Consider the following 60,948-nt stretch of genomic DNA (forward strand, 5'->3'; position numbering starts at 1 on the left):
ACTCTTATAGTTTGATAGTTAAACTCTTCCTAGTCATGGTCAGTGGAACTGATCAAAGGTGTAACTTATCTCAGAGGATGACCCAGGGAAGGTGAGATATGGAGATGGAAGACAAATCGATTGCTTCATGGATCGCTGAAACAGCGTAACTTTTCCTGCTTAATGAAAATAGATTTGTCAAGAAATACATTCACACAGAAATTCTATTCATTTTTAGTCTAGGGAATAACTTTTGAATCTAAATGAAATGTTGCTTGTGATTAAAAGTTATTTTGCTTGTAAGCAAGTCCTTTTTCAATAAATTGAATAAAACAGTTTATTTACTTATTTTTGTTGTGATGGTAGGGTAATATTTGTATTTTAATTTATATAAATTTCCCCCATAGCTGTTATCCACATCAGACACTCCAGAAGATGAAAATGCAGAGCCACCAAGTATGTATATTGACTGCTGCATTGAAATACAATTCTTTGGTGCTATTAAGATTGAAGTTTGATCATAAGAATAATATACACTTGTATTAGTTTATGATACATTTTCAAATATACTCTGTTGGTTTTGCTCAAATTTGAGTGCATATCAGATTTGCCTAGAGAACTTTAAAAATATTGTCGATTTCTAGTTTCTGCTTCAGACCTAATGAAATGAATCAGAATATCTAAGTGTGGGACTTGAGCATCTTTGGTTTCATTTTATTTTTTAAATGTATTTGGTTTTTTGACAGGCAGATTTAGACAGTGAGAGAGAAAGGTATTCCTTCTGTTGGTTCACCCCCCAAATAGCCGTTGCGGCCGGCGCTGCACCAATCTGAAGCCAGGAGCCAGGTGCTTCCTCCTGGTCTCTCATGCGAGTGTAGGGCCCAAGCACTTGGGCCATCCTCCACTGTCTTCCCGGGCCACAGCAGAGAGCTGGACTGGAAGAGGAGCAACTGGGACAGAATCCTGCACCTCAACCGGGACTAGAACCTGGGGTGCCAGCGCTGCAGGCGGAGGATTAGCCTAGTGAGCCACGGCTCCAGTCCTTATTTTATTTTATTTTTTTGAAGATTTGTTTTATTTATTTGAAATACAGAGTTACAGAGAGAGAGAGAGAGAGAGCTCTTCCATTCACTGGTTCTCTCCCTAAATGACCGCAATGGCCAGAGCTGAGCTTATCTGAAGCCAGGAGCCAAGAGCTTCTTCCAGGTTTCCCATGTGGGTGCAGGGGCCCAAGGACTTGGGCCATCCTCTACTGCTTTCCCAGGCAAAGCGCATAGCAAAGAGAAGAGAGCTGGATTGGTACTGGAGCAGCTGGGACTCGAACCAGCACCCATATGGGATGCTGGCACTGTAGGCTGTGGCTTTAACCCACTGCACCACACTGCTGGCCACATGCATCTTTGGTTTTAGTAAACTACATGCAACTAGCTGTGGTAAGAAAAGTGAAGTGTAGTATGTGAGTACATGGGGGACATTTTTTAAAAAAGATTTATTTTCTTTATTTGATAGGCAGAGTTACAGAGAGAGAGAGAGAGAGAGAGAGAGAATCTTCCATCCGTTGATTCACTTCCCAGTGGCTGCAGTGGCCAGGGGTAGGCCAGGCCAAAGCCAGGAACCAGGAGCTTCCTCTGGTCTTCCATATGGATGCAGGAGCCCAAGCACTTGGGCCATCTTCTGCTGCTTTCCCAGGTGCATTAGCAGAAAGCTGGTCAGCCAGGACTTGAACTGACACTAATTTGGGATGTTGGCATTGCAAGCAGTGTCTAACCTCCTGTGCCTCAACACTGATCCCCATGAGGAACAAGTAACCCAGACTCAGAAATCCGAAGAGGCTTTGTATTAGCAGGGAACCCAAAGGAAGAGTAGGAATTAATATGACAAAGGGAGGAAAAGAGAATTGCAAGTAGAGAGCACAGCATCTGATAGGCCTAAGTGAAATCTAGAAAAGGCACATTTGAAGAGCTGAACAAAAGGAAAGAGTTTCAAACAGATAAAGGAGAGAAGCAGGCCAGCAGTAAAGTGGTCAGCACTGCAGGCAGAAGTTGATCCAAGAGCCGACAGTTTTGGCAAGGGAGGAGGCTGAAGAGGTCAACAGGATCCAGACTGCATGAGAATTTGTAAGCCATGGTTAAAGATTGGATTTCATCCTAGGAGCAGCAGCATTGCTGGTGGAATTTAATGAGTATAATGCAAGCAGATCTGTGTTTTTATTTTTTAGATTTATCTACGTATTTTAAAGAGTTAGAGAGGTAGAGTGAGAGTGAGAGAAAGAGAGAAAGAGATCTTCTATCAGCTGGTTCACTCCCCAAATGGCTACAACAGCCAGGCTGGGCCAGGCTGAAGCCAGGAGCCTGGAGCTTCATCCGGGTCTCCCACGTGGGTGCAGGGTCCAAGCACTTGGGCCATCTTCTACTGCTTTCCCAGGTGCATTAGCAGGGAGCTGGATTGAAGGTGGAACAGCAGAGACTGGAACCAGCACCCATATGGGATGCCAGCATTGAAGGCAGTGGCTTTACCCACTACGCCACAAAGCCAGCCCCAACTCTTCATTCTTATGAGGGTTGATTCTTGGCATGAATATTTCAGATCTAAATACATATTTCATATTCCTACTTTGGTGACTGAAAAATGTGTATAACTTTAAATTTAACAAATATAAAATAGTACCTACGCATCCTCTGGGTTTTATGTTTCTGATAATGCAGTAACTTTCAACTTTAAAAATATGCAGATGATCCTATTGGGTGTGAAATTCTTTGTTCTGTAGTTGTTCATTTTGGACCTGGTGAAAACCCTTCAGAAGATGCAGTCATGATGAATACGCCAGTGGTTAAAGCTGCCTTGGACATGGGCTTCAGCAGAAGGCTAGTGAAGCAGACAGTCCAGAGTAAAATCCTAGCCACTGGAGAGAACTACAAAACCATCAGCGATCTTGTACTGGATTTGCTAAATGCAGAAGATGAAATAAGGGAAGAGGAGAAGGAAAGAGCAAGCGAGGAAAAAGAGTCAGGTACTCGTATTGACTGACATACTCTCTATTTCCATAGAGGCTTGAGCATCACCCCATGGAAGTTACTGGAAATACACACTAATCAATTCAGCCAACCTAGTCAGATTTTCTTATTTTTAATATTCTGAATTCAAATTCTGGAAACTTACTTCACATTGAATTATATTTGAATTGGTCATTAAACTGAAAATGTATGCAGTAAATGAAAAGCATATTTTCCTTAATTCATATTTTTACTCTGAGTGGTTGACTCTGTATGCAATTATTCAGGGTACACTTTTGATCCCGGCTAGTTGCTTGTTTCCCTCTGCTATTAATTAGGATACGATCAGGGAACATTATTATCATCGTTGATTATCAGCATAAAGGTATATCTCAGCTAGTGATTATACATAAATTCACAAGTTAGCATTAAGTCCCTACCTGTCCACACAAGTACTGTGTTCTCTTTCAGGGTGCTCTTTAGTATTTAGGGAGTCCAGGGATGCTGTGTCACTTTCTTTAAAGACAAGTTGCCCAAGTCCTGCCATGCTGCCTTGCGGGCTGCTCTGTTCTCTCCTCTTTTTTCTTTCCAACGTCTCTTCCTCTGAGCAGTTCCGTCCTCTTCTCTGACTGCTATCATTGCTGTGGCCTAGGCAAAGAGAAATGCTGTTGTCTTCTGTGCCATGCTTTCCCAACACAGCTGAAAACAGACTTCACCTTCCACAAGCGCTCACTGGTGATTTAGGGATCATGGAAGGAAATTACATTACAGATGAAAATTTACAGCTGTAACTAGATGCGAATGCTCTTGGTACCCCAACCCTATCCTCATAAATTCCTCTGCTGGCTTCTGGTTCCTCTCTGTGTAGCTCTGGTCAGTTAGCAGCAAATGACTAAGAAAATCCCAAGCATTTCCCTTATCAAAGCTCAAGCCCACAGATAGTTATCAAGCCCAGAAAGAGAAAAGGAGTACCCATTATCTGTGCCCAAGACCATCTGAAATCTATTTCTTTCTAGGATGATTGACAGTCCAACTGTCCACTCCATTCAGGGATAAATCTGTCCCTGCCCATGAAGATAGATTTGTCTTCTGTCCCGTCCAGACATACATAATAAAACTATAGAAATGTAGCTTTATCCATTTACCAAAGTGTGGATTACTCAGTCCTAAACACCCCAATGCAGCAGCAGCACAGTTGAAGTTCCTGTTTGCCCAGCCTCCATTACCTCCTTCCTTAGGAGGTGAGGATTAAACAAGAATGCCTTTCTTGAAGTGGCCTTCTCACTCTCAGTCATAGCCATGGTGTCAGCAGTTGTTCGGAGAACTCTCATCTCTGCAATCGTTGCAACACCACAAAATCCAAAGCTATCTACCCGTAGAATATTTATTTCTTCCACAGAAAATCAACTTTCTTTCTTCCTAAACAAGACTCTAGAGGTGACCTCAAGTCAACAACACACAGTGATTTACACTGTCAAAACAAGAGTCCTAGCCCCTCAGCCTCATCATGCTGTCTCCACTACCTTCGTGTGGTGTGTTACCCTGGGTACTTGCTAAGTCTTTTCCGAATGACTTAATGAATCATGAAGTTCATGATTACTTTGCAGTTTCCGAAGATGAGTGGGTGGTATGTGACTAACCAGGTGATTTAGGATTTTTTTTCCAGAATAAGAGAACAATATTCTTTAAGGGAATATTCAAATCTTCACAATTGATATGCCATGAAACAGTCCATGACTTTGAAATGAGACTTTTTCCCAGCTACTGGCAATCAAATTTTAGAATTCTTAAAAACTTTGAAGAATTCATTATAGTCGGTTATGTAAATGGTAATTAGAAAAATAAATCTTAGATGGAAAAGCTAATGTACTTTAACACTAATAAATTATACTTTTATTTTCTAATATATCACTACCACCCTAATGAAGACAATTTAACAGATTATATTAAGCTCCACATCTCTACTCTTTTGCTACCATTTTTGAGTTCCTATTCTAAATCACTAAGGATTTGTTGTTCATTTATTCACCAGATATTTATGGAATATTGATTCTGTGCCAGGACTAGGGCTAGTCTTTTCTCACTTGATTCTCAGAGAGAGCTTCAAATATCTTCAAGCACATATCGGTAGCTATGACCTTTTGACTAAGAAATACTTTTAAAGATGGTTATACTTATTGGTCCTGTTACTTGATAGAGGCAGTGTGTCTAAAATAAAATCTAATAATCAACTCTTCTAAAATAATTCTTCAGATGATCAAATTTGTGCCATTAACTAGGTTATGAAAATGGCTTTATGGATCACAATAAACTATATGATAATTAATAAATATAGATTCATGAGTCATATTATAAAGAGATCATAACATTATTATCTAAAAATACAGGTTTTTTTAACCATTAGAAAATCTAGATCTCAAAGGGAATGAGATGATCCTGTAAGACAAGAAGGTAGTCATTGACAAAGGGGGTTATTTCTCAAAATATTAGTGCCATTTCCTCCTTATCATAAAATAGGTAGTGACAATATGCCGAATTTGGGGAAATGATTAAACTTTCAACTTAATGTGAAATATTGAAGACATTTTATGGAAGAATGATATTTTAAGAAAAAATTATCTTGATTTTACCTTTCCCCTTTTGACTAGATTGAATTGAAATTTCAGTTTTATTAGACTCTAACTTTTATTGGGTTAGGGTTTAGCATAATTGCAGAATGGTCAAAAGCAGGTGTTGTGACACTGGACTGCCTCAGTGTGACCTCTACTACTTGTGTGTCCTTTGACAACTTATATTTTTTGTATTGTTGTTGAAGATTTATTGGGGCCAGCACTGTGGCGGAGCGTGTAAAGCTACCGCTTGCTACATCAGCATCCTTATGGGTGCCAGTTCAAGTCCCGGCTGCTCCACTCCAATCCTGCTCCCTGCTAATGTGCCTAGGAAAACAGCAGAAGGTGGCCCAAGTCCTTGGGCCCCTGCACCTGGAAGATCTGGAAGAGGCTCCTGGCTCCTGGCTTTGGTCTGGCCCAGCCCTGGCCACTGTGGCTGTTTGGGGAGTGAAGCAGCAAATGGAAAATCTCTCTCTCTCCCTCTGTCTCTGTAACTTAAAGAGATTTATTTATTTATTTGAAAAGCAGAGGTACACAGAGAGGGAGAGAGATCTTCCAACTGCTGGTTCACTCCCCAAGTGGCTACAACAGCCAGTACTAAGCCAGGAGCCAGGTTCTTCATCTAGTGTATGGCTGGAGTCCAAGGACTTGGGCCATCCATCTGTCCTTGCTTTTCCCAGGCCATTAGCATGAAACTGGATCAGAAGTGGAGCAGCTGGGACATGCCCTGGCACCCATATGGGGTACTGGTATTATAGGTGGCAGCTTTACCCGCTGCACTACAATGCCAGCCCCAGTAACTTATTTGCCTCACTGTGACTGCGTTTTCCCAATGTGTTAAAATGAGGCATATACCTCAAAAGGCTGTTGTAAAGATGAAATGTGTTAACACATGTAAAGTGCTTAGTCAGTGTTCAGGTTAGAACTTATAATCAGCATTATTATTAGACACAGGGGATCAGCTACCCCCAAGCCTAGCAAGGAACATCAGTGCCTATCTGACTGTGAATTAAAGGTGGATTTCATTCAGTTACATTCAAGCATGGGAGGAAGTCTGTGAGCAAAGTTTAAGCATGTTTGTTGTTTTCTTCTTTTATTAAGATGATCTGTCGTTAATTCGGAGGAATAGAATGGCACTTTTTCAACATTTGACTTGTGTGATTCCAATCCTGGACAGTCTTCTAACTTCTGGAGTGATTAATGAGCAAGAACATGCTGTTATTAAACAGAAAACACAAACATCTTTACAAGCCAGAGAACTCATTGATATTATTTTAGTAAAAGGAAATATTGCAGCCACCGTATTCAAAGATTGTTTACAAGAAACTGACCCTGTGTTATACAAGCATTTATTTGGTGAGTGCTAAAAAATTATTTCTGGGAATTTTCTATATCAACTGAAAGTAGTCTTTCACTAATAATTTATGATTATTAAAATTATTTGACAATTCAATTTAATTTATAAACATTAATTGCAGCCGGTGCCGCGGCTCACTAGGCTAATCCTCCACCTTGTGGCGCCGGCACACTGGGTTCTAGTCCCGGTCGGGGCGCCGGATTCTGTCCCGGTTGCCCCTCTTCCAGGCCAGCTCTCTGCTGTGGCCCAGGAGTGCAGTGGAGGATGGCCCAGGTGCTTGGGCCCTGCACCCCATGGGAGACCAGGAGAAGTACCTGGCTCCTGCCTTCGGATCAGTGCGGTGCGCCGGCCGCAGCGCGCCAGCTGCAGCGGCCATTGGAGGGTGAACCAACGGCAAAAGGAAGACCTTTCTCTCTGTCTCTCTCTCTCACTGTCCACTCTGCCTGTCAAAAAAAAAAAAAAAAAAAAAAAAAACTACACACACACACACATTAATTGCGTAACAGATTGATAACTGTGTTACCTTGATATTATTCATATTTTTGCTCCAAAACTAAACTGTTCATTTAAAAATATATTCTAGAGATAATATTGGCTTCATCATTGTAATGATTTTTCTTTTTCCCTCCTTAGTGCAACAGGACATAAAGTACATTCCCACGGAAGATGTTTCAGGTAATAGCATTAACACTTTAAAGTCAGTAGAAAACATTGCTTTTATTTTCTTGTTTTTTTTGTTGTTGTTGTTGTTGTTGGAAGAGAAGCAAATAACTGTTAAAAATTCTTTTCTTCTCTTAGATTTACCAATGGAAGAACAATTGCGGAGATTACAAGAAGAAAGAACATGTAAAGTGTGTATGGACAAAGAAGTGTCCATTGTGTTTATTCCTTGTGGTCACCTAGTTGTATGCAAAGATTGTGCCCCTTCTCTAAGAAAATGTCCTATTTGTAGGGGTACAATCAAGGGTACAGTTCGCACATTTCTTTCATAAAGAAGATTGAAACTTTGTTATACTTTAGAATTAATGGATTAAATGTATCATAGTGTTTACTTTTACACTGATTTGATAGTGATTTTGATGTAAATGTTTTATTACAATTCAGAAAACTTTTTGTAGAAATATGCCTACATAAATATGTATCTAGAACATGTGGCCATGCATATTTTAGATAACAAGACAATAATAGGCTTTTGTTCTTATGAACAAAAAATAGGGACAACATTATAAATAAAATACTCAGTGAAAACTGCAGCATTACTGAAATTATAAGTGAAGCAACATTTAAGATATTGGAGTTTTATCTTTCAAAATTTTAAATATCTTGGGCTTTTGTTGAATATTAACAGGAATTCCTTGCATTTTTTATGTATAAGTCAGCATCCTATACATAGAAAGTCTTGATATTTGTTGAATGATTCTTTTTAGGAACATGGTGGTTTTTTTTTTTTTTTTTTTTTTTGAGGAATTCCATGAGGAACAGTTTATTAAAGCAATAGAAATTACTCTTTACCTTTATTTCACCCGCAGACCTCTTCCATACTTCCATACTTCCCTAAGACCTCCTCAGGGCTGAGCCCCAGCTTAGGTCCCTTCCTATAAGATGTTTCTTCATTTATAATGGTACAGCATAAAGATCAACACACCTGGCTTTCATCTGTAGCATTTTATGGGATGCCTGAGACAAAAATCAAACCATCTCCTCAGTAAATTTGTTCATTTTTCCATTGATTCATTCCGGATGTCTCTCGCCATCCCTACCCATGGGGAAAAGCCCCTCATCTTACTCTCACCACTTGAGTATTTATTCTGGAACTTAGTAGCCCTTGGCACCAATAGCTTGTCCTGGTGAGGAAGTGTGTTCTGTTTTGTTAGGACGGCAACATTGCCTCCATTACATAGCTTCATGGATACTCAACACGTCCAACACATATTTCTCTATTCTTTGTTCCCTCTAGAGGTATTAGGACTTTAAAGGCCAGAAGTAAAATGGTAATGGAGAGTAGGGTGGGGAAGACAGGCAAAGACCAATCATCTAAACCGGCCCTAGATATCTGCTAGTTCTAAAGAGAAAGATTAGAGACCACACAGGGGCCGGGGCCGTGGCGCACTAGGTTAATCCTCCACCTACAGCGCCAGCATCCCATATGGCCACCGGTTCTAGTCCTGGATTCTCCTCTTCCAGTCCAGTTCTCTGCTGTGGCCAGGGAGGGCAGTAGAGGATGGCCCAGGTCCTTGGGCCCTGCACCCGCATGAGATTGGCGCAGCGCTAGCCATAGCAGCCATTTGGGGAGTGAACCAACGGAAGGAAGACCTCTCTCATTGTCTGTAACTCTACCTGTCAAATAAATAATTAATAAAATCTTTTTAAAAAATATGTAGAGACCACACAAGGGAGAAGAGCCCATCTTCCATTCTGATGTTGAGAGGCATGTATGCAATTTTACCGCTGCTGAAAGACTCAGCTGGATAGCCACATGCTCACCAGTGTGCTCCTGGAGAGAAATGAGCTGAATCAACTGTAGTCTTGCTTGGGTGATTCATCAATCAGCTATAGGATAAATAGTTGGATGGTAGATGTTCTATTTGCCGCACCTATTTTTCTGTGGTTCTTTTTTGCGCACTATAGTTAATGTTTCTCACCTCCATTCTTGTTCATTAATCATTTTGGTAACAAAAAGCTACCATTACCATCTTATTGATTTAAATATGTTATTGCCCTAGGACTAGTTAAGCTGCAATTTTGTTTTGGAAAACAATAAATCACTCTAGGTAATAAAGGGAGCTCTGTTTGCTGAGTGCGTCTGGTACTGTTATGGGGATTCTGACATACATTCACCCATTTGACTGCCTCCTTCCCCACCTCCATCTAACTGCTTTGACCATCATAATTAGATGGCTGATTTAAGCCTCAGTCTATAATATATAATAAGTTTTGTAATTTTCAGGGGATTTAATTTCATACTTAGGCCACACTTGTTACAGCTTCCATCCAGCCTTTTCATTAGTTTCCTTGTGTTACTTGATGTCATTAAGTGCCATTAAGGCACTGTTATTTAACTTATCTTCACCTCTTTTTTGCGAAGGTGTCACTACCTCCTTTTGATATCTTCCACATCCTAGAATACAGTGTGGACATTTACCAAATAGATTCCTGGCAAAGCTATCAGGTATGATGTTTAAGGGAGTCACTATTTCAGAAGCAAAACTAAAAACCTTTGAAAAGTTATCTGAGGGTTAGTATTGCTTTTTTTTTTTTTTTTTTAACTATTTATTTATTTATTTGAAAGGGATAGTTACAGAGAGAGGGAGAGACACAGAGAGAGGCCTTCTATCCACTGGTTCACTCCCCAAATCCTGCAACAGCCAGAGCTGGGCCGATCTGAAGCCAGGAGCTTCTTCTGGTCTCCTATGAGGGTGCAGGGGCCCAAGCACTTGGGCCATCTTCCACTGCTTTCCCAGGCCACAGTATTGCTGCTTTTTAAAAAAATTTTTTAAAGATTTTTTATGTATTTATTTGAAAGAGTTACATAGAGAGTTTTTTTTTTTAATTTTTAAAATGTTGATTTAATTGAAAGTCAGAGTAACAGAGCAACCAAAATCTTCCCATCCAGTGGTTCTCTCCCCCAAATACTGCCACAGCCAGGACCGGGATTGGCTGAAGCCAGGGGCCAGAACTCATTCCAGATCTCCATGTGGGTGGGAGGGACCCAGCTGTTTGAGCCCTCACCTCTGCCTCCTTGTATGTGCATTACCAGGAAGCTGGCAAGGGCCTCTGCCATCCCTGTGAGTCTTGTCAAGAGGATTTAGGCAGGGCCTGATTTCCAGTGTTTGTACTGTGCAAATGACAGGTTTTGTGGTTTTTTTTTTTTTTTTTTTTTTTGCACAATATAGCTGCGTCCCATCAGATTGACATGGCCTTGCATAGCCTTTGGCCTCACTTTCTGCCTCTCTGCCCCTTCCTCACTATCACCCAGACTCTTCCATTTTCTTCAGTTTCCAAATATTTCATACTTTGTGTATGAGGTGGAAAAGGGCTGGTCTCTTTGGCTCATCACAAGGGGCCATATCATGACTGACACCCTGTAACAAAAGATAGGTTAACAAGAAAAAGAGCATACACATTGATTTTGTCATAGTTTCATGGGGCACAGGAGCCTCTTCAGATTGAAGACCCAAAAGAATTATCCCTTTATGCTCAGGTTCAGTGACGGCCGCGTAGAAATATAATTGGATAAAAAGGGGGTGCGTGAATGAAAATAGACTGGGGTGGGGGTGGAGGTGACCAGCAAGGCTTGTTTATTCAGATTCTTCTTGGCCCCTCCCTTGTGGTATTTTTTCCTCCTAAGTTTGGGGGTTTGGGAAAGGGCTGGCCTGGAATGAGGGTCTTAATTTCTTTGTGGCCAGCTCTGCCAGAGATAGATGGGGGTGGGAGATTAGGGTAACGGTTCCGAGTTTTAGGGCTCGCTTTGGGAGTTCTGTGTTTCCATTCCCCAGCTTGGGAAAGAGGATTCCTATTTCCTCTGGCTTCTTCAGGGCAGAATGAGTGGTGAGAGCCAGGTGGGCAGGACAAGGAGAGAGAAACTGCTGGGAGGCCTTTGCTCTGGCATGTAGTTTTCTGAACCCTAACAGCTGGAATGTTTTTAGTTTTCCCTGGAAAATTCTTACTGATTCATTAACCCTTGAAAAAAAGTTAACCCTAAGAGGAAATTTCTGAGATAGCCTAGATGTAGTCATAAAGGTCAGAGGATGTAGAGGAAAAGAGTTAGTTAAGTTAATGGGGGTGTGACCACCATGGAAACACGGTATTTTGCTTACAACCCCTGCTATTCCAGAAGCCACAGTCACGTCTCACAGACAGCCCTCCTATCCTGGGAGTTGCCTGCATTGTCTTATCCCATTCTTATTTATAGCCAATGTCTGGTCAGTGTAAGCAATTTAAGCTTCCTTTCCCTGAAATTGTCATTGTAAGCTACTCTGGCTCCTTGGGTTGAGAGACATTTTTCCAGTGGTTCCTAGCCTTGCTGCTGGTGGCTACAGGAACTTAGCCCAGGACCAGCCCTTTCTTTCTAGCTAGCATTCAGAACAGCGCAGAAATCCCTCCAGTGTCAGATCCTTCAGATTTCTCAGTCTGAAGAGTTTTTGTCTGTGGCACACAGAGCAGTTAAAATGCTGGTGAAGACACCCAGTGTCGCTCCCCCTCTTCGTGGAGGAACGACACTAAGCCCTGCCTAGGCTTCATATCCGAGTCACGGCACCAGTATGTCGCTCCCCGTCTTCGCGGAGGAACGACACAGGACCCTGCGCTGTTCTTTCGTCTGCTCGGCCCTCCCCGGGTTTGCTGCTTGTTCTTCCCGGGTTGGCTACTATCCCTTCCACCTCCGTGGAAGGGCAGTTCCCCCTGGCCACATTCCCCACTTCCGCAGGGGAGCGGCACACCGCCGGCCGGCTCTCTCGGGGGCTGCACAGGTGTTCCCTTAGATGTTCCCCTTAGATGTTCCTGGTGCATGCCATCTCTTTCCTCCTTTATAGTCCTCCTCCGCCAATCCTAACTCGGCTGCCCACACGCCGAGTACGCTGCTCTCCTCCAATCAGGAGCAAGTCCTTCAGTTTATTGGCTGAACTGGAGGCAGCTGTGCGGAAGCTGTTTTCTTCTCTCCCAGCGCCATATTGTGGGAGAGCAGATGCATAGAATAAGTCTTAATTCCAGTAACAGTATAGTCCGAGTTGCTCCCCACAACCCAGGTCCCATGTTGGAGGACCTGGGTTTGATGCTCATCTTTAGCTCCTGACGCCAACTTCCTGCCGGGGCAGACCCTGCGAGACAGCAATGATGGCTCTAGTCACTGGGACGCTGCTACCGCCTTGGGAGACCTGGACTGAGTTCCCGCTTCTTGGCTTCAGCATGAGCTGTTGCTGGCATCTAGGGAGTGAAACAGTGGATGGCAGCGCTCTCTCCCCACCCTGCCCCAACGTGTATGTGTATGTGTCTGTGTGTGTCCTCTCTGCCTTTCAGAAATATAAATACATTTTTTAGAAGTTTTGGTTTGGAGCTGGCACCGTGGCGCAGTAGGTTAATCCTCCGCCTGCAGCGCTGGCATCCCATATGGGCGCCGGTTCTAGTCCTGGCTGGTCCACTTCCAATCCAGCTCTCTGCTGCGGACTGGGAAAGCAGTAGAATATGGCCCAAATGCATGGGCCCCTGCACCCACAGGAAGAATCTCCTGGCTTCTGGCTTCGGATTGGTGTAGCTCCAGCCGTTGCGGCCATTTGGGGAATGAACCAACAGAAGGAAGATCTTTCTGTCTCTCCCTCTCACTGTCTGTAACTCTATCTCTAAAATAAATAAATAAAATCTTTAAAAAAAAGTTTTGGTTTACCCTCTCAGAAGGGCTTTCTCTCATCTCTCTCTTCTAAATTATATCTGTTTGATTGTCTCTCTAATAGTCCCTTTGTTCTTCATAACAACACACTTTATCTAAACAATTGTTTGCTTAGTGCCTTATCCTCTTTTTAAAAGCAACAGACTTCTTGAATAAGTGAACAAATGATTGACTTCTTGTGAGTGGCATTGGATGTGAGGGGAACTTCTTCTTAAATACTGTTGTGGGGCCAGATGAATGGTGTGGTAGGTTGAGTCACAGCTTAACACACCAGCATCCCATATGAATGATGGTTCCAGTCCTGGCTGCTCCACTTTCAGTCCAGCCCCTGCCATCCACATGGGAGACCCAGATGGAGTCCTTGGCTGCTGGCTTCAGCCTGACCCAGTCCTGGCTGTTGTGGCTATTTGGGGAGTAAACCACCTGATGAAAGATCTCTCTCTCTCTCTTTCCCTCTCCCTCTCTCTCTTTCCCCTCTGTTTCTCTCTCTCTGTGTCACTGTATCTTTCAAATAAATACATTTTTAAAATCTGTTGCAGACCCCACAGAAAAACCTGTGTCCATGACCCTGACCCTCTATAAGCGGATCACTGACACTGAGGTGGCGGAAGAAAGTAGATGTTTATTTTGCAACATTCAAAGCAAGAAGTTGGGCAGCTATTGCTCAAGTCTCAAATGTCCCAAGGGATTAGGGTGGTGACTTTTACGGATTAAATCTGGGGTCGAGCAGTGCATGATTGGCTTGCCTGTGGGTTCTTGGTTGATCCTTGGTGCTCATGGCCTTCCCCCAGTGGGCCAGTGACAGGAAGCCAGCGGGGTCTGAGAACCCTGGGATGGTAAAGTAGGCTCCTGCCACTTTGTGGTCTCAGGTAGATTGGTTATTACTTCGTTTGATCAGGGTCTATGAGTTACTATGAAGCTCTTAAGTAAAGTCTAGCATTAGGGTATTAACTATTGAGGTGACAATTAAATTCTAAATCGTTGTCATCTGGGGTCTTGTGTGGCCAGCCTGATCTTGTGTCAGTCCCTTTGTCAGTTAGTGAGTTAAATAGGGGCTCTGTTCATACTACTGCTGATAAAGCACCAAGGCGTGATCATTGACAAAGTAGAGAGTCTTGGGCCAAATTCTGCCCTCATTTACATATAAAAAGAACTCTTTTGAAGGGAAAGATCAACCTAGTTAGAAAGGAGTCAGGAGCAGGTGTTGGCTTAATGGTTGAAACGCCCACATCCCACATCAGAGTGCCTGAGTCCCAGGCCCGGCTCAAGCTCCCAATGCCAGCTTCCTGCTAATGCAGACCTTGGGAGGCAGCAGCTTCCTGCCACCCATATGGGAGACCTGAGGTTCCCAGCTCCCAGCTTTTGGGCAGCCCAGCCCTGGCTATTGCAGGCATTTGGGGAGCGAAGGAGCAGATGGGAGCATATGCCGCTCCTCTCTCCACCCCCGCCCTCTTAACTTGAAAAAAAAAAAAGAATTCATGTGGGAAGTGGTAGTTGAAAATGTTTTCCAAATGACAAGGCACAGCATTTCACCTCAGGAAAGAGCCCAAGACAAGACACATATATGGGCATTAGAATCTTAATAACAAACAGATGTGGGAGAAAAAAATATCCCATCCCAAATGTATTCCTTTGGCATATTTTGATTTGGTTCTTCAGAGAAACTGCAGACCTCTGCAGGCACGGGAAGGGCTCTGAAAAGCTGTCCTATAAAAAGCAGTTCAGTCTGTCTACATTAGTGACGTCAGCAGAGAGGCAGGCAGAGGCTTTTCCATCTCCTAGCCCCCCTTTCCGCTTAGGGAAGAACTTGTCATGGGAAGGAGCGGTGGGAGGTCTGAGACCTGTCCCCGAGGTGACTAAGGAGGCTGTTACCTGGGAGACTCACCTGCACAGCAGGACAACCCTTGCTCCCTGCGCACCCAGAAACTCAAACCCTAGCCTGTTTTTTCCCTCTGCATGGCTCAGCCATCTTGCCCCTCTTTGGGTTTCCTTCGTGTGCATGACTCCCTCGTAGAGGCATGTCCATAAAATTCAGTTATTCTCTCCTGGTTATCTGCCTATTGTCAGCTTCTTTGACAGACTGAAGTTATCCAATCTTCAGAGGGATGAGGTCAATCTCAAACTTTCCTCCACTAACATTGAATGAACCTGCATCTACCAAGCATCTATAGACACTATTTTTGAGTCTTACTGCAATTTAAGACCGGCGATTTAAGCACAGGGGGGAAAAGTTTAGGCTTTGGGTCCAAATCAAAGCTGAGTATTTCGAAATCTTTACTTAGTATATACTAAGTTGATCTTCTGTATATAAAGATAGTTAAAAATGAATCTTAATGAGGGGTGGGATGGGAGAGGAAGTGGGAGATGGGATGGTTGGGGGTGGGAGGGAGGTTATGGGGGGGGGGAACCGTTATAATCCAAAAGTTGTACTTTCGAAATTTATACTTACTAAATAAAAGTTTAAAAAATAATAAAATAAAATAATAAAAAAGCTGAGTAACATTAGGAAAATTATTTAACACTTCCGTGCCTCTGTGTGCTCCGTCTCTCACGTGCTTGCCTTCTGGAAACTCGTGGGAAGGGCTTTCCCTGAGGTTTCCATCAGTTTCTTGGATACTAGAATTCCTCTTTCCTTTCTTGACAGGAAATATGGGGCGGGCTGTCATGGCTTCCTGTTACTGGTTTTCCCTGAAGATAAAGTTTTTTTGTTGACTTCAAGGATTTGGGAGCTAATCAAGGGAAAGACACTGCCACGTGGTGGCAGTAACACACACACAGCTTTTTTGCGGGTGATCCTTGACTGGCAGTGTGCAAAAGGGAAAGTGCCCCAAGCTGGAGCCCTCAGGAGACAGATGTGGAACCATCACCCAGAGGAGGAAAGGCAAAGGAACTGGGGGGGGGGGGGCGGGGAGAGAAGTGACCCGGAGAGGGTGTTTTGTTTTTGTCTAGACAATGTTGCACAGCACTAAGATGGGGAGTCTCTGGGTCAGAGAGCCTAGAAAGGAAGCAGAGGCTTGGGGTTTTGATGGCCCAGGTGTTGGGCGAGCAGATGCTAGGAGCCGCTTCCTGGGGCGGGCGTGCAGCACAGGCAGCTCTAGCTAAATATCTAAAAATGTGGTTATCTGGGTAAAGCAGCTGGATGTGTAAAAATGTGGGTTTGGCCAAGTGAGCTTTTGAGTTACTGATCCCAGTCTGCTATGAAGAAGTAAACAGTGCAGGTCCAATATACAGGGGTCCTTCTTAACACTTTTATCATCCCGTTTTTTAAAAAAAATTTACCTGTTAATTTTTTATTTATTTGAAAGGCAGAGCAAGACAGAAAGAGAAAGATACTGAGAGAGAGGGAAAGGGAGAGAGAGATCCCATCTACTAGTTCACCCCCCAAATGCAGGCAACAGTCAGCACTGGGCTAGGCTGAAGCCAGAAGCCAGGAACTCTATCTGGGTCTCCCACACGAGTGGAAGGGAGCCAAGTTCTTAACTATCACCTTCTGCCTCCCGGTGTGTGCACTACCAGGACGCTAAATCAAACATGGAGGCAGGACTTGATCCCAGTGTGGAATGTGCACAGCCCATGTGCTGGCTTCACTCACTCACCCCAGTTTTTGCCCCCATCCTAACTTTTAGCTCATGGATTTTTGAAACTGTAGTTTCTGCCATTCTAATTTAAATGACTAAGGTTTACTAGCTAAATCTTTAAATAATTTGTTGTGGTTTGCATACGGTTTGTGCAGCATGTTAACTACTAAGCCAAATGCCCACCACCAATAAACGTCTTTTTTTATAAACAGCATGTATCAGGGATTTTGTTATAGTAACAAAATGCTATGTAATTAAAATCTTCCTGGAAATTTTAAAAATATGACTTTTGATAATAGATATTAAAATTTTAAAGCCGTTATATGTGTTCTGATCCTTAATATATCTATAAAAATCTCTTTGGCAGTTACCTTGGCTGAATCCTCAAATATAAAACCAATTGAATAAAACAAGTGAACTACTGGATTTTCAAAGTTCAAAACCCAATGAAATTCTTATGAAAAAACTCCAAAGCTTACTACAAGAAATAGAGAGTGATTTTTTTCCAAAAGATGTTAAGATGATGCTTGAGATGCTTGTAACTAACTATAAGTTGGGGAGGAAAGTTCTGATGTGACCCCAGTTTGTCAGTTTTTGTTTTAAGATTTATTTATCTATTTGAAAGTCAGAGTTACACAGAGAGAAGGAGAGGCAGAGAGAGAGAGAGAGAGGTCTTCCATCCAATGGTTCACGCCCTATTTGGCCACAACGTCTGGAGCTGCACTGATTCAAAGCCAGGAGCCAGGAGCTTCTTCTGGGTCTCCCACGAAGGTGCAGGGGCCCAAGCACTTGGGCCATTCCACTGCTTTCCCACACCATAGCAGAGAGCTGGATCGGAAGTAGAGCAACTGGGCCTTGAACCGGTGCCCATATAGGATGCCGGCGCTTCAGGCCAGGGCTTTAACCCACTGCGCCACAGCGCCGGCCCTGTTGTTTTCCAATAGGCTGGCAACAATCCAAATGTTTGACAATATAGTCCACCAGTGAAGCTGTGGGGGAAAACAGGCACTCATACATTGCTGGTTGGATTACAAGAATCCAGGATCCACACAGAGTGGTATTTGGCCACATCCAGCAAAATCACATGTGACTTTACCTTTTGAAAGAGCAATCCAACTTCTGGGAATTTATCCTAAAATAAGAAGCATGCCTGTGACTATTCATTACGGCACTATTTGTAACAGCAAAAGACACAAGGAAACCACCTAGATGTCCATCAACAGGGAAGTAGTTGAATATATTATGATTTTAGTTTTATCTTAGACCAGGGAAGTTTATTTAGGTTGGCTCCAGAGTCTTTTGCACAGACCTAGTGGTATTTGATTGCTTTTTTGAATAAAACTATTCAAGTTGGATATTTTCTGGTACAACTACACAATGGAGTACTATTGTACAGAAAGGAGCAATATCTATCTGCATATACTACTACTGAGTGCCTAAGCTCATAATTATTCTTATTTGGGAAGCATTGAGACACACACACACACACACACACACACACACAGTTCCCATCTGCTGGTTCACTTCCTAAATGTCTACAACAGCTGGGGCTGAGCTGCACCCCAAACAGGAGCAGGTAACTCAATCCAGTGTCCCACGTGGGTAGCAGGAACTCAGGGACTTGAGCAATCACCACTGCCTCCCAGGGTCAGCATCAGAGAAGCACTCAAATATGGGATACAGGTACCCTAATCAGGAGTTTAACTCCTGGACTAAATGCCTGTCCCTTGAATTTATTATTAAGTGTAAAACAAGTAGAAAAATATGCTACTCTTTACTGAAGAAAAGTAGAAACAAAAAAAGACTTACAGATCTACAATAAAAAAAAGGCTAAATAAAACCTTGAATTCTTTTTGTTTTCAAGATTTATTTATTTGAAAGGCAGAGTAGTGACAGAGAGGCAGGGGAGTGAGACCCTGCATCCTCTGGTTTGCTCTGCAAATACCTACAATAGCTGGGGCTGGGCCAGCCCAAAGCCAGGAGTCAGGAAATCCATCTGGGTCTCCCTTGTGGATGGCAGGAACGCAAGCTTTGAGCATCACCTGTTGCTCCCGATGTATATCAGCGGGACACACAAAGTATCTTACACATGAATCACACACTCCAACATGGAATGCAGGCATCCCAAACGGACTTATCCCAACCTGCTGTGCCACAGTGTCTGTCTTAAATCTTAATTTGAATAGGAACTTGTAATCATGATGCATTTTATTAAAAAACAACAACAAACTAAACCATATTATCCAGCTCTGTCCATAGGACAGGTATAGACACCATAGAACTCATTAGCAATTAGCATGATATACATTCAGATTATGGTCTTTGAACACTATTTCCCACTACAGAATTGGGGCACTCCAGATAAATGGCTTATCAGAGGAATGGGTAAGAAATGTGCAAATTAAGCCTCAAAAAGAAGCAAAAACTACCACAGCTGTGTCAAAAAGAGCCAGGAGCCAACCAGGACAGCTCCTATGGGCCCAAGATGAAATAACCTGAGCACCAACAGTGACAGTAAATTCAATGGATACAGCTCAGCAAGTTTATTTACATCACTGGATTCGTAATTATGGCTGTTCACTTCTAAGGGCTTTTATCCACCAGAATGTTTTTTAAGATTTATTATATTTATTTGAAAGGCAGAGTTACAGAGAGGGAGAGGGGGAGAGAGGGAGAGAGGGAGAGAAAGAGAATCTTCCATTCTTCCATCTTCAGGTTCACTCCCTCGATGGCCACAACAGCCAGGGCTGGGCCAGGCAGGAGCCAGGAGCTTCTTCCAGATCTCCCTTGTGGGCAGCAGGGGCCCAAGCACTTGGGCCAACTTCAGCTGCTTTCACCAGGCCATTAACAAGGAGCTCATCCACCAGAAATTGTTTTAAATAGTGATATAATTTTATTTTCCTCCAGAATAACCATTCACTCAGCACTATTGACTAGCTATCCTTTTCTCACTAATATGTAATAACAAGGTCACCGACCAAGTTTCCATATATGCATACATAGGTCTCTTTTTTCAGCTCTTTCCTTTTTTTGTCCATCCTTCTACATTTAATAATAATAATGTCGCAACTTCTATGGCTTTATTATATGACACGCTATCTAGTAAGATAAGTCCTTTCAACTTTGCTTTTCTTCTTCAAAATTGGCTCAGATCCTGTATTTTTTTTCTATATAAATATTAAAGATGTTAGCATGGCAACCTCAGCAGAACAAATAACCTATTTTCAAAAACTTCCAACGATTTTACACTGTCAGTTAAAAAAAATCACTGGATAAGTTTAACATGAGGTTACAAAGTTAAATAGGGTTAAAAGTTATTTATTATACCTAAATTATATGAAATATTTTGGGGAAAAATATCTAAGGCTTTTGAAATGCAAAATTTCCCCCTCTACAGAAGTACATTCATTACCTTTTTTGGTCAGGACAAGAACTGAAAAGGAGAAATAATCTTGAATTCAGAATGAACAATTCTTGCTATATACTTTTCCCACATATTTTGGGAATGTTTTGTAACTTTCCGAGAAACATAACTTGAACTAAATACTAAACTACTACCAAGACCCATGTGCATTTTTGGAAGTTTTTAGTCATTGGGAGCCGTGGCATTTCTCCTCTATCACACTTTCTTTTTACTACCAACCATGGAACAGAGGACCTCCTGCTCTGTGACTGACTGGCAGGCAGAAATGACAGGACAGGAAATGGGAAATGGTTCAGTGTGTTGGAATTCCCCTGGCTGCCTAATTAAGTGGCTTATTTGGAAGTTTTTGAAATGTTTGCCCCTGGAGTTCCCCGGAAAGAAGCAAGCATCTGAGTTCATTGACAAAGCCTATTTTCACAGACACCGCGATACAACATGTACCCCACGGCCCAGGAGCGCAGCCGCATTCCACGCCGCAGAGGACGAGAGCCAAATGGCCCAGGCTAATGCAACCAAGGTTTATTTACGCGTGTTCCATCACGTCCCCATACGGAAAAAAATCCTTTGTCTTCGTAAGTGAACTCCTTGGCGCTTCCTGTATATGTGTGCACGTACATAACGTATACGTTCCATTTTATTCAAACCCAGCAAATCCTCGGACTGAAGCCTGACTCTCGTGGCTAACAATGCACATTTGAAATAAAACACAGCTCTTCCCCTGGAGCCTGTCTCCAGAGCAGGAAACCGAAAGTTTAAAAAAAGAAACGCTGGTTGATAAAAAAAAAAAAAAAAAAAAAAAAAAAAGCTTCAAGTTTTCAAAAGCAATCTCCTGACGCCGTCCTCGCTGCATGTCTCGGCTGTGCACCCTGGCTTGCTCCCGGGCTGCGCTGCGGGACACGCACGAGGGGCAGCACGGCGAGAGTCCCGCGGGGGCCCGGACCCAACGAGGGGGCGGCCCGCGACGTGCAGTCCCTGCGCCAGGGCGTTTCCGCAGGGTTTCCCGAGCCTCCAACGCAACCGCTCACGCTCTGCCACGTCCCCCTCAGGAGAACGTCCGCGGCAGAAAAGGGGCAGATGTCACAGGGGCGCCAACCACGCGGCTAAAACGTGCAAACGCCAAGTTCAGGCGAACGAGCCGCAGCACCCCGCGGAACGACCGCGCCGCTCCAGGTGGGCGGACCCGCCGGGCCGCGCCGGGCCTCCCCGGGCCTCCGGGCCTCCTTCCCGGAGGTGACCCAGCGCTCCGTTCCGCTCTCCGACCGCAGACTCCCGGGCGCCCTCGCGCGGCGGGGGACGTGGGCGACCCGCAGGACGCGCTGACGTCACCGTGCGTCCGCGTCGGCCCCGCCGGGGTAGGGGGCTTGGGGAGCGCCGCAGGCCGGCAGAGCCGGGTTTGGCCGCCTGAGGTCTCGGCCCCACTGCCTTCCTGTTGTGCGGAGGCCTCCAGGCCCCCGAGCTGGGTCCCTGTTTGCTGTGCTGGCGATGCGGTGAGTGCGGCTCCTTCCGGGGCCGGCCGCGCGGGGCGGGTCGGGGCGCGGGCCTGCGGGGGCCCACTTCCCTGGTGTTGCGGCCGGGCGAGGGAGGACGGGGCCTGGGGCGCCGTGGGCTGTGTGGTTTCTACCCGCGCCGAGGCTTGTATTTAATTCGGAAGCCCCAACTTCAAAAGACTTTCAGTCGAGACTGGCTGCTTTTTTTTTAAATGATTCGTTTTCAAGTCTGGCCGCCGCCTGCTTTACTGCCCTTTGGACTTTGATCAAGATAGTTGCTCTAGGGAGTTTTTGCGCACTTGTAAACTTAGGCTTCCGTGGTCCGTGGGAACGCGAGAGCTCACATTTTGCAAGGCTCTGCGGTCCGCTGCTGCGGTGGTTGTCTGTTGTGTGTTGTTTGAAATAACTCCTAGAAATTAATGGCTAAAGCCGCACGGTTTCTCCTCTTTTCCTTTCCAGTTTATCCCCTGCCCACCTACAGCTTGCTTAAAGAGATCAAAAGTAGCAATATGCTGCTTGTAGATAAAGAGCTAAAATTTAAAGATACGAGACATGGTGTAATTAAAGTGTGCATTCATGCAAGCGGTCACAGTGCCAGGCCCAGGGTTGCAGGGACTATTATGTTACTGTTTGTTTTCGAGTTGGCTGTCTGTAGTGGTGGCGGCTTTGGAATTGCGAGGCAGCTGGTATGGTTTAAGGATTTGTATTAATGAGCTCCTCCTGATGTCTTTAACGCCCCACCAGACCAGCTGGTTTTTCTAGCCCTGGAAAGACCTAACATTTAAAAATCGCTTTACGGATCTGTCTCTGCTAGCCCCGTTGCAGACAGGGAGTAATGGAGTCTCCAGTTCTGTCCCTTTGTGCCTCCACCAAAGTGCCCGAGATAATTATCCTGAAGTGAGAAAAGGGGAGGAGACTGAAGACAGTGTTTCCACGTGTGGAATTGTCTTTGACGCTGTACATTGTAAAGACATGGATATAGTTCGTGCTGTGGAGCTGTTTTGCATTTATTTAAATTAAGAGCATGTCCAATTAGAAAGTTTTGGTGACAGATTGCTGGAATTAACATATTGTCTAAAGTGTCAGTCAGACTCCACTGAATAAATTGCATAATCTGTAAGCTTCATGTGGCATGCAAATAGTTTTCTAAAATACCTTTTCTTTCTTTTCAGATTTATGGCTCTGAAGAGTCTCTTTGTCCCCCATTTTTTCTCCCCTTGAAGATAATAAATCCCACTATGGAGACCCTGAAACTTTATAAAGGAATATAGTTTGAATTCTATGGAGTGTAATTTTATGTATGAATTAAATTTTAAAAGTGTTGAGTTTTCAGAACGAAGGCTAGGAGTTCAGCACTGGTCTATTATGTGGAATCAGTAACTCTGTTGTGATAACACTAGAAAGGACAAGCTGTGTATTTTGATAAATTGGTTCATCCTCAATTACAACATGACTGATATTACAGCTGAATTGTCCTTAAAAAAAGAGCAGGTTAACTTTTAAATGCAGTGTAAAGAGTGTGTACTGTGGAACTTTCTATGGTTAACTAGTTAAGTTTATGAAGAAAGTACTGGCAGTTGATCAGTCATAATCAAGTGGCGTGCAAAGTTAGAAAGACAACATGCTACAGGAAATGGAAACAAGTACAGGTAATATTTAACAAAAATAGAGGAGTTAATAGCTTGTGAACTTTAAGCAAAAAATCATTTGATAATCATACACACTGTACTAGGTATAGATTGAACAAACCTGGTGGATGCTAACTTAACCCTAGAATTGTTAACTGAAGCTAATAAACCTATTTAAGTAAATACTATGACGATAAGCTATGTGAAATTAGCCTTTAGATAATGTGACTTTTATAAATGAAGCTTTTAATTACTTTTGTTTACTAGAAGAAAGTGAAAAAAAATTTGGATGTCATAGTAAGGTGCTTACAGGGAAACAATCCTGCATATAGATTTTTTCTCTTGTGAAATAATCAGTGATTGGCCTGATGTCCAAGCTTCATAGCTTATAACCAAAAGCGAATTGGAGTCATAATTGAGATAATCTGTAGTTGCTTAGTATTTGGAAAATATAAACCTCTTAGAAAAATCAAGTTTTAACATTTCCCAAGTGCGTGAACTTTTTCAGGCCGTTACATTATTGTTATACCAATGAGTAAATAGCTCTTTAGTTACTTAAAAGTGAATACAATCTTGAAGAATACTAAGAGTATCTTGGTAATTTAGGAGATTTATTTATCCCACCTTACCATAAGCTCACCAGTCAGGTGTGGTGAATTCTGCGTAAGTCAGAACCAGTCATTTGATTCCTTTCTGTGGTGAAGTCTCTGAAGAGATGAGAGGTTTCATGTGAAGGTTTTAGCCATCAAGAAATACTGTCACCTACTCACAAAACTACCTCCCCAAGAGTAGTCCCAAGGACCCTGTATTGAAGAACTCAGAATATGATGGAAGACAGCACCATCTTGTCAACTTGGACAAATGACAACAAACAAAAAATGAAGTATGACTTCTCTTGCGAACTCTACAGAATGTCTACCTACTCAGCTTTCCCCAACGGTGTTCCTGTCTCAGAACGGAGTCTTGCTCGTGCTGGTTTCTATTACACTGGAGTGAATGACAAGGTCAAATGCTTCTGTTGTGGCCTGATGTTGGATAACTGGAAACAAGGAGACAATCCTATTGAAAAGCATAAACAGCTGTATCCTAGCTGTAGTTTTATTCAGAATCTGGTTTCAGCTAGTCTGGACTCCACCATTAAGAATACGTCTCCAGTGAGAAGTAGTTTTGCACATTCATTATCTCCCACTGTGGAACCAGGTGGCTCGTTCAGTGGTTCTTACTCCAGCCTTTCAGCAAACCCTCTTAATTCTAGAACAGTCGAAGACTTTTCTCCACTGAGGACTAACCCCTATAGTTATTCAATGAGTTCTGAAGAGGCAAGATTTCTTACTTACCATATGTGGCCATTAAGCTTTTTGTCGCCATCAGAATTGGCAAGAGCTGGCTTCTATTATATAGGACCTGGAGATAGGGTAGCCTGCTTTGCATGTGGTGGGAAGCTAAGCAACTGGGAGCCAAAGGATGATGCTATGTCAGAGCACCGGAGACATTTCCCCAAATGTCCATTTTTGGAAAATTCTCTAGAAACACTGAGGTTTAGCATTTCAAATCTGAGCATGCAGACACATGCATCTCGAATGAGAACATTTATGTATTGGCCATCTAGTGCTCCAGTTGGTCCTGAGCAGCTTGCAAGTGCTGGTTTTTATTATGTGGGTAAGAAACGAATAAATAGCCATTCATTTTACCTACTTCATTTTGATTTACACATTAATATACATGTATATTCAGTTTTTGCTGTCTTTTCCCCTTTAGGTCGCAATGATGATGTGAAATGCTTTTGTTGTGATGGTGGCTTGAGGTGTTGGGAATCTGGAGATGATCCATGGGTCGAACATGCCAAGTGGTTTCCAAGGTAATTTTTTTTTTAAAGATTTATTTATTTATTTGAAAGGCAGAGTTACAGAGAGGCAGAGGCAAAGGGAGAGGTCTTCCATCTGCTGGTTCACTCCACAGATGGCTACAATGGCCAGAGCTGTGTCAATCTGAAGCCAGGGGCCAGGAGCTTCTGGATCTCCCATGCAGGTGCAGGGACCCAAGGACTTGGGCATCTTCTGCTGCTTTCCCAGGCCAAAGCAGAGAGCTGATAGGAAGTGGAGCAGCCGGGACCTGAACTGGTGCCCATATGGGATGACCGCACTGCAGGCTGGGGCTTTACCTGCTACCCACAGTACCGGCCCCAGTAATTGTTTTGAAAAGATAATCCCACGCAAAACCGTTTTTAAAAAGTAGCATGCTTACGTGACTATGTACCGTTGGGAAATTACCATTTTAAAAGACCAAATTTTAATTATTGAAAGTCTTCTGTAATCTGTGTACTTTTCATTTTTTATAAGTCATGTACTCAGGATATAATTTGACATATTCTTGTTGACTCATTTGTATTTATTGCCATAATTTCATTTTTCCTCCCATCTTGCTTAAAGAGGACTCATGATTACAAATATATAAAATAGAACAAAAATAACATGAATTAGAAAAAGATAAGAAAGGATGTAAAATGTATTTAGAATAAGCTGAATATAAAAATGCACGTAATAAAATCTTGGTAATTTGAATTATATTTGTAAAATATTTTTTCTGTACAAAATTGTATCTTTTTATGATTTGTCACTTGCTTTTTGCTACTCTTTGTCTAGCAGTGTCGTTTAGTTTTATTATAGCCAAAAATGAATTTAGGGGCAGTGTTGTTAGTGGTTAATAGAATTATAAATTAATTCTGTCATTGTAATTGAGCAGCAATGTGAATTTAGACCTCACTTATAAAATGAGAGGATTGGATTGGATCTTTGTTTTTGTATGGTGAAATATGTATAACATAAAATTGATCATTTTGAAGTGTATAGTGTGTCATTAAGTACATTCATATGGTTCTGCAGTCAGCAACATCTCATCTCCAGAGTGTTTTTATGTCCCATTCTGAAACTGTACCCATTAAATACCAATTCCCACTACCCACTCACCATACCTGCGGTTAACCACCATTCTACTTTGTATCCATGGATTTGACTACTGTAGGTACCACATATAGATGGACTTCCATAGTAATGAAGAATCTCCTGAACCCTTTTAGGAAATTATTTTATCATCTTTGTATAATGAAAAGGAACTTAAAGCAACAAATAATCTTACAGATCAGTTCACCATTAAAAGTTGTATTGTGAAATTGTATCATTAATATTTATAGCATACGGAGGTAAATTTTTGTTTTTTCACTCTTAAAAACTGATGTTTTATTTACTTGAAACGACTATGTAAGAAAGTCTGTTTATTGTCAGAATTCTGTGTAACTTAATTATGCTTAGCTATGGGGTTATATACATATAACTTGACATTTAACTGTATTTGTGATATCAAAGACAGCTTCCAAGTTCTAGATTTGAATTGCTACATTTTGTGATTTTGTGCTTTCTAAAACAAGAGTGTTTTTTTTTTTTTTTTGTAATTTGTGTTTTGTTTGAAGTCATTAAATAAGAAAACTTGGGGTGCTTTTTATAAATAACTTCTCAAAAAAACAAATTTCCATTTTGGATGTTTTTTTAAATTCTTTATTTTGAAAGGGTTGGGGGAAGATGCATCTGTTGGTTCACTCCGCCAGGTGGCTACAATGGCCAGCACTGGTACCAGGCTGAAGTCAGGAGCTTCCTCCAGTTTTCCTACATGGGTGGCAGGAGCCCAAATGTTTGGGCCATCTTCCGCTGCTTTTCCCAGACCATTAGCAGGTCTGGATTGGAAGTAGAGTAGCCAGGACATGAACTTAAATAAGATGCCAGCATTGCAGGCAGCAGCTTCACCTGCTATGACACAACACAGGCCCCAACTTTGGATAATCTTTAATTAAAGTACATGAAAAACCAAAATGGATAATCATTATCACTGTATCTGTTTTTCTCTTTTTAATATATGTGTCATTTTAAGATTTGTTTATTTGAAAGACAGAGTGACAAGAGAGGAGATGCAGAGAGAGATCTTCCATCCACTGGCTCACTCCTCAGATGGCCTTAACAGCTGGGGCTTTTTCAGGCCAAAGCCAGGATCCTGTGGCTCTGTCCAGGTCTCTCATGTGGGTGATAGGGGCCCAGGGACTTGGGCCCTCCTCCACTGCCTCCCAGGCACATTAGCAGGGAACTGGATCGGAAGCAAAGTGGTACTCAGATGTGGGATGCTGGTGTTGCAAGTGGTAGCTTAACTCACTGTACCACAGTGTTGGTCCCTATCACTGTATTTTAACACAGGTCATTTAACTGATTTATCAAATATTTGGGTTCCTACTTGATACTATATAGATACAGGAGATGCACTGGTGAACAAGATAGACAAAAATTTCTGTCCTCTTGGAGTTTATCAGAGAAGTGTGAAATTTGGAGCAGGTTCACTAGGCTTTGTGTCTTTAACCAGTATAAATAAAAATGGATCAGTCCAAGAATAATAGAAATTTGAAATTCTCTAAAGGTCGTGCATAGAGAAGTAATCTGCATCACAAACTTGAGTCTTGAGCATGCTTATTGATTCCTACTGACTTCTGTTACATGTTTATTTTCTATCCTGGATAGAAGTCCTTCATCAGGTGTATTTTGTAAATTTGCTGCTTGTTTTTCAGCTTTATTGGGATATAACTGAGAGATGAAACTGCATGTGTTGAAACTATACGTGTAATGATTTAATACATGTATACATTGTGAAGTGATAAGCACAATCAAGGCAATTAACATGAGTTAATTACCTTTTGTGCATGTGCAGTGTGTATGAACACTTAAGACCTCCCAGCAAATTTCAAGTATACAATACAGTGTTTTTAAAATTTTTAATTTATTTTTATTTATTTGAAAGGCAGAGAGAGAGAGAAAGATAGAGAAGATCTTCCATTTGCTAGTTCACTCCCCAAATGCCTGCAACAGCCAAGGCTGGACCAGGCTGATGCCAGTATCATGAGTCTCCTACATGGATGGCAAGGACTCAAGTACTTGGGCCGTCATCTGTGTCCCAGGGTGTGCATTGGCAGGAAGCTGGAATCAGGAGCAGAGCCAAGACTTGAACCCAGGCACTCCAGTTCAGGTGTCCCAAGTGATAATCTTTTTTTTTTTTAAATATTTATTTATTTTATTTAAAAGAGAGGGAGAGAGAAGGAGCTTCCATCTGTGGGTTCATTCCCCAGATGGCCACAAGGGCCAGTGCTGGGCTGGGCTAAAGCCAGAGTTTCATTGAGGTCTACCACATGGATGGTAGGGGCCCAAGTACTTGAGCCATCTTCTGCTGCCTTCCCCAGGCCATTAGCAGGGAGCTGGCTTGGATGTACAGCAGCTGAGACTCAAACCAGCACCTACATGAGATGGCAGATTTGCAGGTGGTGGCTTTACCCGCTAAACCACACTGCAAATCCCCCAAGTGATGTCTTAACCCCTTCACCAAATGCCTGCCCTACAGTACTGTATTGTTAACTGTAGTCACTCAGCTGCCTTCAGAACTTACAACTAAAATTACTTTTTGACCACTGTCTCCCTATTTATCCTACCCCCCACCTATTCCCTGGCAACTACCATTCTACTTTCTTTGCTGCTTCCCAGGTCATTAGCAGGAAGCTGAATTGAAAACAGCTGGAGGTGTGACTTGATTCCAGGCACTCCAGTATGGGATGCAGACATCCCAAGTGGAGGCTTAACCTGCTGGGCCACAACTTGCCCATCATGGTGGTTTTAATTTGGGTTTTCTGATGATTAGTGGATACCTTTGCTTTTTTAACTTGACTGTTTGTATGCATTTGCCCATTTTTAATCTGATTTTTCTTTTTTTTCTATTGAATACTTTGAGTTCCCTTATATATTTTAGATATTCCTTATCAATTGTATGGTTTATAAATATTTTCTCCTATTATATAGATTGCCCTTTCATGTTATTGTTTGCTTTGCCATGTAGAAACTTTAGCTTGATATAGTCCTACTTGTTTTTGTTGCTCATATGATTTTTATTCTTCATTCTGTTAAAGTGGTGTGTCATATATATTGATTTGCATATGTTCAGTCTTGCTTGTATCCGAAAGACAAATCCCACTTCATCATTGTGTATGATATCCTTTTTTTTATTTTTTATTTTTATTTTTTTGACAGGCAGAGTGGACAGTGAGAGAGAGAGACAGAAAGAAAGGTCTTCATTTTCCTTTGGTTTACCCTCCAATGGCTGCTGCGGCCGGCTCACTGCGCTGATCCAAAGCCAGGAGCTGGGTGCTTTCTCCTGGTTTCCCATGCGGGTGCAGGGCCCAAGGACTTGGGCCATCCTCCACTGCCCTCCCGGGCCATAGCAGAGAGCTGGCCTGGAAGAGGGGCAACCGGGACAGAATCCGGCGCCCCGACTGGGACTAGAACCTGGTGTGCCGGCGCTGCAGGCAGAGGATTAGCCTAGTGAGCTGCAGCACCAGCCGTGATATCCTTTTAATGATAAATCTGGTTTGCCAGTAGTTCATGGAGGGTTTTTGCGTCTGTGTTCATTATGGATATTGGCTAGTGATTTTCTTTTACTGTCTGAGTGGCTTTGGTATCAGAATAATCATGAAATGAATTTGAAATAATCGCTCTTCTACAGTTTTTTGGAAGAGCTTGAGAAGAACTGGCATTAATTCTTCTTTAAATATTTGGTAAAATCCTGCCATGAAGCTATGTGTTTCTGGGTTTTTCCTTCTCGGAAGACTTTTGGTCATGATTTCAATTTCTTTACCAGTTATAGCTCTATTCAGATTTTCTCTTTTTTTCATGATTTTAGTTTTGGTAGATAATGTGTTTCTAGTAATTTATCCTCCAGATTATCCAGTTTGTAAGCATATAATTGTTTATAGTAGTTTCTTGTGATATTTTGTATTTCTATAGTATCACTTATTTCTCCTTATTTCTGATTTTAGTTTAAAGCTTTGTTAGTTTTGATTACCTTTAAAAAACAGCTCTCAGTTTCAGTGATCTCTTATACTATTTTTTGTAGTCTCAGTTTATTTTGTTCTGATCTTTATTTCCTTTACTCTGCCAACTTTGGGCTTAGTTTGTTCTTTTCTATTTCCTTATGCTATAAAGTGGGGTTTTTTTAGTTCTTTTTTGAAATATAGGTGTTTGTAATAAAAACTAGTTATTAGAACTGCTTTTGTTGCATCCCATGAGTTTTGGCATGTTATGTTTCAACTTTTGTTTGTCCCAAAATTTTTCTTTTAAAGATTTACTTATTTATATATTTCAAAAGCAAAGTAACAGAGAGGGAGAGACAGATAAAGAGATATCTTCAATCTGGTAATTTACTTCCCAAATGCCCTCAACAGCCAGGACTGTGCCAGGCTGAAGCCAGGAGCTCAGAATTCCATCCTAGTCTCACATGGGTGGCAGAAACTCAAGGACGTGAGCCACCTGCTCCCTCTCAGGATGTACAATAGCAGAAAGCTAGATTGGACGTGGACTCAAGTCAGGCACTCTGATAAAGGATGTGGGCATCCCAAGTAGTGTCTTAACCTGCTGTACCACAACACCTACCCCTAATATTTATTTTTAATTAATTAGAGAGGCAGAGAGAGAGAATGACTACTCCTATCTTCTGGTTTACTCCCTAGACCTTCACAGTGGTTGGGGCTGGGCCAGGCTGAAGCAGGGAGCTGAGAATTCAGTCTTGATTTCCCACATGGGTGAAAAAGATGCACCTAGTAGAGCCATAACTTGCTCCTTCCCAGGGTGTATATTAGTATGAAGCTGAAGTCAGGAGCCAAAATGGGACTGAAAGCCAGGCACCTAATTTTTGCAGTCATCCCAACGGGCAGCTTCACTGCTAGCCCAGATACCTGCTGCTGTAACAGTCTATTTTAATCTGAGAAAACTTGATTTCAGTTACATACATAAAACTACCCTTTGTGCTCGCTGTCCACATTTTATGTTTTTGATGTCACTCTATATCTTATATTGTGTATCCATTAACAAGTTATTGTAGCAATAGTAATTTTTAATTTTTTAAAAGATTTTATTTATTTGAGAGGCAGAGATACAGAAAGGCAGAGGGGGAGACAGAGAGTGGTCTTCCATCTGCTGATTCACTCCCCAAATACCTGCAATGGCTGGAGCTGGGCTGGTCTGTGCCAGGACCAGGAGCTTTTTCTGGGTCTCTCACATAGGTGCAGAGGCCCAACCACTTGGAATATCTTCCGCTGCTTTCCAAGGCTATAAGCAGAGAGCTGGATTGGAAGAGGAGCAGCCAGGTCATGACCCGGTGCCATATGGGATGCTTGTATCATCTTCTTGATTTAGTTTCCTGCTGTTGCTCTCTATTATACAGTACATTCATTATTTTGTGTAGCTGTAGAATTTCTCTGGTTCTTTTTATGGTTTCTTTTTTTCTTTTAAAGATGTTTATTTCTATAAAAGGCAGAGCAACACAGAGATATAGACAGATTTTCCACCTGCTAGTTCACTCCCCAAATGGCCACAATGGCCAGCACTGGACAGAGCAGGAGCCAGGAGTTTCATTCAGGTCTGCCACACGGGTGGCAAGGGCCCAATTAGTTGGGCCATCATCTGCTGCCTTCTCAAGTGCTTTACCAGAAATGAAGAGCAGAACAGGCACTCAGAGTGGGATGCCAGCTTAACCTAGTTTCTCTCTGTTGAACTTCCATTTAGCCTATGTGTTTTCCTGATTTCACTGAATTGTCTGTGTTCTATTGCAACTCAGTGAGCTTCCTTGAAACAGTTGTTTTAAATTCTTTGTCTAGTAGAGTGTACATTTCCATTCTTGCATTGAAATATGTACATTTGACAGAATAGTTACCTCTTATTGACTTTATGGACAGGATTTATTGGGGAAAGACCTTTACTTGTGGTAGGGATGTGGTGCTTCTGGCTCTATGGCAGATCCAGCATCATAGTCTAGGGGACTGAGTTAGCTGAGGTCATTGTCAATGAGGATTGTAGGGTTCCTCAACCTCCAAGGCTGCAGCTGTCCACAGTAGCAGCAAGGGTTGTTTGGGTCTTTGGTAGCAATGGCTGCTAGCAACTTGCTGATCTCTTTCTCCCCTGAGAAATGTCATGGCCAAGAGGACCCCTCTGAGCACAGATTCTGGTGTGGGCACTGTCCTAGTGGTGTTGGTGGCACCAGTGTCTGATGGTTCTACTATAGCCACAGCATTGGGGTCTGCAGAGTGGGTGTATGCAGGGAGACTGTGGTTCTTGGGCCCATGGTGCTGGCAAACATGCAGCTGTGGTGCCTGAAACACGGACACGTGGAGTTAGATCTGGTCTGTATAGAGCAATGCAGAACTGGCATCTGGAATATGTGCAAGCAGAGTAGCCACAGAACATGGGTATGGCCCCACAGGTCCACATGGAACAGCTATGGCTTTAAAGAGCAGAAATGCATGTGTGTGTTTGGGAGGATGGTGATTCAGGGAGCATGTGTGTTCTCAGAGTGATGCAAAAGTTGCTCCTTTTGTGTGTGTGGGTAATGCAGCAGTGTCTCTCCAGGAGTAAATAGCAGTAATGGGTATTGGTTGTCACAGTGATGGAAACTGTCAGTGTTCCCTGCAGAGGCGGCTGCAAGGGTCCATGCTAATAAATGCTATTGGGTCCCTCACTGTGACACCTCTAGGAAATATGTGGCTGTCTTGGGCTTTTGAGATTTTCAGTAGCAAATTCTGCTGGGGTCTTCCCCAGAGCAGCCCACCAAGATTTGGGGTGGCACCTGCACATGACTGATAGTCTGCCCCTCTTCGTTTCTAGCAGTCACCAGACATCTCTTCTAAGCTAATCTTCCCAACCTTTTCTTCTGCTTCACTGTATCAGTGTGTATCAGCTGAACTACTTAGCCCTTCTGGGGCTGTTCTTGATCATGATACCTGTCTTGTTGTTGTGAGGGGAAGAAGGCTAGATTTTCTATTCTGAAATTTTGCCGATGTCACGCTTGGAAACATTTTTTCAATCTGTGGCTAGTCTTTTTATTTCTTTAACATACTGTTTCGAGAGCAGATGTTAATTTTGATGTCAGCTTATTAAATATTAGGGGTTATATTTTTGATCTATTTACCTAAACTTTATCTAACATAAGGACAAGAGATTTTTCTTCAGTTTTATTCCAGAAGTTTTATTGGTTTAGATTTTACATTTAGGGCATGCATATATATAGAGAGAGAGATTGATTGATTGATTGATTGATTTGAAAGAGAGAGAGAGGGAGAGGTGTTCCATCTGCTATTTCACTCTCCAAATAGCCACAATGGCAAAGCTGGGCCAGGCCAAAGCTAGGAGCCTGGAGCTTCTTCCGGGTCTCCCATATGGGTGCAGGGGCCTAAGCACTTTAGACCATCTTCCACTGCTGTCCCAGATATATTAGCTGGGAGCTGGATCAGAAGTGGAGCAGCCAGGACTTGAATAGTCACCCATATCGGATGTTAGCACTGCAGTTGGCGGCTTAACCTTCTGCACCACAGTGCTAACCCCTAAATTTAGGTTTGTGACCCATTTTTAGTTTATTTAGTATGGGCGTAAGTCCAGGTTATTTTGTGTGTGTATATGGATATCCAGTTATCTCTCACTGTTTGTTGAAAAAACAAAAGAAACAGAATGGAAACAGGTGTTACATGAACTTCTGGAACATGTTTGAGATGGCCTAGTAGTTTTAAAACAAATATTTGAGAAAAATATCACAGTTTGTATAGATGAGAATACCTGATTTCATATATTTTGGAGAGATGGTAGTGGATTGTATTTCAAACATAACGGAAGAGCGAGCATATATATATGTGTGTGTGTGTGTGTATATATATATATATGTTGTGAAAGTTCACATTTTAGGAATACTATTATGGTTTCACGTTATAGTAAGCCCCAAAAGTAAACTGTCTATAATAGCATTTTCAGGTATCAGTTTGTTCACAACCTTTTGTAGGTCTAAACTCTTTTCTCTTTGTTGCTGTGTTAACGGAATAAAGTAGAATGTGTTGACACATAGTAAGAATGTGCATTTTATGATTATTTTGCTCCTGTCAAATATATATGTACAGAGGTTATGATGTAAATGTTTTTACCATGGAATACAATCAAAAGCGTTTGACAGCTTTTATTTATTTATTTGAGAGTCAGAGTTACACAGAGAGAGAAGGAAGAAAAAGAGAAACGGGGGGTGGGGAGGGCTTCCATCTGCTGGTTCACTCCCTAGTTGGCCTCAATGACCAGAGCTGGGCCGATCTGGAGCCAGGAGCTTCCTCCAGGTCTCCCACACGGGTGCAGGGGCCCAAAGACCTGGGCCATCCTCCACTGTTCTCCCAGGCCACAGCAGAGAGCTAGATCAGAAGTAGAGCAGCTGCGACTTGAACCAGTGCCTATATGGGATGCCAGCACTGCAGGCAGTGGCCTTACCTGCTATGCCACAGCACTGGCCCCGATAAAGTTATATTTTTGGTACTACTTTTAAAAATTAATTTTCCTCAGGGTAGGTGTTTGGCTTAGTGGTCAAGATACCCATTATGAAGTCCATGTCTCACATCAGAGTGCTTTTCTAGCTCTGACTTCCGATATCGGCTTCCTGACAACGCATACTCTGGTTGGCAGTGGTGATGAATCAAGTAGTTGGGTTCTTGCCACCTATGTGGGAGATCTTGATTTGAGTTCCTAGCTCTCCAGTGGATGGGAACCCTAGGTCTTAAGTAGTCTGTCTGTCTCTCTCTCTGATACATAAATAAAAGTTGAAACAATATTTTTCATCTTATGTTTTAGGTGTGAATTCTTGATACGCATGAAAGGGCAGGAGTTTGTTGATGAGATTCAAGCTAGATTTCCTCATCTTCTTGAACAGGTAAATATACTTTTTAAAAGTTAACAATATTGGATTCTACTGTATGATAATTTGACAGCCAGGCCAAAGCCAAGAACCAGGAACTTATGTGTGGGTGGCAGAGACCCAACCACTTGGGCCATTTTCTGCTTTCCCATGTATTAGCAGGGAGCTGGATTAGAAATGGGGCAGCCAGGACTCAAATCGGTGCTCACATCAGATGCCAGCATTGCAGATGGTGGCTTAACTTGCTGTATCAAAATACTTTAATTTTTACTTTTGTATCCAATGTATTTGGTGAGGGCTTTCAAAAAAGATTCTTTTGAAAAAAATATCTTGTCACTGTACACATTTATGGTAGGGTTGGAGAAGGATCTTTCATGTGTCTTAGACCTTTTACAGAAATTAACTTATTAGCAATTGAGACCTCTTGAGAGTAACCCATTCAAATGGAGTAAGAAACCATTTATATATTTTCCTACTTTGTTGAAATGGAAGATAATACCTGAATTCTAATTTGGAAGTAGGGTAAGTTTAAGGAAACCTGTCCTATAGTTAGGATAAAACAAAGCAAAGTGAAGTGTATAAATTACCCAGTTTCGAGTATGTACAATTACTTAGGGTAAACTTAGTGTTCCTCTTTTCAGATTGAGATTTCTGATTTTACCTATTAGCTTTTCTTGTTTTATAGTTGTTGTCAACTTCAGACCCCCCTGGAGAAGAAAATGCTGATCCACCAAGTAAGTGTGAAATATTATTATTAGTGTAGAATGGGAATGTATATAATAATGTGAGGAATGAAAATATATTCTTAAAAAAAGAGATTCTGAAGTTACAAAGAAAAATACTGGGAAGTTAACTGGTAAACCTTAGGTACATACAAAGATTAATGGTATTTTGGGGATTCTAGAAAGTTTATATAGTTTAGTGCTGACATCTCAACAGGGGAGAAAAGACAGATGCAAAAGAAAAACAAATAGCTCAAAGCAATGTCAATAAGAATTGAAAATAATAAGCCCTCCTAAGAGGAAAAGGTTGCTGTGAGCCAGCATGGTTTGGAAAAAGCCTGGTTCACATGATTTAAGAAGTGGCTTATATATTAGATATTTAGGTCAGGTATATAGTATTTCAATAATCTCTTTTGATTAGAATTTAGTTTTAGCCTATTGGTCTATTAGTTGATGTTCAGAATGTACATTTGAGGGTGGCTCACAAAGTTTCTGGAAAATGTAATTAAGAGATAATTTTACCGCAAAAGAAAAATGGAAACCTTTGCTTACAGAAGTCTTAAACTATCATAGAAAATGCATATTGTGAAACTGCAGATACAGTTGAGTTCTTTGTCCTTTTTAGGACTCCTTCTTTAGCTTCTCAGATGCCCCCAGACAATTGGTATTCTCCCATTTTCCTTTGCTCACTGCTCCTTTTTCAAAATTCAGTGGTCATTGCAAATTTATTTCTTCATTTCCCAAGACCCAGGCTGGAATGTCCAGCTCTCTGTTTAATTCTGTCTTTGGCTATGATAGAATTCTGAGTTAATAGGACCAAAACAAAATTTTCTCCTAATCCTTTATTCCTCAAGTTTGCTTCTCCTTGGGCTTCTCCATTTCAGTTAATGATACTCATTTGCTAAGATAAAAAAGATGCATCATCTCAGATTCCTCTCCTTTCTTTAGTCTGTATATGAGCAATTTTTTTTTTCTGCCTTCATAACACATCCCTCTCACTATTTCTCACCATCACCACTATCACCGTATTCAGATTGCCATCATCTTTTGTCATAGTAATAGGTTTCCCGGATGCCACTTTTACCTGATTTAAAGTCCATTTCCACAGAGCTGCTAGAGTTATCTTTTGAAAATACAAGTCACATTTTATCAGAGCTATGTTAAAAGCCTCCTAGACTATTCTAGCAAACTTAGAATAAAATATGAACACTTTGTAAAGCTCTCCATCTGGACGTTGTCCTCCCTTCCGTCCTTCTACCACCTTCCTTCTCTTCCTTGAACACGTGAAGGTTTTCCCTTGTTTTATGGCTTTTATACTTGTTATTCTCTTGCCTGCAAGACGTCTCATATATTTCCACAGCTTACTCTTTATTACTGTTTTAAATCTCTGGGTGTTCTCTTCCTCTCTCTTCTTTTTTTAAAGATTTTATTTTTATTTGAGAGTTACAGAGAGGAAGAGGCCAGCACTGTGGCTCACTAGGCTAATCCTCCGCGTGCAGCGCTGGTACTCTGGGTTCTGTCCCAGTTGCCCCTCTTCCAGTCCAGCTCTCTGCTGTGGCCCGGGAGTGCAGTGGAGGATGGCCCAGGTGCTTGGGCCCTGCACCCACATGGGAGACCCGGAGGAAGCACCCGGCTCCTGGCTACAGATCGGCGCAGTGCGCCTGCCGTAGCAACCATTTTGGGGGGTGAACCAACAGAAGGAAGACCTTTCTCTCTGTCTCTCTCTCTCACTGTCTAACTTTGCCTGTCAAAAAAAAAAAAAAAAAAGAAGAGGAAGAGACAGATCTTCCATCTGCTGGTTCACTCCTCAGATGGCTGCAACTGGCTGAAGCTAGGAGCCTAGAGCTTCTTCCAGGTCTCACAAGTCGGTAGAGGGGCTCATGAACTTGAGTCATCCTCCGTTGCTTTTCCCAGGTGAATTAGCAGGGAGCTGGATTGGAAGTGGAGTTGCTGGAACTCTAACCAGCACCCACATGGATGCTGGCTCACAGGCTGCAGCTTTACTCACTATACCACAATTCTGGCCCCACTGAGTGTTCTCTTCAGACAGGGAGTCCACATAATGTCTTGGCAGTGTCGCACATAGCACTCATGTTGTTTTTTATTAATGTTTGTTATAACAACTTTCCAGCAGATGGCACTAAAGTGTCTTGAAGAATTAGGTCCACAGTTTTCACAAAACTGCCATATAGGCTAGCTTTGATGCTGTTATCAGAAAATGCTTCCCTGACCATTCTTATTTAAAATGCCCTCCAGGCTCTGAGTTTCTTGAATTAGTTTTTACTTTGGAGAGCACATGTCTCCATCTAAAACTATGGTTGTTTAACCATAGTTTTCACTGCACATTTAGATATGTTACAGGTGTAATACTCTTCCATTTTCTGTACTTCTCATTTTTATTTTCTCTGTCTCAGCTATCCACCCAACTAGGCCCTGTCCAGGCTTCAAATCCAAGCTCCAGTGTTACCTTTTCCATGAAGTCATTTTTATTTCCCCTGTCTTCCTAGCTGGAGACAATTTATAAATTCTAAGTTTGTACATGTTACTGGTTTTCAAAAATGATTATCCATCAGAATCATTTGGGGAATTTAAAAAATTTAAAGATTCCTAAGCCTTATCCCTAAAGAGTTTGTTAATAAGTAGGTCTAAGATGTATCTTGGGAACTGATATTTTTAAAAAGTGTAGCATATCAATTATACTCTTATTTGGCCATTATTGAGTTCAAACTTTCATTGGAGTTATAGGTAATTGATGCATATAGCTTGTTTCCCTCACCAAAATATTGGAGTAAAAGATGATTGAATAAAGATTGTGCCATGCTCATTATTTTTCTCCTTAGTTTTATATTTGTGGAACGTAATATTAGCACATGTCTTTTCAAATAGTTGTTCATTTTGGACCTGGAGAAAGTTCTTCAGAAGATGCAGTCATGATGAATACTCCTGTGGTTAAAGCTGCCTTAGAAATGGGCTTTAGTAAAAGCCTTGTAAAACAGACAGTCCAGAGTAAAATTCTAACAACTGGAGAGAACTATAAAACAGTCAATGATATTGTGTCAGCACTTCTTAATGCTGAAGATGAGAAAAGAGAAGAGGAGAAGGAAAGACAAGCTGAAGAAGTGGCATCAGGTACGGGGAATGGAAGTCACCTGCACGTTCCTCAGGGGTACTCGGGATTGTCTCACACCCATCACCCCAGCCATTCCCAAACCGCATCCTCTTCTGCCCCCTCAGCTCCCCTACTTGAGAAACATTGACTACAGCTTTTTCTGTGTATTTATTTTTGGATAAGATTCCCTCATTCATGCTAATAGAATTTCAACAAAATAAGCTCTTTTCTTGAACTAGATTATTTTTCTTCCTCATTCATAACAATTTTAAGTAGGTTAGAAAAAACAACATTTTGTAAGTTGGATGTAGGTCTTATTTCTACTTTTTATAAGCTCTTTTAAATCAAATTTTTAGAAGTACATTAATTTTTTTAAATGTATTTATTTAAAAGGCAGAAAGACAAATTTCTTCCATCTGCTTGTTCATTCTCCAAATGCCCATAACAGCTGGAGCTGGCCCAGGCCAAAGCCAGGGTCCTGAAACTCATACCAAGTCTCCCACAGGGATGTCAGGGACTAAAGTACTTGAGCCATTGCCTGTTGCCCTCAGGGGTCCATATTTCCAGAAAGCTGAAATATGAAATAGAGCTGGGACTTGAACCTAGGCACTCTGATGTGGGATGTGTTGTGTTCCAGAAAGTGTCTACTGCTACTCCAAATGCTCACCCCCAAATCATATTCTTAATATGATACTCTATTCACTAATCCTTGCTAAGTAAGCCTTATACAAAAATGAAATTTAGGATGAAATCTTAGGGCTTGATGAAAATCCCTTGCTCAACCCAGGGATGGTAGGGGACTGATTTTGGTATTTATGCAGATTGAGTAAAGTCAGCCTCCCAAATAAATCTGTTGAATAATCATTTATTCCCTCAACAAATATTTATAGAGCATGTGCACAGTGCCAACTACAGTGCTAATTATGGTGATTGCTCTCGAGGGGTATATAGACTAGTTGGGGAACACAAAAGAGTTATCAGAAAGGCTAGACAGTAGCGTGTAGGTAAAGGTTGCATACGTAATATAAACTGGGGAGTTGGTTGAAAGACACGTTTCTTTGTAATCTTGTGAGTTAAGAACAGTTTAAGAGAACTTTATTGTGTGTACACGTAGCAGAATGTTTAAAAGTGACTTAGAGGTCGAGAAAGATTTGTATTTAAATTCTTGATCCATGAGTTACTAAGGTAGAATTTATTCAAGAAGACCTTAGCTTTCTCATCTGTAAAGTAGAGATAATAATAGCAGCAATGCCTTAGGATTGCTAAAGCAATTAAATGAGTTATTGCAGATAAAACACTTCAGCACAGGCCTATCACATCAAAGACAAAAAATCTTTTTTTCTATTAAATAAATTGATTTGGGAAGTGAGAGGGACTTGATGAAAGAAAGGATCAGAGGGAAATGAAAAGATGTAAGGATTATTAAGTAGTAATGAATCCTGAATATGCTTTCATGAACTCACTGTAATAAACCTAGTCACCTTAATTTTGTAACTTTGTCCTACTTGGGAAGGTCAAAGAATAGTATTGAATTAATGGATCTGATAGTGTCATTAGAGGGAAAGCCTAATAAGGACTAGGGGGAAAAAGTTAAGGGACTAAAAGAGAACAGCACTGAAACACCTGACTGATTTGAAATGGGAGGTAAGCAATGCCACGAGACTGCTCTTGTGCAGGCAGAATTGGCAATGACATGGGGATCTTGAAAAAGTGAATAACTTAATTCATACTGAGGCGAGTTATGGCAGAAGAATAAGTTGTGGTCATAGAAGGGAATTACATAGTTTTAAGATGAACAGAGCAGTTTTTAGAAAGACGTAAAATGGAAAGGAAGAGACTTTGTATAATTTAGTTCTCATTAAACTTGTTGTACCTTGTAGAGATAGAGATGTACATTCAAAAACTTCTTTGAAAGTCTGAAAACAGGCAATTAGATTTTATAGTGACTGGGACACCAGAAGAAGGAACTTTATGAAAAGATCAGGCTTGACTCCTGTAGGTTTTTTTCATTGTTAAAAATCTAGACATTTATAAGACAGTGTAGCTAACTGTGTACCCGATGTGTGCGATATGCTTTATATATGTAATTTAATCCTCACAGCTCTTTGAGGAAGGCACTGTTATTATCGATATTTTACAGATGAGGAAAGTTGGGTGTGTGGAGGGAGGCCAAGGCACTTGGCTAGTATGGTCAGGCCATCATAGGCGTCTCTGCCCACCCTGCCTTCACAGTTAAAGCTCTGCAGCACTGCCGGTGCTCCTTAACCATGGAGTGCTGAACAGACACTGCTATAGAAGGCTTGGTTCGGCAACTTACTTCTCTGTGACCTTGAATAGGGTACTCATTTCTGTGTCTTTTTCCCTGTATCTGAAAATTAAGAAGCAGTAATACTTGGCTTGTTTAACTGACAGGATCTGTGTATCAAATGAAACTTTTTTTTTTTTTTTTAAAGATTTATTTGAAATTCAGAGCTATAGAGACAGAAATCTTCCATCCACTGGTTCACTCTCCAAATGATTGCAGTGGCTGGGACTGGGCCAAGCTAAAGCCAGGAGCTTCTTCCAGGTCCCTGGCACTTGGGCCATTGTCCACTGCTTTTCTCAGGCCATTAGCAGGGAGCTTGATTGGAAGTGGAGCAGCCAGGACATGAACCAGAGCCCAATGGGATGCTGGCATTGCAGACAACAGCTTTACCCATAATGCCACAGTGCTGACACCAAATGAAACAATTTATATTCAAGGGCTTATGGAAATAAAGTGATAAAATGCAAATAGAAGTCAGTATTATTAATTCTTGGTGGAAGGAATACAGAAGTAGGACACTACTGTCCTATGAAATTCTATGCTTGCTTTTTACAAAATAAAGGAAAAGTGAGGTTCTAGAACTTATAAATACATATGTTTAAAAATTATACAGACCCAATATATAACACACATGTCTTAATCTGCAAGTTTTCTTTTTTTTTTTTTTTTTTTTTTTTTTTGACAGGCAGAGTGGACAGTGAGAGAGACAGAGAGAAAGGTCTTCCTTTTGCCATTGGTTCACCCTCCAATGGCTGCCGCGGCCGGCGCATTGCACCAATCCGAAGCCGGGAGCCAGGTGCTTCTCCTGGTCTCCCATGCGGGTGCAGGGCCCAAGGACTTGGGCCATCCTCCACTGCACTCCCGGGCCATAACAGAGAGCTGGCCTGGAAAAGGGGCAACCAGGACAGAATCCAGCGCCCCGACCGGGACTAGAACCCAGTGTGCCGGCCCTGCAGGCAGAGGATTAGCCTATTGAGCCACGGCACCAGCCTAAATCTGCAAGTTTTCCAAATGACACATTAAAATGCATGCAAGTCATTTTGTTTGTTTTCAAGCTCTACTTATTTAGTGCCTAAAGTATTTGTAGGTTGGTTGGTAGTGACTGTACAGTATAGTTAGAGGTGTTTAAAATCTAACATATTCTCCCCCCCCCTTTTTTTTTTACATGAAGACGACTTGTCATTAATTCGGAAGAATAGAATGGCTCTCTTTCAACAGTTGACATGTGTGCTTCCTATCCTGGATCATCTTTTAAAAGCCAATGTAATTAACAAGCAGGAACATGATATTATTAAACAAAAAACACAGATACCTTTACAAGCAAGAGAGCTGATTGATACTGTTTTAGTTAAAGGAAATGTGGCAGCCAACATCTTCAAAAACTGTCTGAAAGAAATTGACTCTACATTGTATGAGAACTTATTTGGTGAGTTTTTTGGGAAGATCATTTTAGAAATCCTTAGGCTTATGTTCATGTCTCCTGACAGGAAAATAATTATAATCAGCCAGCTATAATCTGTACATTTTACTTGTTCCAAAAAAAATGAAGTCTTTTATGGCCTAAGTAGTATGCCTGAATTTGAAAGTTTCTGATCAATTATAGGTAAAAATCGACATTATTCAGTAAGTAGTGGGTACAAAAAAAAGTGGTTAGTAAGTGAAGCAGTTTTCTGTTTGGTAGAGTGATATCTTATGTTTTCTTTACTCAGTGGAAAAGAACATGAAGTATATTCCAACAGAAGATGCTTCAGGTAAAATAAAATTTAAGACTTGAAACCAACTTAAAATCTTTAATTACTGGAAGGTAAACTGGAAACTGAATTTTATTGAAATTCTTTTTGTTATTAGGTCTGTCACTGGAAGAACAGTTGAGGAGGTTGCAAGAAGAACGAACTTGTAAAGTGTGTATGGACAAAGAAGTTTCTATTGTATTCATTCCCTGTGGTCATCTTGTAGTGTGCCAAGGATGTGCCCCTTCTCTAAGAAAATGCCCTATTTGCAGGGGTATAATCAAGGGTACAGTTCGCACATTTCTCTCATAAAGGAAAAGTAGGCTATGTATTACCCATGTAGAAAATATTGAGCATTTGAAGCCACCTGAAGTAAAAAAGGAATTATTGGTTCTTCAATCAGATAGATTCATGTTCTGCTTTGCTTTGGTATTAATAATTTTGTTTCCAAAAAGATAGTGTTATGTATTTAATCTTAGAATCTGTTTATTTGCAAAGGAAGATTTCTGTTTGAAGAACTAAGTTATTATCTATATGTGGACGTGGGAGAAATAAAAGAAGTAGTGTCAGTGCTTCTTAGGTATCATTTCAGGAGTTTCTAGATTTGGTGTTCCTTCTGCAAGCTTTGAGTAGTGCTACATGAGAGTGTGGTTTACAGAATTGGAAACCAGGAACTTGAGCTCATCAGAATGATGGTACCAAATTCTCTTTGGTGCTTTTTACTTGTGTTGTAAATTAAGGATTTTTTCTCTTACTGATAATAAGTTTTCCCCTAGTTTGTGAGAAATATCTTAATAAAGTGTTTAAAATGGATTGCATTATCAAAATGATTTTTCCTGTCTTGATTTTAAAAAGTAGTTTTGTTAAATTCTTCATTGCATTCAAATGCTATTAAGTAAAAAATTTAATTAATAAAACAAGTGCTTTTTAAAATAATGTGATTTATGAGAACTCCTTTAGATGATACTCTCTAGTTGCTTTGTGTAATATTGATGTATTGTTGAATGGAAAATGAACCAGTATGCTGTTTGATGTCACAGTTTAAATCTCCACTCCGGACACCTGTATCCCATAGGGGGTGCCTGGTGTGAGTTCTGGCTACTCCACTTCTTTGATCTAGCTTAAGTAACTTATTTTTAAATGCTGTGTTATGTTAATATAACACTGCTGATGAGAATTTTAAGAAAATTTAGTGAGAAGAGTGGCATTGTTACATTTTAGCAAAGCTTTTAAAGTTTGTCTTAGAATAAAACAGATGGATTCTTGTACCTGCTTCTGCATAATATTATATTTTGGTAAAAGTATGAAGAAAATCCAGTCTCACAGGTATGTATTTATGAAAGGAAGAAGAATTTTTCAGATAGTTGTGGATATTCTTTTTGATGTTTTAGTAAAACTTGATTAGTAGAAGTTTCTTAAAGATGGAGGGTGGAATCAAAAATTATATCAATGATTTTTTGTTTAAAGATTTATTTATTTGAAAGGCAGAATTACAGAGGGAGAGAGGCAGAGAGAGAGAGATCGATCTTCCGTTCGCTGGTTCACTCCACAAATGGCTGGATGTGAGCTGATCTGAAGCCAGGAGCCTGGAACTTCCTCAGGTCTCCTACAGAAGTGGAGCAGGGGCCAGCACTGTGGTGTAGCAGGTAATGCCACCACCTGCAGTGTCAGCATCCCATATGGGCACCAGTTCAAGTCCTGGCTGCTCCACTTTTGATCCAGCTCTCTGCTGTGGCCTGGGAAAGCAGTAGAAAATGGTCCTAGTCCTTGGGCCCCTGCACCCACGTGGGAGACCTGGAAAGAAGCTCCTAACTTTGGAGCTCTGGCCATTGTGGCCATCCAGGGAGTGCACCATCGGATAAAAGACCTCTCGCTCAGTCTGCCTCTGCCTTTCAAATAAATACATAAATCTTTAAAAAAAAGAAATGAAACAGCCGGGTACTCATGTGGGATGCTGGCACTGTAGGTGGTGGCTTCACCTGCTGCACCACAGTGCCAGCCCCTCAATGATCGTTTTTTACAAAAAAATTTTGTTAAGTTTTATTTGAAAGGCACAGTGACAGAAAGCTTTGCTACTTCATTCCTCGAATGCCTGCAAGAGCAAGATCTAGGCCAGGCTGAAGCCAGGAGCTAAAGCATTTCATGTGGGAGGCTGGGACCCAGATAGATCACCTGCCTCCTCGCAGGGTATGCATTAGCAGGAAGTTGGATCAGAAGTGAGACTTAACTCTGAGATGGGATGCAGGTGTCCCAAGCAGTAGTTTAACTATTGTGACACAGTGCCAGCCCTAATACACAGTATTTTTTAAATCACCACTTTCAGGTTTACTGCAAACTGGTGAGTGCGGAGTTCCCATGTATCCCCTGTCCCCACACATACACAACCTCCCTCATTATCAACATCTCACACCGGGGCAGGGTGGGGTGGGGTGGACATTTGTTACTGTCATGGAATCTGTATGTACACATTATTATCACCCAAAGTCAAAATCCATAATTTGTTTACATTAGAATTCACTCTTGGTGGATGGCCCAAGTGCTTGGGCCCTGTACCCCATGGGAGACCAGGATAAGCACCTGGCTCCTGCCATGGGATCAGCTTGGTGCGCTGGCCGCAGCGCGCCAGCCGTGGCAGCCATTGGAGGGTGAACCAACGGCAAAAAGGAAGACCTTTCTCTCTGTCTCTCTCTCTCTCACTGTCCACTCTGCCTGTCAAAAAAATAAAAAATTAAAAAAAAATTAAAAAAAAAAGGAATTCACTCTTGGTATTATACATTCTATCTTTATTTTTTTCCTAAGATGATTTTTTTAGGGGCAGGTGCTGTGGTGTAGCTGGTAAAGCCCATATGGGCACTGGTTCAAGTCTCTGCTGCTCTATTTCTGATCCAGCTCCCTGCTAATGTGCCTGGGAAAGCAGCAGAAGATGGCCCAAGTACTTGGGCCCCTGTACCCACTTGGGAGACTTGGAAGAAGCTCCTGGCTCCTGGCTTTGGATTGGCCCATTTCCAGCTGTTGCAGCCATTTAGGGAATAAACTAGCAGATAGAAGATGTCCTCCCTCCCCCTTCTTTCAAATAAATATATAAATATTTTATAAAAAGAAAAGATTATTTATTTGACAGGAAGAGTGACAGGGAGAAATTTCCATCTACTGCTTTACCTTCCAAATGCCCACAATAGCCAGGATTAGGCCAAGAACCAGGAACTCCATTGGGTCCCCAATGTGGGTAGCAGGAACCATGTGGGCCATCATCTGCTGCTTCCCAGGTACATTAGCAGGAAGCTGGATCAGAAGCATGTAGTAGCTGAGACTCAAACCAGACACTTGGACATGGGTGTTCCGAGTGGTAGCTTACTCTGCCCTATTCTGTTGGTTTTGACATGTATAATATCATGTATCCACTAATGTAGTGTCATACATATGCTACCCTAAAATCATGTGTGCTTGTGACTGTTTCCTTCCTCCCTCTCTGCTAACTAGCGCTGGGAACCACCGATCTTATTACTGTTCATTGATCTTTTTGTTTACTGTTACATTAATATCCAGTGGTAAATCTTGAAATTTGAATGGATCTTTTACTCTTGCATAGTCTTGCATGGTTATGTGTTGGTCATTTGGAAAATACTGCTTCATCTACTTAGGTAGATCTTCCAAGTATTAGCACATTTCATTACACAGTACCAAATATCACATTTGTTAAAACCACCATCAGTCTTACCAGGGCAAGTGAAAGTACCAGAAAAACCTTAGGCTGCTAGAGGTAAGTATAAGTTTCCTAAAATTCTAATTTGTGCTTCATTCTTAACAAGATTAAAAAATTTGATCATCATTAGCTACAAACATTGCCAGTTTTCTCAGGCTGACTTTGAAGTGACTACCAAATACTTAAGACTCAGTACCTTTTTTCAGTCATTTACTATTTTAAGTAAAAACACTATTCCCTGTAAAAGCAACTAGTTCACCTTGCACTTGAGTCACAGAAATGCCTTTCCTTGAGATAATCAACATACTTTAGTATGTAGAATTACTTTCTGTGTAGTTCCCATTTTGTTGCATATTATTAAAATGTCTACTCAGGGGTCAGCTTTAATAATTTTACACCATCATCAAGGGTATTCTTACTTGCCAGTGGTGATTTTTTTTTTTATATGAGTATACTTTGATGTCATTGCCTCAGTTAATGCTAAGGTATTAACAATTTTACCAACGTTGTGTTTGCAACTTCAGTACAGATGTCAGCACAGTAAAAATGGCAAATTAACTGTTTTTGACTTTTTTTAGGAGCACCCAATAAGGTCATTGGGGCTCTCAGAGTTAAGTGGGCCACCCTTTAAGAACCATGGTAACCACTAGTCTTATTTTTTTACAAAAATGAATACAGGAAAAATTGTATTAATGGAGAGCACGTAGTTTCTATGCTGAGGTTTCTATCAGCAGAGGGAACTCTCTTTGCTCCTGCACTTTTCTTCTTGGTGCTTGGGGAGGAGAAACTTAGTATATGTAGAAGCTCAGTCCCACCTTCTTTGTCTTTAGGAGCCAGCCTACCTGTAGAGAATGTACCGTGCTCCTCTGTGCTTTTGGCATCACAGGTGCCAGCCTGGGTTTTCCAGTATTGTCAATGGCTGCATGGAAAGTTGGTTTCAATCTAGGATTTATATTAGGAAATCAATACCTAAGTGTTGTCCTCTGAAACCATTTATTGGTCATACATAGATGACATTTTGACTATGATGATTCTTTTCATCCACTGTTGGCTTTAACTTTGGTAAAAGAGCTGTTCATTATTGGGACCACAGCCCATAATATATGTGGTTGGTCTGTAGAGATATGCACGATTATTCAGGGGAAGAGAATCTAGGTAAGTTTAGCAGAAATGGGAAGACCATGGTAATAAGTGATAATTGTGCTAGGTCTGGTTATCTTCCTGGTATAATGGTGTCCAGAATGGGTTTAACCTTTGAGTCCTCAGAGCTTTTAAGCCTTAGCAGCTCTGAAATAAAGACTAGGTTATTATGTGCAAGCCACTCAACTGTGTTGCTCAGAATACTACAGTGAAGAGCCCTGAATTTCAAGTCCAAAAGCTTTGTTTGCCTCAGCATGTTCCACCTGTTCCAGCAGGTAATAAGGCCTCTAGGAAGTGTTGTGTGACTCTCATCCTCAGCTTCTCTATGACTTGTTTTTCCAGCCCTGCTTATTCCCTGTGAGACCATGGTCTGTGTGTGTGAGATTGCACAAAACTGTTTTTTACTGGTGGGCTGTTCGAATGACAATGTCATGGATCTGACCCCTAAACGGCAAGCATCCACTTTCATGTCTGATGTGGATAAACAATCATAACACAGTGCTCCAGTGTTTAAGTCTTGTTGTAAAAAACTGTTTAAGTCTCCCTCAGTTTCTCCACACTATGACTTTCAGTCCTCCTCCCAGTGGTAATCACCATTAAATTTGCTATGCATTCATTGTGTGAGCTATATATATGCACACATGCTTACGTACATAAGGTTCTATGAATTTTTTTTTCATTCAACAGTAAGCTTTGAGGATCTATCTTTCCTTTTCAGTAAATACCCAAAGATTTTTCTATAGAAATCATAATTTTACCTTCAGAGCTACAAGAAAACTAAAGGCTTTTGTGTGTCCTTATCTGATACATTAATCTCTTCCACAGTACTTCGAACAAGTACATGCACATCTCTGATTCAAACAGAATTTATTACCCCTTTGGAAGCTTACTAGGCAGGTTTTTTTTTGGACAGGCAGAGTGGACAGAAAGGTCTTCCTTCACCGTTGGTTCACCCTCCAATGGCCACCGTGGCCGGCGCACCGCGCTGATCCGATGGCAGAAGCCAGGTGCTTCTCCTGGTCTCCCATGGGGTGCAGGGCCCAAGTACTTGGGCCATCCTCCACTGCACTCCCTGGCCACACCAGAGAGCTGGCCTGGAAGAGGGGCAACCGGGACAGAATCTGGTGCCCCAACCTGGACTAGAACTCGGTGTGCCGGCGCCGCAAGGTGGAGGATTAGCCTATTGAGCCACGGCGCCGGCCCTAGGCAGTTTTGATTGGTAGAGTAATTGTTAGTATAGCACAATTTGGGGAATATTTTATGGATACAGATGTGAGAAAATGGGCAGGTACTGAAATTAGGGATAGATTTGGCGCATGTAAAGGCACAGAGGTGCAAAAGAACAGACATTTTCAGAGGACAGGGTAATGCCTATGAATTAAAAGTATATTATAAGCCAGTCTCAAAGGGTCAAATACCTTATGTCCTCCCTGACCTATGGTAATAGATGAGTTGGTAGAAGTGGACACTGAGAAGCAAAGACTTAAACAACCCTTGTCTTGACTGTTGAGGAACAGTTTTTTTTTCCCCCATAATATTTGTTGAACTCTTAACATAGAGTTAATCATATGTGTATAAAGTTAATTGAAAATAGGTCTTAATAAAAAAATAGAGTGGGAATAAAGGAGAGGAAGAGGGGTGGGAGTGTGGGTGGGATCACAGGCACGTTGGGAAGAATCACCATATTCCTAAAGTAATTACAAAGTATATGAAGTTTGTAAATATAAAACTACATAGTTCTGCATACATTCCTGTGGACTTATTCTAACGGTGCAGTTTAATAACTTGCCATGGGACCCCAAATCCCCTTAAGCTGGTGGCATAAGTAGCATTTTAAGTGTTAAAGTGATTATACGGACAGGATTAAGTGTCTGGTAATAGTAACAGAATTAAAGAGGAGTAAAGACTCCAACATGGGAAGCCGTCCACACAGCAGACTCATAGAATGAAATCACTTTATGTAGCACTCTGACCTCAGAATTAGCCCTTAAAGCATTCTGGTCTGACTAAAAACCCATGAGAACATTTCAAGCATAGAAAGCCAAGACACTAGCAAAAAATATCCTACATGAAGGACCTCTGTGGAAAGAAGTGGCCATCAAAGAAGGAGGTACTTTTCTTTGAAGGGAGGGGAGAACTTCCACTTTGCTTATGACCTTGCCTGCATACTGATGGAGACTGTGGATTCAAAAGGCTTCCATAGCCTAGGCAACTCGTGTCGAGCCTCGGGTGATCACTCACATCATACATAAGAGTGCTAATTGTTAAATTAACAACAGGAGTCACTGCACTAACTTCCCTTGCGGGAACTCTGTTTTTCTTAAAGAGTTGTATTATGAGAATTTAAACAGTATAAAACTTGTTCATTTTGTTGTAGTAAGTGGAGGATATTATGCCTCATAAGTTTTAGTTATGCCTATGTGTCCAAATCCATTGCTTGTTTTCTTAGGTGCTTTCTTAATGATAACATGTTCTCAAGGACTTACTTTTTTTTTAATGTATTAAGTGGAGGATATTCTTATGTCTCACAGTTATGATCTAAGTGCTTGCAAAAGATGTTCCATTCTTTAAAATTGTTTCAAAAAAGTGAAATTAACTTCAAGATGCAATGACTTTGAACAGCCCTTGTCTCGACTGTTGAGGAACAGTTTTTTTTGTTTGTTTGTTTTTTTCTTTTGTGCAAACAGTTGAGCTCTTAGTGTAGAGTTGGTCTTCTATGTATAAATTTAATTGAAAATGGATCTTAATGGAGAATGAGACTGGGAGAGGGAGGAGTGGAAGGAGGGGTAGGAGTGTGGGTGGGAGGGCAGGTATGGTGGGAAGAATCACTGAATCCTAAAATTGTACTTATGAAATACATTGTTTGTATTCCTTAAATAAAAAGTTTCTTTGGAGAATGCAGCTATTAGAATTGTTTTCTAGTCAGAGGGAAAAACAAAGACACAAGTACATAAAAGCATTTGGGGAAAATGTATGTAGCTTTAGGGTCAAGGGGGAACCAAGTTTTAATAGGATCAAATCATAGGCTCTGCTTTCTAGACTTTGTTCTATAAGTAATGTGGCTTGGACTGCTTGGTTTGGATGCTGAATGACTCCAAAGGCCCATATGTTAAAGGCCGTCCTGTGGAACTAGGGGGAGGTCCTTAGGTCTTTAGGGCTGTGCCCCTGGAAAGCCGTTCTTACGAGAGGGTTGTTACAGAAGCCTGAGTTTGCAGCTAATCCCACCTTGCTTCCCAGCTTTCCTCTGTGCATGCTCTGCTGTTACCGTGGGGCCCTTGCCAAAGCCTGCATCATACCATCTGGACTGTAAACTGGCAACTAAACCTCTCTTTACTTCTTAAGTAGCTTGTCTCAAGTATTGTTACAGTGATGAAACGCTAACTAATACAGTATGTAGTGGGGAGCTGCTGGATTTTTAGGCAGTTAAATGATCATAGCTGTTACACATAATAAAGTAGTGGCAGAATGAAATTTCTTTTAAAAAATTTTATTTATTTGAAAGTCATAGGGAAAGACATAGTGTTCCATCTACTGGTTCACTTCCCAAACGGCTGTAATGGCCAGGGCTGGGCCAGGCTGAAACCAGAGTTGAGCTTCTTCCAGGTCTCCCACATGGGTGCTGTGGCCCAACCATTTGGGCCATCTGCTGCTGCTTTCCTAGGCACATCAGCAGGGAGCTGGACCAGAAGTGGAGCAGCTGAGTCTCAAACCAGTGCCCATGTGGTGCCAGCACTGCAGGTTACCCACTATGCCACAACACTGGTCCTGTCAGTCTTAAATTTCTATACAAAAGAGGTTTGGGAAGACAACCTGTTTGGATGTAAAGCTAAATTCACAAAGTGCCATAAGTAACACTAAGAAAACATCAGTTGTGTGAAAAAAAAAAGTGGAAGAGATGCTGATTAGAAGATGGCTAAAAGGTTTCATTTTTAAGTGATCAGCAGCCTTGCTGCCACTGGAGATGGTAATGTGGGAATACTGAGAAGGCAGAAGGACTAGAATGGAAACATCTCTACATGGACGTTGAGCAGTTCATTTGATGTTAACCTTTCCATCCTTTGTATTCTGGCTTTAATTTCTTGGAAGGGCTATTAACTAACCAGTTTATAATTGTGAAACTCAACAGAAATTCACCATTTAAAGCATACAATCCAGTAGCATTTAGTACACTCACAATGTTGTATAATACCTTTATCAAATTGCAAAACGTTTTTTAAAGACTGATTTATTTGAAAGGTAAAGTTGTACAGAGACAGACAGAAAGGGATATCTGCTGCTTTCCCACATGCATTGGCAGGGAGCTGGATCAGCAGTGGAACAGCCAGGACTTAATCTGGCGCCCACATGGGATGCCAACATTGCAGGTGGTACCTTAACCCGTTACGCCACAACACCAGCCCACAAAGCATTCTCAGCACCCTGCAAAAAAACTTCATACTCTTGAAGCAGTCTTCATTTCTTCTTCCCTACCACCTTGGAAAACATTTATCTCGCTTGAGTTTACCTATTTAGGGTATTTCATATAATCATGTAATATGTGGCTTATTATGTCTGTGTTCTGTCATTTGGCATATTTTAAGGTCTTCACATTATAATATGTGCTAATAGTTCATTTCTTTTAAAAGCTGAATAATCCATGGATGTAATATACTATCCATAGGTCAGCTGATGGACTGCGGTTGCTTCAGAATTTGGCTGTTGTGAATGCTGCTGCTATGAATGTTCATGTAGAAGTATTTGACAATCATTTCAAGTTGTTTGGGTTCTATAACTAGGAGTGGAGATGCTGGGCCATATAGAAACCTCCGTTTCTTGTTGAACTGTCAAAGTGTTTTCCACAGCTGGTGCACCATTCATTTTACATTCCTACAGAAATGTGCAGTGGTTCCTATTTCTCTACATTCTTGCCAAAAGCATCTCCTTACCTTTTTTTAAAAAAAAATTATAGACATTATAATGGGTACGAACTAGTATCTTATTGTTTTGATTTGCATTTCCCTAATGGCTAACAACATTGAGCATCTTTCTATGTGATATTAGCTATTTTAGAGAAATGTCTATTCAGGTGCATTGACTACTTTTAAATTGTGTTATGTTTTTACTGTTGTGAGAGTTCTTTCTATATTTTGGATACTAGGCCCTTACCAGATACATAATTTGCAGATGCTTTCTTTTGTTTTGTTCTCTATTTACTCTTTCGATGTCCTTTGCTATAAAAATGTGATTTTCAATTTAGATGACATTCAGTTTAGTTTTTACTTTGGTTGCTTTTACTTTTGGTATCACATCTAAGAACCCATTGCTAAATACAAGGTCATGAAGATCAACCTGTTTGCAGAGTATTTACTATAGTTTCCCCTTTGTGTTTAGGGACTGATCCACTTTGAGTTAATTTTTATACATGATGTGAGGTGGAGGTTCAAGTCTATTCTCTTGCATGTGGATATGCTGTCACAGCAACATCTGTGGAAGAAACTGTTCTTTTCCCCGTTGAATAGTTTTTTCACTTGTGACTCTCAATTGGTCGTCTGTCATGGCTTATTTCTGGATGCTCAATTCTATTTCATTGGTCTGAGTGTTTAGTCTTTGTCAGAACCACACTGTTTTCATTACAATAGTCTTGTAAATTTTTAATTGTTGTGTTTCTTTTTAGAGATTTATTTATCTGAAAGGCTGTGCGTGTGTGTGTGAGAGAGAGAATGAATGAATGAATATATCTGCCATCTGCTGGTTCACTCCCCAAAAATGCCACAACAACCATGGCTGGGCCAGGCCAAGGCCAGATGCCAGAGACTCCATCCAGGTCTCCCATATGGGTGGCAGGGACCCAGGTAATAATTGGGCTGTTTTCCACTGCCTTTGCAGGTACGTTACATGGAATCTGGATTGGATTTGAAACAGCCAGGACACTGATCAGCATTCTGATAACAGATGCTGGCATCGCAAGCAGCAGACTAATGTGCTATGCCACAATGCTGGCCCCATCTTGTAAATTTTTAAATTGGAATATGTGAGTTCTCCAACTTTTTTCTTATTTTTCAGGGTTGTTTTGACTATTTGGGCTTCCTGTCATTTGAAATGGACTTGAGGATAAAGTTAGGATTTTAGTAGGGACTGCATTGACTTTGCAGATAGCTCTGAGAAGTATTGCCATCTGAACAATATTAAGTCTTGCAGTGAAAACAGTGTTTTTCCATTTATTAGGGCTTTACTTTTTCATAATGTTTTATAGCTTCTAGTATACATATCTTTAACCTCTTTGGTTAAGTATCCTCCTACGTTTTATTCCTTTGGAAGCTACTGTAAATGGGATTGCTTTCATAATATTCTGTTTGGATTGTTTACTGCTGACTTTTGTATTATCTTGTACCTGGTAACTATTAAATTCATTAGTTTAAGTAGTTTTCTTAAGAGCTTTTTTTGGGAGTTTCTGTCTTTGGGTACTGCCATGTACAAATAGCGATGGTTTTACTATTCCATTTTGAGCGCCTTTTTCTTCCTTACCTTTTCTTCCAGTACAATGTTAAATAGCATCAATAAAAGTGTGCTTCTTGTCTTGTGCCTGGTCTTCAGAGGAAAGCGTTCAGTCTCTCACCATTGAATGCATTTGCTGTGTTTTTTCTTTTTTTCTTTCTTTTTTTTTTTAATGCCATTTATGAAATTGAGGAAGTTACTAGTTTTGAGTAGTTTTTCAAAGGTATCAGATTCTGAAAAATGTTTTTTGGGGGCTGGCACTGTGGTAGAGTGGGTTAAGCTGCCTGTAGTGCCATCATTCCATATGGGCACCTGTTCGAGTCATGGCTGCTCCACTTCTGGTCTGGCTCCCTGCTAGTGTGCCTGGGAAAGCAACAAGAGGATGGCCCAGGTGCTTGGGCTCTTCAGAGACCTGGGAGACCTGTGGGAGACCTGGATGAAGCTCCTGGCTTTGGCCTGGCCATTGTGGCCATTTGGGGAGTGAACCAGCAGATGGAAGATCTCTCCCCTTGTCTCTCCTTCTCTTTAATCTGACTTTCAAATAATCTTTAAATGTTTTTTTTTTCTGTAGCAGTTGATTTGATCATGTGTTTCTTCCCTTTGTTCTATTAATATGAGGTATTCTGTTATGCTGATTCACTCTTAGTTGAATCCCATTCAATTATGATGTATAAAACTTTAATATATTGTTGGGTTTGCTAGTATTTTGTTGAAGTTTCATTTCTACGCATAAGAAAACTTGTAATATTATGGTATTTTGTCTGATTGTAGAATCAGGGTAATTCTGGTCTCATAGAATTGAGTTAGGAGGAGTTACTTTTTAGTTTTTGGTTTTGTTTTGTATTTAATGCCCTTGAGTGCAGAGCACTTGAAGTTCCCGGAAATTCTCTTCCTGATCCCACAGCAAAAAATGCAGGACAGGACAGAATGTTCTGAGAATCTTTTGCTCTATGCCTGCCTGTTAGTTTTCAGAAGCAGCAGAAGAGAGTATGAGGTAAAAGCCAAAGTTCTGCATACAGATGGCACTTCAACGAGCTTTTAAGAAACTTTAAGGTGATTTTGGTAAATGTTTAAGAGAAATGGACAAGGCCTTTGAATAGTTGTGAAATGAACTATTTAGACACTTTTTCTGATGGAAAAAGTTTAGAATGGGTGTGTATGTCTATGCTGGGTGTGGTGGTAGAGGTAAGAGGAAGGTTAACAGTGGTGCTGCTCCTACAGGAATACTTTATTATGATAGAAATCTTCCAGAACTTTATCTTAGATCTCTAACTCATTTTCTTGATTTTTGTGAGTCTGTCAGCTATTTATATCCAGAAATATCTATTAAATTGTGATCTCTTCCCTTTATTGTGAACCCGGTAATGAATCTATGTGATTATACAACAGCAGAGTACACATAAATGTTTGTATTTATTATGTTTCATTTTAATATGAATTATTTCTCAGGAAGTTATCAGTCTCTCTACTACCATACATGTTTGCAATATTAAGACTAACATTTCTTTTGAAACATTATCAAAGGATTATGACTAAAATAAACATTTAATTCCATTTTCCATGAATTGTTTGGAGTACCCCTGTGTAGGAACACTAAATTGTTGTTCTCTGCAAGGAATTAATTGTGTGGCTGAAACAGTATGTTTTATATATATGTATACACACAAATTATATTTTCATTAAATGTTTATAGCAAGAAATTTTGAAATACATGTAAGTTTTTCATAATATGGATGTTCATGAAGTTTTAGAAGACCCTTTATATATATATGTGTGTGTGTGTGTGTGTGTGTGTATTAACAGTGATTAAGGGACAGGCATATGGCTTAGTGGCTACGATGCCACATCAGACTGCCTGGATTTTGAGTCCTGGCTGGGCTTCTAATTTCAGTTTCCTGCTAATATATATCTTGGGAGCAGCAGTGACAGCTCAAGTTGTTGGGTCCCTGCCACCCACATGGGAGACCTAGATTGTGTTCTCCTGGCTTCAGCCTGGTCTAGCCCTGGCTGTTGTCAGCATTTGGAGAGTGAACCAGCAGACTGGAGATCTGTCTCTCAAGTTAAAAAAAAATAGATTTTAAAAGTTGATTAAACTGTGGATATGGAAATATATATTTGGACACATATAACTGAAAGGACTTATATTACAAACTATAAATCAGTAAGAAAGCCCATTAGAAAAGTGGGAAAGATGCTTGAACAGGTACTTCACAAGAATGTAAGTGTTTAAACTCAATAGTTACCACAAAAATGTGTGAAAAACCACTATGCTATAACCACTACACACTTACCAAAATGACTAAAAGTCAGGGCTGACAAATCAGTATCATAATATGGAACAGTGGGACTACCATGTGCAATGTAACATTTAATTCTTCTCAAAAACTTTGGCATAACTTTCCTAAATCTGCACACACTTAGAAACCTTATGATTTGGCAATTCCTGTCATAGATATACAAGCTAAAGAAATGCATGCATTTTTACACTAAAGGCAATAATGAAATACTGGAAACTCCAGTGTGCAATGGATGAACAAACAGATGTAATCACAATGGAATACAACATGGCAATGAAAATCAGTGACTACTAAAACCTGTGAATGAATCTCATAAATGCTGAGAAGATCCCAGATGTAAAAGCAGCATGATTTGCTACAGGTATGAAGTGACATCTCAAATGTGGTTTTAATTTGCATTTCCTTGATGATCATTTATGTCAGGCATTCTTTCATGTATGTCCTGGTACATCTTTTAGGCAAAAATTATTTAGATCTTTAGCCTATTAAAAATCATTAAAAATTAATTAAAAATTATTTTCTTACTATTGAGTTCATTAAATATTTTGGATATTCTCTCTTGTGAGAAGTATGGTTTGAAATTTTTTTCCCTATTCTATAGGCTGCCTCTTTGCCCTGTTGATTGATTGAGGTACACTGTTAGGTTATTTACATGTGATCTTTATTTTGATGTAAGCATTTACTGCTTAGAACTGCTTTTGCTGCATCCTCTAAATTTAGCTATGTTGTGTTTTCATTTTTGCATGTCTTGAGGTTTAAAAATTTCCCTATTTATCCTTTGATCTGTTGGTTGTTCTGAAACATATTAACTTCCAGACATCTGTGAATTTCCCAAAAATTCTTCCTATTTCTACTTTGTACTGGTGTGGTCTGAAAAAGATATTTGAGGGGGGCTGGCACCATGGCTCACTTGGTTGATCCTCCATCTGTGGCGCCGGCATCCCATATGAGTGCCGGGTTCTAGTCTCGGTTGCTCCTCTTCCAGTCCAGCTCTCTGCTGTGACCCAGGAGGGCAATAGAGGGTAGTCCAGGTACTTGGTCCTCTGCACCCACGTGGGAGACCAGGAGGAGGCACCTGGCTCCTGGCTTCAGCTCAGCAAAGCACCGGCCATAGCAGCCATTTGGGGAGTGAACCAATGGAAGGAAGACCTCTCTCTCTCTCTCTCTCTCTCTCACTCACTCACTCACTCACTCACTGTCTATAACTCTGTTAAATAAATTAAAATTGGCTTTCAATCATGTTAAACTTAGTCTGTGACTTAAGACACTGTGTTGGATAATGTTTCATGTGTGCTTGTGGAGAATATGTATTCTGCTGCTGTTGGGCGGGATGTTCTGTACATGCTTGTTAAGCCCATTTGTCCTGATGTTTAGTTGAGGTACAGTATTTCCTCATTGATTTTGTCAGATCTGTTCAATGTTGAAACAAGGTATTGAAGTCCACGCAAGGTATTGAGGTCCCGTACCATTTTTCTATTGCAGCCTGTCTCCTTTTGGAGCTATTCATATTTTTCTTATATAGTTACATGTTCTGATGGTAGGTGAATATATATATTTGCAATTATTATATCCTTTTGATGAAGAGACGACTTTTATGTAATTTGTCTCATTGTGGGGTGTTTTTGGTTTAAGTCTGTCTTGTCTGATACAAGTATAGCTACCCCTGCTCTCAAGAGTATCTCTTTCTGTCCTTTCACATTCAAAATGCATGTGTCTTAAAGGTGACATGAGTCTCCCTAGGTAGCATGAAGTTAGTTGGGTCTCAGGTTACTCATCTGTTCAGTCATAGCTTGTATTGACTGAAAATGTTAATTCATTTACATTTAAATAAACCATGGATAAATAATGATTTCATTTGTTTTCTGGGTGTTTTATAGATACTGTCTTTTGCCGTCTTTGTGATTAGATGCCTTCTGTAGTGGTATGCATTGGTTCCTTTCCTTTTTATCTTTTGTCCATGTCCTATTGGTTTTTCCTCTGTCACTGCCATATGTGGCTCTTATAATAGAAAATTTTAAGTTGACAGCTACTTAACCTTCATTATATTTAAAAAAGATCTAAACTTAAAATCCATTGTATTCTATTTTGGCTTTGATGCCACTTTTTTTTTTTTAAGATTTTTCTTTTTAAATTTATTTGACAGGTAGAGTTACAGTGAGAGAGACAGAGAGAAAGGTCTTCCTTCCACTGGTTCACACCCTAATGGTCACCATGGCTGGAGCTACGCTGATCCGAAGCCAGGAGCCAGATGCTTCCTTCCTAGTCTCCCATGCGGGTGCAGGGCCCAAGCACTTGGGCTATCCTCCACTGCCTTCCTAGGCCACAGCCAAGAGCTGGACTGGAAGAGGAGCAACCGGGACTAGAACCCAGTGCCCATATGGGATGCCGGCACTGCAGGTGGAGGATTAACCGAGTGCACCACCACACCAGCCCCATTGATACCACATTTTAAATCTCTATATACTGTATTATTCTAGCTATCATTTTTGTCTTCTAATATTCACACTAAAAAGTTATTTACACACTACAGTTTCATTCTTTGACCAGTGAGTTTTCTAGTTACTGTCTTTCATTTGAAGACCTGACTTCAATATTTCTTAAAAGGCAGGTTTGGTGGTCATAAACTCCCATTGCTTTTGTTTGTCTGAGAATATCTTTATTTCTGAAGGACAGCTCTGCCAGGGAAAGTGCTACTGTTAGCACTTTGAATGTATCACCATATCACCATACTCTCTCTTGTCCTTTAAGCTTTTGGCTGTGAAATCTGATAGCTGTACTGGAGTTCCCTTTTACATCATATGCAGCTTTTCTCTTGTTGCTGTTAGGATCCGCTCTTTGTCTTTTTTTATTAGAGAGAGAGAGAGTGATCTCCTGTACTGACTCACTTCCCAGATGCCTGGGACTGAAGCAGGAGTTGGGTATCCCCTCTGGGTCTCCCACATGGGTGGCCAACACTGCTGCCTCCCAGGGTCTGCATTAGCAGGAAACTGGACTCAGGAGTCAGAGTGAGGCACTCTGTTGTGCGATACATGCATCTTACCTGTTAGCTAAACACTTGCTATTTTTTATTTTAGAACAGTTTATGATATGTAACAGCATAATCTTATTTGGGTTGAATCGAGGCTTTTAATTTCTGTACCTGAATATAAGTATCTGAAGCTTTGAGCTGTTATTTCCTTACGCTTTCTCTTAATCCTAAAGATTCAAGTTTTTCTCTTGATGCTGTCCCAGAAATTCTTTAGGCTTTCTTCATTCCTTTTAATCTTTTTCTCCTCTGACTATATAGTCAGCCCGGTTTCTACAGGTTCTGTACTATGGGTTCAACCTACTCTGGATGGAAAACATTTGACAATGGTATTTGTACTGAATGTATAGACTTTTCTTGTCATGTTTCCCTAAACAGTATGTGGTAACAGCTTTTTATGTAGCATTTATAATATTAGGTATTATATGCAAATTAAATGTGATTTAAAGTATATACAAGAACTGTGTAGGTTATATGCAAATACTATGTCATTTTGTTTAAAGGACTTGAGTATCTATGAATTTTTTAAAATTTGCAAAGGGTCCTGGAACCAATTCCCAGTGCATTCCAAGTTACAACTGTATTTTCAAGTCATTGTCTTCAAATTCATATATTCTGCTTGATCCTTTCTGTTAACACAGTATTAATTTTTCATTTCATTGTATCCTTCAGCTCCAGAATTTGTGTATTTTATCTCCAGTAAATTCCTCACTTCCATGTTCCCAATTTCATTGATTTCTCTGTATTTTCTTGTAGTATGCCACGTGTCCTTAAATTGATTATTTAGAATTGTTGTGTAAGTTGTGTTCTTTTGGTGTTTGCATATCTCCTTGGTTTTTCATGTTTCTTGTCTTGATGTTTGCACATGTGGTGGAGAAGTCACCTCCGAGTTCACAGGCTGGTTTTGGAGGGAAAGATCTTCCTCTGTTAAGGGAACAAGAATACTGGGCGGGGTGCAGTTGTTCTGGCACTGGTGAAGACTTCAGCCACTGGTCCTGAAGCAGCTTTGACGTCAATGTTGACAAAGACTGCAGGCAGCTCACAGCCCGATGCTCTCAATGTGTGCAGCAGTGGTCACAGCTGTTGGGGTCTTCAGTGTCAATGGTGGCTACAGTCTTCCTGATCTGTCTCCCACCAAGGAAGTTGCGGTTGTGGGATGCCCAACACTCAGTCTAGTGGTCTAGCTAGCAGTCCCACTTTCGATAGAGGTAGCACTACT

At 41.0% G+C, this 60,948-nt stretch overlaps 2 protein-coding genes and 1 long non-coding RNA gene across 10 annotated transcripts in view; all 3 read left to right on the top strand.

The window, feature by feature from the left end:
* BIRC3 (baculoviral IAP repeat containing 3) overlaps positions 1 to 8,191 on the top strand; it is a 19,601-nt gene extending 11,410 nt beyond the window's left edge. For all 3 annotated transcript variants that reach the window (XM_008262123.5, XM_002708583.6, XM_089312146.1), the window contains exons 5-9: positions 387 to 435; positions 2,747 to 2,989; positions 6,683 to 6,937; positions 7,572 to 7,613; positions 7,737 to 8,191. In XM_008262123.5, coding sequence (XP_008260345.3) covers positions 387 to 435; positions 2,747 to 2,989; positions 6,683 to 6,937; positions 7,572 to 7,613; positions 7,737 to 7,930 — 783 coding nt within the window. In that variant the 3' untranslated portion in view covers positions 7,931 to 8,191. The remainder of the gene's footprint in view (positions 1 to 386; positions 436 to 2,746; positions 2,990 to 6,682; positions 6,938 to 7,571; positions 7,614 to 7,736) is intronic.
* Positions 8,192 to 21,431: 13,240 nt separating this feature from the next.
* BIRC2 (baculoviral IAP repeat containing 2) lies at positions 21,432 to 43,917 on the top strand. 6 transcript variants are annotated; one of them, XM_051849856.3, is made up of 9 exons: positions 21,432 to 21,809; positions 22,982 to 25,096; positions 25,196 to 25,295; positions 35,161 to 35,239; positions 35,910 to 35,958; positions 38,833 to 39,075; positions 42,532 to 42,786; positions 43,070 to 43,111; positions 43,209 to 43,917. In XM_051849856.3, the coding sequence occupies exons 2-9, from the start codon at positions 24,262 to 24,264 to the stop codon at positions 43,400 to 43,402; spliced, it is 1,797 nt and encodes a 598-aa protein (XP_051705816.1). In that variant the 5' UTR covers positions 21,432 to 21,809; positions 22,982 to 24,261; the 3' UTR covers positions 43,403 to 43,917. The 6 variants fall into 6 exon arrangements, with proteins under 6 accessions (XP_051705816.1, XP_051705820.1, XP_089168290.1 ...); XM_089312158.1 differs by having other exon boundaries at positions 21,641 to 21,809; positions 22,982 to 23,458; XM_051849860.3 differs by lacking the exon at positions 38,833 to 39,075 and having other exon boundaries at positions 21,528 to 21,809.
* Positions 43,918 to 53,798: 9,881 nt separating this feature from the next.
* LOC149128520 (uncharacterized) lies at positions 53,799 to 60,455 on the top strand. Its single transcript, XR_016219652.1, has 3 exons — positions 53,799 to 53,943; positions 56,900 to 57,065; positions 58,848 to 60,455. It is a non-coding gene; the product is annotated as an uncharacterized LOC149128520 (long non-coding RNA).
* Positions 60,456 to 60,948: the final 493 nt, after the last annotated feature.

Source organism: Oryctolagus cuniculus, chromosome 1, assembly GCF_051225735.1.
Source record: "Oryctolagus cuniculus isolate XC-2025 breed Fujian yellow rabbit chromosome 1, ASM5122573v1, whole genome shotgun sequence".
Lineage (NCBI taxonomy): Eukaryota > Metazoa > Chordata > Mammalia > Lagomorpha > Leporidae > Oryctolagus > Oryctolagus cuniculus.

What these genes read in the sequence shown, in the direction of transcription:
- BIRC2 (XM_051849856.3), top strand. Translation starts at nt 24,262, where the DNA reads ATGATGGAAGACAGCACCATCTTGTCAACTTGGACAAATGACAACAAA. An exon ending in CATGCCAAGTGGTTTCCAAG is followed by an intron (nt 25,296 to 35,160) that starts GTAATTTTTTTT and finishes CTTATGTTTTAG; the next exon opens with GTGTGAATTCTTGATACGCA. An exon ending in TCCAACAGAAGATGCTTCAG is followed by an intron (nt 43,112 to 43,208) that starts GTAAAATAAAAT and finishes TTTTGTTATTAG; the next exon opens with GTCTGTCACTGGAAGAACAG.